General features: G+C 31.2%; 6 protein-coding genes across 13 annotated transcripts in view; 5 read left to right on the forward strand and 1 right to left on the reverse strand.

Moving 5' to 3' along the window:
- Nucleotides 1-4,272, forward strand: part of LOC100790948 (protein ABSCISIC ACID-INSENSITIVE 5) — an 8,601-nt gene extending 4,329 nt beyond the window's left edge. Inside the window, exons 2-6 of one of the 2 annotated variants that reach the window (XM_041008151.1) lie at nt 234-335; nt 1,050-2,247; nt 3,307-3,378; nt 3,495-3,524; nt 3,825-4,272. In XM_041008151.1, coding sequence (XP_040864085.1) covers nt 247-335; nt 1,050-2,247; nt 3,307-3,378; nt 3,495-3,524; nt 3,825-3,920 — 1,485 coding nt within the window. In that variant the 5' untranslated portion in view covers nt 234-246 and the 3' untranslated portion in view covers nt 3,921-4,272. The remainder of the gene's footprint in view (nt 1-233; nt 336-1,049; nt 2,248-3,306; nt 3,379-3,494; nt 3,525-3,824) is intronic. The other variant, XM_041008152.1, reaches the window with a different exon arrangement.
- A 12,413-nt stretch (nt 4,273-16,685) lies between these two features.
- Nucleotides 16,686-23,568, forward strand: LOC100791477 (cell division protein FtsZ homolog 2-1, chloroplastic). Of its 2 annotated transcripts, none has more exons than XM_006594152.3 (8): nt 16,686-16,831; nt 17,398-18,172; nt 18,915-19,214; nt 20,067-20,157; nt 20,947-21,071; nt 21,923-22,015; nt 22,999-23,064; nt 23,144-23,568. In XM_006594152.3, exons 2-8 carry the CDS (start codon nt 17,522-17,524, stop codon nt 23,276-23,278), a joined length of 1,461 nt encoding a protein of 486 aa, XP_006594215.1. In that variant the 5' UTR covers nt 16,686-16,831; nt 17,398-17,521; the 3' UTR covers nt 23,279-23,568. The 2 variants fall into 2 exon arrangements, with proteins under 2 accessions (XP_006594215.1, XP_003541462.2); XM_003541414.4 differs by having other exon boundaries at nt 17,404-18,172.
- Nucleotides 23,569-34,243: 10,675 nt separating this feature from the next.
- On the forward strand, nt 34,244-35,044 carry LOC100792377 (uncharacterized). The gene has a single exon (NM_001253015.3). The coding sequence runs from the start codon at nt 34,389-34,391 to the stop codon at nt 34,926-34,928; it is 540 nt and encodes a 179-aa protein (NP_001239944.1). The 5' UTR covers nt 34,244-34,388; the 3' UTR covers nt 34,929-35,044.
- Nucleotides 35,045-41,502: 6,458 nt separating this feature from the next.
- Nucleotides 41,503-44,191, forward strand: LOC100792906 (cytochrome b-c1 complex subunit 9, mitochondrial). Of its 3 annotated transcripts, none has more exons than XM_003542556.4 (3): nt 41,503-41,822; nt 41,953-42,000; nt 43,950-44,191. In XM_003542556.4, exons 1-3 carry the CDS (start codon nt 41,700-41,702, stop codon nt 43,998-44,000), a joined length of 222 nt encoding a protein of 73 aa, XP_003542604.1. In that variant the 5' UTR covers nt 41,503-41,699; the 3' UTR covers nt 44,001-44,191. The 3 variants fall into 3 exon arrangements, with proteins under 3 accessions (XP_003542604.1, XP_014621053.1, XP_040864087.1); XM_014765567.2 differs by having other exon boundaries at nt 41,512-41,854; XM_041008153.1 differs by having other exon boundaries at nt 41,517-41,822; nt 43,775-44,191.
- Nucleotides 44,192-46,684: 2,493 nt separating this feature from the next.
- LOC100527785 (uncharacterized) lies at nt 46,685-50,356 on the reverse strand. Of its 3 annotated transcripts, none has more exons than XR_417314.4 (5): nt 50,057-50,356; nt 48,645-48,775; nt 48,436-48,544; nt 46,898-47,064; nt 46,685-46,788 (listed from the first exon to the last, which is right to left on the reverse strand). XR_417314.4 is itself a non-coding variant. In NM_001250427.1 (4 exon segments), coding segments are annotated over 4 exon segments (471 nt in total). In that variant the 5' UTR covers nt 50,222-50,317; the 3' UTR covers nt 46,805-46,998.
- Nucleotides 50,357-53,284: 2,928 nt separating this feature from the next.
- LOC100793426 (1-(5-phosphoribosyl)-5-[(5-phosphoribosylamino)methylideneamino] imidazole-4-carboxamide isomerase, chloroplastic) lies at nt 53,285-59,332 on the forward strand. Of its 2 annotated transcripts, XM_003542557.4 has the most exons (8): nt 53,286-53,522; nt 53,596-53,657; nt 53,935-54,145; nt 55,247-55,332; nt 55,765-55,866; nt 56,528-56,661; nt 58,726-58,774; nt 59,037-59,332. In XM_003542557.4, exons 1-8 carry the CDS (start codon nt 53,414-53,416, stop codon nt 59,211-59,213), a joined length of 930 nt encoding a protein of 309 aa, XP_003542605.1. In that variant the 5' UTR covers nt 53,286-53,413; the 3' UTR covers nt 59,214-59,332. The 2 variants fall into 2 exon arrangements, with proteins under 2 accessions (XP_006594216.1, XP_003542605.1); XM_006594153.3 differs by lacking the exon at nt 55,765-55,866 and having other exon boundaries at nt 53,285-53,522.
- Nucleotides 59,333-60,948: the final 1,616 nt, after the last annotated feature.

A 60,948-nucleotide genomic window follows, 5' to 3' on the forward strand; every position in this document is an offset into this window, starting at 1 on the left:
TAGCTAATCATAGTAGTATTTTTTTTCCTACAAGTGTTTTTAGAGAAACTTATTTAAATAAGTCTTTAAGGTGTTATTTGTTTATGAGAAAATATATTATATACTGATAGAATAATTTATACTCTTATTTAAATACAACTTATACTATGCATACGACAAATTTACTAATCTTTATGATAAGTTATATGAACATTAATTTGTGATTGAAATAAAATTATTTTACAACATTGTAGGATTGTCACTATAATGGCATTGGCGTTAGTGATAGACATAAGAAATGGAGTCTCTAGTTCTCGCGCAACATCCACAAGCGAGAATGGTGCCGTTGTCTTGAAGTAGCATCACTGGCTATACACACGTTTCAGTCAACTTGATTGTGCTATTTGTATTTATATCTAGACTCTAGTAATACAATGACAAAATAAGAATCACAAAAATAAAAATAAAAAAAGCTGGTAGGGTTTTTCTCTTACTAACTTGTGTTCTTACATTTCAACAAAATTGTGTATGGTTTGTCATAAAGCTAAAGGCAGGGTGAATGACTAAAAAGAAAAGGCGAAAAATAGTGGAATCGATCTCTAATTTATTTGTAACCATAAAACTAAAATAAAATATATTAAATTATCTTCACAGTTTACTTAAAAAAAAAGAGTAATGTTAAACACTACAATATATTTTATAATTTAATGAATTTATTGTTTCTTTTTATTTCTCTCTGTTACATTATGTGTATTTTATTCCACAATTCTCTCTCTTCTATATAGGAATTTTATGGTATACTTAATAAAGAAAATAAAGAGAATATACTGGTATCATACAAGAAAAGGGTAGATTTGTAGATATCCAAATATAGTTAATAAAAATAGTGTTTAACTCCGTTGACTTTGTGGGAAAAATTGAATGACACAGAGAATCTACTGCTTCCATCACAAGAAAGATCACCATCATAATAACGTTATATATTATTATCTTTTCTCCCTTACTCATCTTTTGACCTTTCACAAACAACACTTAAGAGGTTGTGTTTGACTTGGCATCTTAATTTGCAGCAAAAAAGAAAAGGAGAGAAATCAAGAAGAACATATGGTGGTGCCTGAGTCTGAGATGAATTCCCAAAACGAGGTCGAATCGCCGCTACAATTGGAGCAGCAGCAACAACAACACAACAACAAGAACGATCCATTTTCATCACTGGGAAGACAATCTTCTTCGATATACTCCCTCACCCTTGACGAGTTCCAGCACACGCTATGGGAGAGTGGCAAGAACTTCGGGTCCATGAACATGGACGAGTTCCTCAGCAGCATATGGAGTGCAGAAGAGAATCAAGTTTTGAACAATTCCGTCTCTAACAACAACAACAACATGAACAACTTGTCTTTAGAAGCTTTGACAGAGAAAGGGGTGATAAGGAAGCAACCAAGCCTTCCTCGGCAAGGTTCTCTAACACTTCCTGCACCCTTGTGTAGGAAAACAGTGGACGAGGTTTGGTCTGAGATACACAAAGGACAACAATCTCAGCAACAACAACAGCAACAGCAAAACAATAACACTAACAACAATTGTGGCGGTGGTAGTAATAATAATAATGTGCAGAATACCGAATCTGCCCCTCGCCAACCTACCTTTGGAGAGATGACTTTGGAGGATTTCTTGGTTAAAGCTGGGGTAGTTAGGGAACAAGGTGGAATGGCTGCAATGCCTGCCATGCCTGCTCAAGCTTCAGCACATCAACATATGCAGCAGTATGGCATGTATGCAAATAACAACCCTACAATGGGGGCTTCTTTTGTCGGTAGGCCGGTAATGGGGATGGCGGGTGGCGTCGATGTCGGTGGCGGTGGTGGTGGGAATGTGGTTGCACCGCCTTACCAGGCTGTGCCTCAGGGTGGTGTTGGTGGTGCAATTGGGGATTCTTCTGGGTATGCTGGAAATGGAAAGAGGGATGTTGGGTATCCACCGGCGGCGGTGCCGCCACCGGGGGTTTGCTTTGGAGGGAGGGTGTTGAATGGTGGCGGTGGCTATGCGGCAGTGAGTAACATGGGAATGGTGGCGCCAGTGAGCCCGGTTTCACCGGAGGGGATTGGAACCGGCGAAAACTCTGGTGGTCAGTTCGGGATGGACATTAGTGTATTGAGAGGGAGAAAGAGGGTGTTGGATGGTCCTGTGGAGAAGGTGGTAGAGAGAAGGCAGAGGAGGATGATCAAGAACAGAGAATCAGCAGCCAGATCTAGAGCAAGAAAACAGGTAGACATACCTTGTTGATTAATTTCACAAACTGCACTAGTTATGAAGCTAGATGTCTTATTAATTATTCATCTTGTGAACTATACTTGTGTTGTTTATCTGGTTCTTAGAGATTACTGTGTAATGTGCATTGCTTAATGTAAATACATGTCATACATATATCCATTCTTTACAATATTTAATCTTATAAGCCATTACAATAGCCACTGGGATAGGTTTTGTTATTTTCCCCATAAATTAAGCAAAGGTAACGTGATTAACTTTTCTTTATAGGACTGATATTAAAATCAACTACTAATTTTGCCACAAGATCTGGTTGGAATTTTGATTCTGATAGAATGAGGATTATTTTTTCTTAAGTAGCTTGGTCTGTGAAGATGTTAAATTGTCAATAAGATTGTTCTGTAGTGCATTTTGTTGGCTGCCACATGCCTAGGTGCATTGTGGTTTTCAGTTGGAGGGTTCCCCCATAACTGATAATTTGGTGGCAGGCAAAACAGTTAGCATCAAATTAATTATGACAGAATTTTTTTAATTACACTACTCTTTACATCTCCTTTATTGATAAACTCTTTCCTCCTTCATTGACCAAAGAGAGGGTGTAAAGGGGTAGGATAAAAAGATGTGAGAATAGCCTTTTTTTTATTATTAATGATAAACTGTTTACCAGTGATTGGGGGAAAAGGTAAAGAAAAGGTGCATAAGTAGGGATCACCACCACGAAAGATAAGTAGGGATAACTTTTGAGAATTCTTGTCCTTAGAAAACTTCCTAAAAATTTTTAACAAAATGAGTGAAATTGCACTACAGGGGTAACAAATTTTAAACTTTTAAAAAACAAAATGCTTGCTTGTTAATTCAGGCTATATTAAGTATAAACCATTGGATGCAAATGGGGTGGGGAGAATGGAAGAGAAAGGAATGGCCAAGATTAAATAAATATTGTAAGAAATTTGTATGTATTTCGCCTAGATTTCATAATATGTAAATATTTGACAATTATTGTTGTTAATGACATTCCTTTGCCTGACATAACCTTTTCTAATTTTGCCTTGGCAGGCATACACTGTTGAATTAGAAGCAGAATTAAACCAATTGAAAGAAGAGAACGGGCAACTTAAACTAGCTCTGGTATGCCTACTAATTTAATTAACAATTTGATCAATATTGTTGAATGTTTATTTTTTTCTTTACTGTATTAATTATGGTAATTCCATATCTAACCTGGATCATGCTTCTATCTTTAGGCTGATCTTGAGAGGAGAAGAAAGCAACAGGTAACTAATTAACATGCTTATTCAATTGCAAACCTTTATTTATTTTCAGATTTAGGTAAACTAGATTTTAATGTTATCCTTTCAATTCCCATAACCATATATATAAGAACAATTCAATATGAGAACCACATTTTTAATATTAATATCGGCTATGCATGCACGGACCGCAAGCAAATTGCAAATATTAATTAGCATGGTGCAGAATTTGGTTAGTTATTTTATTTTCCATGAGGATATATTATGTGAAAACTTATAATTTCCTTTTAATAAATTCTGATCTTCTCTTATCACCTTGTGCAGTGTTTGGAGGAAGTGAACGGGAGAGTTCAAACCAACGCTCAGAAGGCCAAAAAGAAATTGAGATCATTGAGAAAGACCCTAAGTTGCCCTTTATGAGTCAACTAAAGGATCTACATGTGTAACCAGTGACAGTTCTTAATTAGATTTTAGTACATAGAGGAGTTGGCTGTGGTGCATCTTCTTGTGTTTTTGCATGAACAACACTCCATGATGCAAAGCAAGAAGGAAGCAAGACATAGAAAAAACTGAGACTAATGTCAAAGCCAACTAAGGCGAACAAGAACACAATTGCTAAAGCAAGTTCGTGGCCAATCAAGGATTAGATGACTGTTTTTCAAATGAGTGACTAGTTAGTGAAATATAGTAAATATATATAGTTTGTTTGTATTATTGATGACATTTTCAATGTCAAATAAATAAATCTTAGTTGCCTGTATGGCTGTATTAATATTGTAGTTTTATTGTGCAAATATATATATATATATATATATATATATATATATATATATATATATATATATATATATATATATATAAAGCAATATGTAAGTTAATAATCATCATTCATCAATGGCCCTTTACGTATTTATGTTGATGAAATCAACTAAATGGCGTGAACAGGTAGAAGCTTATTGCTAATTACTGAAACCGCCTGCATGTTGGTGAAATAAAGTAAACTGGAAAACCAAAAACTAATATTCTTCACTTAAACAATCTTACCAAATTACTGTAATGCTTTAACTTTATCTTGCCGCGATCATTGCTTGGTTTATGTAACTATGATCACTATCAGCACGGTAGCACCAACGTCCCCACCATTACCATCACAACTAGGCGGACCACTACCACTATTATTGTAATTCACCATAGAGGCTATCGTTGTAACTATGCTTATATTTATAAAACGTGAAAATTATAAACATGTATTCAACAATATCATGTGAAAACTAACACACACACATATATATATATATATATATATATATATAAAAGATACAATTCAATTCCATATATAGTTAAATACAATTTAGCCCTCACATTATAGGTATCATACAGTACATAGAAGAAGTATAAGTAATATTAGTTTGTAATGGGGAGTGAGAGAGACATAGAAGATTGACAGGAGGGACGAGGGGAGAAAAAGAGACGATGGTTATAGGGAGACTAGCTATGGAAAAGGGATACAGAGAGAGAAGATTGACATGAGGGACCAGGGGAGAAAGAGAGACAACGGTTATAGGGAGACTAGCCATGGAAGAGAAGTATGCTCATTTTACTTTACTCACATCTTGAAAGACCTCCAAGAACATGAGCTAAGGAATGTATTCATACGTTGAGGCAAGGTGGTTGATGTTTTCATCTCGAAAAGACTTAACAAGCTTGGCCTTAGGTATGACTTTGTTAAGTTCAGAGAGGTGGAAAAACCTAGAGTTTTGGAAGGAAGAGTTGACAAGATTTGCATTGGCAACATGAAGCTCATTGCAAATCTAGCCAAGTATAAGAAAAGGGGTGAGGGTTGTGTGAAAGATTCCAAATACTTTTCTGGGGGTCAAAGAACAAAGGTGGTCTTGTCGGAAATATATCAGAGAAAGCGAAGAAAAGGTGTTTCCTATGCACAAGAAGTGTAACATAAGGAGGGTGAGCCTGTCAAGTATGGGAAGGGGATTGGGTGTGGTGTGGGTGCGATAGGGGATGGGGATGCATCATGTAATGAGGACAAGGAGGAAGTAGGTACAATGTTTGGGGAATTGTGTCAAGTAAGGGTGTTCTTATACGAGGATCATATTAAAAAATACTCAGTTGATAGGGGTTGTCGAGGTGGATAGGCAATGTAATGCTTGCTTGGGCAAGAGGTCAATCAGGCCCAACTAAATGAGCCCAATTTTGTAAGGGATGTGGTTGAAAATCAGATAAGTGAAGGGATTGGAGAGAGTGGAGGGTATGATACTTGGGCCTAAGATGTTAACATTTTGGCCCAAGTTAATGAGGCAAAATTTGGAAGGGAGGTGTTAGATAACTAAACTATAAAAGGAGGTGTAGTAGCATTTTGGGAAGAGATTTCACATGGGCCAAATTCTAAGGACGAGTCCCTAAGGGGAGATCCTTCACTTGGACCTATTTCATGTATTCGGGTCTTTGAGGAAGCACATCAGATGCCGAAGGAACCTTCACAGTCGAAAGAGCATTGACTCGACCCCTAACTAATCACCTCTCAGAGATCCTTGTGGAGTTTTATGGATAGGGATCTGATTTCTAAAGAGGAGGGAAATGACAGTTTCATGTCTAGCCAGAGGGAAGGTATCAGTAAACGTCACAAATGCAATTACAGTAGATCCTTTTCCATTATCATGAGATCTAAGCAGAAGCAAAAAAGATTGGCATTGTGGCAGAGTGTGAATGTCTCGGTGGTGGGTGTGGCTTGTCTTGCACCGCTTCAGAATACATCTAAGGTGTTGTGGTAGAGTGCGGGCAGTTGGGATTTGGTTTCCTCCCCCTTACAAGCCAATGTCGTACATCTGGGGTGTTGTGGATGAATGACAACTATCATGAAGTGACAAATCTGTGGGAGTTTGGTATGGCAATGGGAGCATCATATAGGGGTGTGATGCCTTAGTGGTTCAAAGGTTCTTTACTTTGGAATAAAGGGATAATGATCATTTCAAGGAGGCATAGGGACAAGGAGCAGAAGGGACATCTGTGGTGGACCCATGATTATTTTGTCTTACAATATCAAAGGGATACATGGGAAAGGGAAAGGTAGAAGGATTCAAAGGTTGGTAACTGAAGAGGGTGTTGAATTCATTTGCTTGTAGGAAATGAAAATGGGGGAATGCATGGAACAAATGGGCTCATTCTGGGATGATTTTGATTTTGAATGTAGAAGTGTTCCTTCAGATAATTTGGCAGGGGAGCTCATGTGTGTTTGGGGTAAAAGGAATTTTTAGGTATCTGACTTGTTTTCTAGAGCAGGATACCTTGGCTTCAGAGGAAGATGGAAAGAAAAGTGGGAGTCTAGGGTGATTGTCAATATTTCCTACTCGTGTCAGATGGAAAGGAAGAAGCAACTTTGGGGGGAGCTTTAGCAGTTAAAAACATAGTTTTTAGACAATTGGTGCCTTGCAAGGGACTTCAATGTTGTTAGGAAACCAGTTGGGAGAAGATGGGAAACAAGATTGTGGACATCAAGTAAATCAGAAATGGAGAATTCAACACTTTTATTGACTCCATGGAACTTCTGGAGATTCCACTTGCAAGAAGAATATATATGTGGTTCAAAAGTGGTGGATCAACTTGTAGCAAGCTTGACATGTTTCTACTCTCACCTGAATGGCTAAATCTCATACCTGATGATATGCAAGTTGTGCTGAACCATGATGTTTTCACCACTGCCTAATCATTATGAGGGAGTCTAAATTGGATTGGGGTCCAAAACCTTTATGTTCCCTCAATGGGTGGGTGTCAGTGAAAGGGTTTGATGATTTTGTGAAAGAAAAGTATTCCTTAATGTAGATTTAAGCTTAGGGAGTGTTTGTATTTAAGGAAAAATTTAAGAGGCTGAAAGTGGATCTTAAAGAGTTGAGCAGTTTGAACTATAATGATCTTGAAGTATGATGTATTGATTTAAAGGCTAAGATGGTTAAGTCGGATACTAAAGCATAACAACATGATAAAGGTTAAAAAGGAGAAACAGTAGGTGAGTACTAGAAATGGTCTAATTGTTTGGAATTATTGCTAGTGTTAGAAGTTAAGGATTTATTCACTCAAGGAAGAAGACTCGAATACAAAGTTTTTTCACACCATGGTGAATTGGCGAAGGAAAATCAAAACCATCCATGGACTCGAGCTGGATGGGAGGTGGGTATAAGATCCGATTGAAGTTAAAAATGGAGTCAAACAATTTTTTTCAAGAGCATTTCTCACAGCCAGAGGAGCTGAGACTAGGGTTGGAAGGGGTTCGGTTCGATTCACTTAACGAGGAAAATAATAACCATCTCATTGCTCCTTTTATAGAGGATGAAATCAAGGAAGAAGTATGGGCATGCACAACAAACAAATGTCTAGGTCTCAACAGATTTAATTTTTGTTTCATAAAACACTTCTGGGAATTACTCAAGGTTGATATAGTAAGGGTGGTGATGGAAAAATTTCCTTTACACGGAAGATTTTGGAAGAGTGTTAATGCCTCGTTTATATCATTGATCCCAAAGAAGAAGGTGTTAGAGTCGTTGGGAGATTACAAACCAATTTCTCTTATAAGATGCATGTACAAAATTATTGTAGAGGTGTTGTCAATAAGTATAAAAAAAGGTAGTGCACAAGGTGATAGATGAATCTCAATCTGTGTTTGTGGAAGGGCGAAACATGCTTGATAGCGTTCTTATGGCTAATGAAATCATCAACGATGTTAAATCAACAAGGAAGTCATTTTAGTCTTTAAGGCCGACTTCGAGAAAGCCTGGGATGTCGTTGGTTAGAGATTTTTATTCTATATGATGCATAGAATGAGATTTTCTCCTATATGGATTTAGTAGGTGAAAGAATGTTTGGAATCCTTAATGATTTATATGCTTGTTAATGGAAGTATGACAAAGGAATTCAAGGCAAAGAGGTTGAGGCAAGGTGACCTTTTTGCGCCATTCCTATTTTTGGTGGTGGCAGAAGGACTAGAAGGTTTAGTGCGGTAAGCAGTCAAGAAACATATGCTAATAGGTGTCGTACTAGGGGAGAAACAATTGCACATTGTGATACAACAATTTGCAAATGATACCATGGATTTCTTGCTACCATCTATGGATAATGTGTTGGTATTAAAGAGCGCTTTAAGGTGTTATGAGGTGGCATTTGAACTAACAGTGAACTTTCACAAGAGTCGATTGGCAGGTATCAGAGTAGAAGGAGATTTGGTAGCAAGATTCACAAGGCTACTCAACTGTGCTACAATGGTGTTACCTTTTACGTTTCTAAGTATATTGGTTGGGGCTGATCCACGTATGGATGCAACATGGATATTAATCCTTGAAAATCTTAGGAAGAAGTTGACTCCTTTGAAGTAGAAACACTTATAACTGGGAGGCAAAGTTTGTCTTCTAAATTCTTTTATTTATGACATTCCCCTTTTTTATATGTCATTTTTCAGAATGCCAAGATGTGTGGATACTTCTATCAAGAACTTGCAAAGGACGTTTTTGTTGAAAGAAGGTGTGGGTGAGAGGAAAACATCATGGATTTGCTGGGACTCGGTTTGTCTTCCCAAGGATAGGGGTGGCCTAGGTGTAAAAGATGTTGAGTGCTTTAACAAAGTGTTGGTGGGGAAGTAGTGATGGAGAATGATGTTGGAAAAAAGGGCATTGTGGATAAGAGTGCTTTGAGCTTTGTATGGTGATAACACTCAAAAGGCTCATTATGGTGGAAGGATCTTGTAAGGTTAAGAGAGGGTGGCCAGGATAATGGGTGGTTCAATGAAGGGCTCAAGAGAGTTGTGGAGGGTGGGGGGTGGGGAAGACACTTTGTTTTGGAAGGAGGCCTAGCTAGGGGAGGAGAGTCTGTGCTATAAATATTTTTGACTTTTTTCTATATATGATCGACAATTGTCGTGCATAGATTACATGGGAATATGGAGGGGTGAAGTTTAGGAATGGAGGTTCAATTGGAGAAGAATATATTTGGAATGGGAGAAACCGATGATGGAGTCATTCATGAATCTTATTCAATTGGTAGCACCAAGGAAGGAATCCATAGTGGGTGGAAATGAAGGGATAGTTCAATCGAGGAGGAGGGGGGGGGGTACACAATTAGAGAGGCTTATTATTCGTTGCAATCACTAAGCGTTCACCCATAGACACCTCTATTGCATATTCGGATGGCGTTTGGTTGGGAATAGGATACAAACAAGGGACAAGATGCGGAAGAAGAATATTTTGAAGACAAATCAAAATTTGTAGTGCCCATTATGCCAAGAGGAACATGAGATGCCTTCATATCTTATTTTCTCATGTAAAATCATATATCAGGTATGGTTGCATTGTTACACATGGATAGGGGGTTAGCTTGCTTTGCCACAAACATGTTGTAAGCATTTTTGGCAGCATTTTGGAGCTATTCCTAGAGAGCAAGTGAGGAAGTTATGGGTGATTATACATCTTGCTACAATCTTGTCCTTGTGGTTACATGGGAACGAAGTTGTCTTTAAAGACCAACAACCTTGTGGTCATGAGGTGATGAAGAGGATTATGTTGCGATTGTGGATATGGATAAAAGCAAAAAACCCAGGAGCACACTTCTCTTACCATGACTAGAAAATTCAACCATTGTTATGTTTAAAAACTCTGGTATGAACGTATCAAATTTGGGGCAACCTTATCACATGCTAACCTGCTAAGGATAATGGGCTTGGAAAGGCATGGGTGCTATAGATGCTAAATTTGTTATTAACAACTTTTCATGAACTAGTATTTGTAATGTGTACCTTTCTATATGTCTTACTACTTGTGATGACCAATAATACTATTTTCACTTTGCCTTCCAAAAAGAAAATGCATAGAGTACATAAAACATCAATGTAACTAAACTACATATTTCGTAATAAGGCTCTAAGCTCCATCGACATGTGTCATACTTTGTTTCTTGAAAATAATGAACTTAAAGGGGTGAGCCTTAATATCTAAAGTTATACTAATTCTATCAAGTTACTTTTTTTCTTGTTTGAAAGTTAAGACAATTATCTACAACTTCTAAGACAAGGAATTATTAATGGGAGGTGGAAGGTAGAATAAGTGGTTATCCTAATCTAAGAATTATGAGATAGCCCCAAGGTAGTGGAAAAGGTATAATTGTCCTTGTTTATTATAAAATAGGAAGTGTAGAAGCAAGCTTCATGATGATGAATCAAGATTGATTCAAGAAGTTTTGATGATAACAAAGATAATGACAAAAAGCTCAAAGTCAAATCACTTCATGATAACAAAGATGATGACATTCAAGAATGCGTTCAAGATTGAATCAAGAACACTTCAAGGATCAAGAGGAAATTTGATTTCAAGAATCAAGTTTCAAGATTCAAGTTTCAAGAATCAAGAATAGACAAGTTGAAGATTCAAGAATCAAGAAAAGACTCAATCAAGATAAGTACTAAAAAGGTTTTCAAAACATTGAGTAGCACATGAATTTTTCACAAAACCTATTACCAAAGAGTTTTTACTCTCTGGTAATCGATAACCAGTTTATTGTAATCGATTACCAATAGCAAAATGGTTTTCAAAAATCTTTCAACTGAATTTACAACGTCAATTGATTTCAAAATGTTGTAATCGATTACAATGATTTGATAATCGATTACCAGTGTGTTTGAACGTTGAAATTCAAATTAAATTGTGAAGAGTCACATCCTTTCACAAAAAGCTTTGTGTAATCGATTATAATGATTTGGTAATCGATTACCAGTGATAAGTTCTGAACAAAAATCAAAAGATGTAACTCTTCCAATGGTTTTTAAGCTTTTCTAAAAGTTATAACTTTTCCAATGGCTTTTTAAGTTTTTTTAAAGGTTATAACTCTTCTAATGGTTTTCTTGACTAGACTTGAAGAGTCTATAAAAGCAAGACTTTGATTTGCATTTCATTCATTCATTCTTTTGACAACAAACTTTTCTAATTGATTTCTGCATCTCTTTGAACTTCTTCTTCTTCTTCCTTTGCCAAAAGCTTTCCAAAGTTTTCTGGTTTTCCAAACCTTGAAAACAAAACTGTGCTATTCATCTTTTTCATTCCCTTCTCCCTTTTCCATAAAGAATTCGTCAAGGACTAACCGCCTGAATTCTTTTTGTGTCTCTCTTCTCCCTTTTCCAAAAGAACGAAGGACTAACCACCTAAATTCTTTTGTGTCTCCCTTCTCTCTTGTCAAAGAATTCAATAAGACACAGTCTGAGAATTCTTTTGATTCTTCCCTTTCCCATAAACAAAAGATTTCAAAGGACTAACCGCCTGAGAATTCTTTTGTTTCCCCCTTCACAAAGTTTCGAAGGACTAACCGCCTGAGAACTTTGTCTTAACACATTGGAGGATACATCCTTTGTGGTACAAGTAGAGGGTACATCTACTTGGGTTGTTGATTGAGAACAAGAGAGGGTACATCTCTTGTGGATCAGTTCTAGTGAAGGGTACATCCACTAGGTTGTTCAAAGAGAACAAGGAAGGGTACATCCCTTGTGGATCTTTGCTTGTAAAAGGATTTTTACAAGGTTGAAAAGAAATCTCAAGGACCACAGGTCGCTTGGGGACTGGATGTAGGCACAGGTTGTTGCCGAACTAGTATAAATCTCTTGTGTTTGTCTTCTTCTTCCCTACTCTTTTAATTTCCGCTGTGCACTTTAATTATCGCTTTTACTTTTGGTTAAGTTTCTATCTCTGTTCTTTATTTTCTTAACATTATAGTAAAAGCCTAAGAAGGGTAATTTTTAATTAGTAAAGGTCTAGTAATAATTAATTCAACCCCCCCTTCTTAATTATTCCGAGGCCACTTGATCCAACAGAAAGCAATGATGGAACAAAGGATTAGATAATTACCTTAACAAGATTATGGTGGCAGAGGAAGATGTGAAATCACAACCTCATTTTGGCTTTGAAGGGATGGAATCAATGAAGCTAGGATGGAATGATTTGTGAAGTAATTTCCCCCAGTTTTGGCTTAAAGGGTGAAGTTTGAGGAAGAGACAATGATAAAAGGGATTTCCCAAATCTAGACTTGATAAGGTGAACTAAAGATACTAGAGAGGAAGTGGATTGCCTTATTTTTGCTTTTTTGTCTTCTTTGAATGATTCCAATGAATGCGGGATGATATTTAGTAATTATTGATGTGTAAGAGAATTTTCCCTAGCATTTGCCTTAATGAGATCTTTAGATGGACAAGTCTTATGACCATTGATTTTATTCTTTTCTTCATTCTTTTTTTAGTGAAATTGTATTAACTATAATGGACGAATCAAGTTATTTTATCTTAGGATTAAAACTCAACAAAATAAAAGAGTAGTCAATTTTTTAATTAGCATGGATTTTATTGGGCTTATGGCGAGATTAATGGATAAAATGTTATGAAATAAAGGATATATAAGGCCCAACTAAGTGTTTACAGGTTTATTCAAAACAAGGATCTCTAGCATAATGTCATATTTAGTCCTTTATTTTGTGTCTCAAATATCATTATTCAATTATTTTTGTTTTTCTTTTACATTTCCTTTTCTTATTACTTTGATGAGATCATGAGTTTGTTAGATGATGCACGTTACCCCGTAATGTAGGAATGATCCTTGTTTGGGGTAATTTGAAAGATTTTTTTGTTAAGTTTTAGGCTTAAATGGGTAACATGGGATTTTTTTTGGGGGGGGGGGGGGGGGTAAAGAAAAATGGTCATACATAATTTTAAATCATGATAACTTGTTTTCAAAAATTTAATCCTAAGGTAAATTTTGATAAATTACATGCTACTTTTTCTCTTTTATTTTTGATGTCCTAATATTTGCTTAGATTGTCTTTACGTATTTTTAGTTTAATGGACTTTCTCTTTTTAAATTTAAAAGTTTTTGTTTTGTTCAAAAGGCTAGCTGGGGGAAATTTTGGACAAACAAGTGAATAAACACCTAAAACACAATAAATGTGTCCCAGTGTAAAGATTTCAAATTCTCATTATTTTTCCAAAACCTCTTGATTAGAAATCATTCATAAAAGTTCTCAAGTATCATTACAAGAACAACCCCCTTTGGAACAATTCAGGTGGAAAAGGAAGTGTAAAAGATGGAGGTGAATTGAGACAAAGTGTGGAAGTATAAATTGTTGATAAACTAATGAATTATTGTTAAGTGCACATGACCAACTTTGTAAAAGAATGTACTTGTTATTATATCAACAGTTACATCTCTAGTAAGTCGCATCCATACTTAAGGTGGAAAACAATTTTGTTAAGATATATTTAGTGTCCAACGCACTATCATATCAACCACGTTCACTTATTGTGAAAACTAGTGTTTACATATTGAGTTGTTCTTAGTTATGACTACTAGACTTCATATCACTCATACACTTATCTTATATCCTCACAAGTGACATCCAACAAGGTACTAAAGAACTATGTTAGCCACAAAGGGAAGTGTATGATCTCATTTTTTGAATTTTAGTTTTATTTCTCTTTATTTGAATTGTTAACATTCGAAATTTCACAAAATGACAAAATAGAAGAGAATATAACATATATGTAAATTATTCCTCAAAGGTCACCTTCATTGTGAAGGAAGAGCACATGCAATTGTTTGTACCTTTATTCTTATCCTCGTCATTCAAATTGTGTCACGTGTTTTGCCTCATACTATGAGAGAATGGTCATATCAAGGCTCAACACTGATCTCGTAACGAATCATTCACTGAAGTCTATAAAAGGCATTTTTTACTCCAAAAATGGGCATTAAAAAAATTATTCAAGTGAAAAACAAGCACAAGTTCCCTAAAGTGAAACTCTACAATTTTTAGTAGACGATATACTCTGCACCTAAACATTTTTACTTTTTGCTACACAAAGATATATGTAATTGAACTTAAATGTTTATTCACTCTTTGAGTGTTGTTGAATCATTGTTTTCATTCAAACTTTTGTTTGTGAAAGTCAAAAGAAGTGACTTAGTTTTAAACAATACTTGGGAGGTCTTAGATTCAGGAGGAATCTAAGAGTATGCCATGAATGACAAGACAAAATACTTGTTTGTAATCAAGTTTTGATTAGTAGAATCCTTTATAGTTGCGTAAAGGAGTACTGGACGTAGCTGTGTTTAAGTGAACCAGTATAAATCAAGTGTTTATATGTCTCTCTAAAGTGATTTTATTAAGTATTCTTTTAAGCTTATCTTGACATCGTTTCTCACCAAGTGTTTACCTAAAAAACCTTTGTGAAAATCTTGTTTCTTTATTACTAGATAACTAAAGTTGTTTTTCATCAAACTTGTTTTTCTTATCACTAGATGACTCCATTGTACTTATTCTTTTAGTCTGGTGATAGAAGTTTCTATTTGCAAAAAAGTTATTATCTTTTATTAACACATTATTATTCAACCCTCCTTATAGTGTGATTGTTGATATTTCAAGAAGACTAGTCTCTCACAACATAGTAAACCAAGATTCAAATCTCCATCAAGAGAGGTGTCCATATCATTTAGTGTCTGATCGTACCTCAAATAAAATTAAAAAATCTAACTGAAAATGCTAGTCTTCCACAATGTGATAAACCAAGATTCGAATTTTCATTTGAAGAGGTACTCATATAATTTACTATCCGATCGTACCTTAAATAAGATTATCTCCGAAGTAGAAGACATGTAAAAAAAATAATTTTTGTTGGAAAAAATGCATTTGCTATGTCACTCTTCCTATAAAAAAAATGTTTTCTTTGTAATAAACATTTTTAATTAAATAATTTCTTCTTGATAAATTTTTTCCACTTTTAATTGCTGAAAATCACTTTTAATGTTAACATCACTAATAAATTAATTATCCAAACTCTACTATTGTCTCCGACCTCCCCCGTTTACTATCTTCCAAAAAAATCTTCAGTCCCACGTTTCTTTCTGTCTCGTAGTACCGCACCATGGAATAGTTGGCTAGGGTCTGGATTCCTCTAATCCATTGTATGAATTGAACCTAATTCTGACTGTTACTTGAAATTGGAACCCATTGGTCCATTCTATTTGTATAGAATCGAAATTGAGTTTGACTAATTTTGGTCCTCATTAATTCTAATTCCTTACTCTCAATGTTAGTTTTTATTTATTTATTTTATAATTTTAGATTTTATGTTTTCAAAATTCATAATTTTTATTTATTTATTTTATAATTTTAGATTTTATGTTTTCAAAATTCATAATTTTTATTTAATTTTAAATTATGCATACACTTTTTTATATTTTAATTAATTAAATTATTTCTTGATTATATCTTAGATGAATGTGTTAGTTTTAGTATTTAATTATCAAATAAAAAACATATGTAATATTAAAATCTGAATTGAAATTATCAATTTTTTTAAATATAAGGATTAAAATTGTAAAAACAAAAAACAAAAAAAAACTAAAGTTATAAATAATTTTTTTTAAAGAAATCAAAGTTGTAATTTCATGATATCTAATTCAGAGGTAGGACATATTCTAGTCCATTCAATGTCCATTCATATCCCCAAATACTTTCATCATTTATCTCACCGCATAGTTCTTGTTAGGGTCATCAAATGAACAACCTCGAACAAATTGGGGTTAGGATACCAAGAAAACAAACTAGTGTTGGTTTGATGCAATTGCACATATAAATTTATACTGTTTTAAAAATATTTTGGATAAAAAAAAGATTTCATTTACTTCTGTTTTTTTAATAAAATATCACTCATTTTTTTAAAAAAGTAGTATGTTTATTTAGCTTCATTAAAAAAAATTCTAATTATTTAATTTGAGTAGCTTTTTAAAAAATTTAAAATTATATTTAACTTTTTAAATTAAAAAAGTATTTTTTTTATAATTGTAACCATACAATTTATTTTTACTTTCCACAAAATCTCTACAAAATAAATAATTTTTTCGTATAAGAATACTTTGATTTTTTAACTAATATTCTATAAATACACAATAGCATTTAATTTCTTGGAATAAAAAAACGTATAAAGATGAAAATGTAGTGCAAATAAGTGAATAACACAATTTTTTAGTTGATAATTAATTTTGATTGATTTTTTTTTTCAGAAATAAAATTGTCTGCCGTAAAAAAAATTGTGTTCTTTTATATAGAAAAAGACACAATTTTATTTCTTAAAAATAAAATTTTTAATGAAAACGAATTATCAACAGAAAAGGGGCAAAGGCCAAGGTTGTTGCTGCTTAGTGGTTGGTTAACTCTGTAAACCCAAATGCTATTGATTCCACCATTTCCATTCACCACCCAAATGCTCTTCACAGTTTCCCAATTTCTCTCTTCAACTTTCTCAGGTCTCTATCTCTCTCTCTCTCATACCATGATTCTGCTTTTTGTTATCTTCAATTATGCTGTCTGTTCTTTTCTGTATCGTTTGCCACTCTCTTCTTCATTACAATTTTATGCATTTGCTCTTATCTTCAAAACATCGCACTGAGCTTGCACATTGTTGGTTTTATGATTCCAAGTAATTAGCTTTACTATGTGTTAATTCATGTTGTTATGAGTGACGTGTTAGTGTAAGGGTGTGTTCAGGGTATTTTGAAAATTCATTTTTATATGTAACTAAGCAAGGTTACAGGGTGAAGGGTGGTGCAAGATAAATGGCAGAGTAGAATTGAGGGAGAGCTTGAAAAAGATGAAAACAGGAGAAAATGGGAAAACATCTCCCAGATGTTTCTGTTTTTTTGGTTTTTAAAACACTTGTTTTGGAAATAATTTTTACAAATTAATAGGTTTTGGATGGGAAATTGATTGCGTAGTAGTGTGGAATTATTTTGGAAAACAATTTTTTAAAACTAAAAAATTAGAAGGGAATGAAACAGGTCCTAACATTTCTGTTTTTATTTTTATTTTTTAGGAACAGGTATTCGAAGAAAGAATTCTGGGTGAATTGAAAGTTTGGATCTTTTAAGCCTTTAAATTTCCTCTATACATTTACCTACATATCCCAACTTTGAAGTTTGGATACAGTAATAATCAAAATGGCCACTTGTGTGTCAACAATTTTTGCACCATCTAATACTAGAAATTCCGCAAGGGTGCTTTCTGTTGGAGGAACAAATCTCACTTGGAATTATCCTGGGAGAGCTTGTTTTACGAAAATGTATGACCGCAGGAATGGGTTTTCTGGTGGCATCCAGATGTCGGGTTTACTTCAAGTTAAGTGTTCAGCCAATTCGCACAGTGTAAGTCCATATAATAATAGCCAAGGTCCTTTTCTAGATTTACATCCTGAGGTGTCAATGCTTAGAGGAGAAGCGAGCAGTACAGTGAACAGCCCTAGAAAGGATAGCTCAGGTGGGGATTTATCTGAGAGCCTGGGAACTACATCTAGTCAAAGTGATTACAATGAAGCAAAGATCAAAGTTATTGGTGTTGGAGGTGGTGGGTCAAATGCAGTCAATCGCATGATAGAGAGCGAAATGCATGGCGTGGAGTTTTGGATTGTTAATACTGATGTTCAAGCCATGAGAATGTCACCTGTCTATCCTGAGAACCGTTTGCAAATTGGTCAAGAGCTTACACGAGGTCTTGGTGCTGGTGGTAACCCTGAGACTGGAATGAATGCTGCGAAAGAAAGCAAAGAATCAATAGAAGAGGCAGTCTATGGAGCCGATATGGTCTTTGTTACTGTAGGTTCATGTACTTTTATCCAATTATATCTTCTGCAAATTTAATCATGATTTTGCATTATGGATTATCTTTTTAGTACTGGTCTAAATGTTACACCATTAGACATGATTTACATGCTCCATTATAATATCGAAATGTGTCAATCAAGGACCAACTCTCGGAAATGCTTAACCTGTTAAGTGAGGGTTCATGAGTGATTTTTATATCTAACGAGTCCTATCATCTGAGAGTTCTTTGAGCTTGAAGCGGTGCAGCTAGGATTGAACTCCTAACAACTTCTCATAAGAGGGACTGACTCTCTTAAAAGCTTAAGATGCTGAGTGAAGACAAATGATTTTTGTATCTAATTTGTTTACAAGCTAATAGCTCATAATATAATAGGACCACGATAGTTAAAGGAAAAAGGGCACTCTAAAAAATTGTTTTTATTATAATGTTGAAGTTAATTTAGCTTGGTACACGATGAGATCAAGTACAAATTTGGTTTATTGTGATATTTCTCTTAACTCTTAAGAGATGGGAGGGACATAAATTATTAAAAAGTATAAAATGAAAGTATTTACTATTCTGATTTTAGATGATTAGTTCCCATTTGAGATAAGGAATCAGCAGTTCTTGATGTTTGAAATCTTCAAATATGTAAAATTTTCAAAATCTGGAACAGGCTTACTTGTAGTTCTTTTAAATTGTATTTTATTGGTATATTTTACTAAACTTGGAAATTGAAATTAACTTTTTCAGGCTGGAATGGGTGGGGGAACTGGCACAGGTGGTGCTCCAATTATTGCTAGTATTGCAAAGTCAATGGGTATACTGACGGTTGGTATTGTCACCACCCCCTTCTCGTTTGAAGGGAGAAAGAGAGCTATTCAAGCCCAAGAAGGAATTACAGCCTTAAGAGATAATGTTGACACACTTATAGTTATTCCAAATGACAAGCTACTAACAGCAGTTTCTCAATCTACCCCTGTAACTGAAGCATTCAATCTGGCTGATGATATTCTTCGACAGGGTGTTCGTGGCATATCTGATATTATTACGGTATGAATTATTGTTAATGATGTTTGAACATTAACACATGCATTCCTGTTTTCTTTCAGTTTATCTTCTCCCGATCAAAATTTGATTGTAAAGGAGTAAAAGCCAAAGGATAAAAAAAAAGGGAACCTTACAACCTTAAAGTATGTTGTACTGACTTTATCAGTTTTGTAATCTTGAAGGCATGATTACAACACGGGAAACGGATATGATACAACAAGGACATGAAAATGATAAATTTTAAAAATCACAATATATTACACGACTATAATACAACATCTAAAAATTAACATAAAACACTTGCCTTAATGAGAGAAGCAATGTTTTAATGACCAGCACAAATCATTCTAGACATAATAAAATTATACAATTTATCTAATTATTGTGATACTTTCAACTGTGTGGGTATAAATTTTAAAAAAATAGAAGTTAAAAAAAAAAGTAAAATTTACCTTGTTTGTGATAATCTGACATGGGTATCTGACATGAATGTCTGACATGGATACATGTTTGACATGACTAATATTCTGAAGTATTTGTGTTTCCTTGTTTGTGATAGTCTGTTCTTGCCCAATGCATAAGGTTACAGGGCACTAAGTTGTTTGACATGTTGATTTAAAATTGTCAGAACCCATATAATCTTGTTACCATTAGTTTTGTTCTGTTTTTTTAGCATGAAATCATGTATTTTGTTTATCAATATCAATTTTCAATACCTGTGGACAAAACATACACTGGCCATCCTACTAGTAGGATATTCTGATTATGTGTATTGATTCATTGCCAATGGTTTAAAATTGGTGATATCTTTCTGTAAAATCATTAATGCTCATTGCTTTTACTAATTTATTGCAGATACCAGGGTTGGTGAATGTAGATTTTGCTGATGTTCGAGCTATAATGGCCAATGCAGGTTCTTCACTAATGGGGATAGGAACTGCAACTGGTATGTATGGAAACTGCAATGTAGCTTCCAATTCTTGATCTTCTATTTGATTCATAATTATGCAATGATTGGAATGCGAAGAAGCTCTTGATCCTCTGTTTTGCTTACAAAAAGATGTATAATGTGTAGAGGGTAGTGCGAATATGTGATACTCAAACTATATATGTTCGACGGTTGTACATATTGGCTTATCATCATGCATGTCCAAAAGGAAAGGATTTGTACAAATGAAGTGATTTTTGGGGCATGGCTGGCATTGCATTATAACTATTTTTTGTATACCCAACAAAGCAATACGAAGGGTGTAAGCATATGATACAAAATACTATGCCAGTGATCCAATTTTTACTAGTAAGGTCAAGTACTAGTGTTGTATTACGAGCCAAAGCCCACTAATACAAGTACTAGTATATATTACCAACCCTAAATAACTAAGGATATAAACCAGAAAACAATTCCTTAGGTTGCTTCCTCATTTATATGACCAATTGATTTCACTGTATATTCTATGATAACACTAGTATATTCTGAAGATATGTTAATATATTCGGAAGTACTCTGAACTCTCAAGATATTCCTAACATTATGCTGTTATGGTTAACAGAATACAATTCTTTTACCTCTTCTACACCACTTTCTGTTTTTCTTTTTGTAATATTAAATTGTAAATGTATTGCCTTTTTATTGCTCCTTACTGTCATTTTCTTGGCCCAGAATTTTGAGGGCATTCTAATTTTTGAGCTACATATATCATTGAAATTTATCATGTGGCTTCTTTTTGTGTTTAAGGGAAATCAAGGGCAAGAGATGCTGCATTAAATGCCATCCAGTCACCTTTACTGGATATTGGTATAGAGAGGGCTACTGGAATTGTTTGGAACATAACTGGTGGGACTGATCTGACCTTGTTTGAGGTGACTACCTATCCCTTTGGCTCTTAAGTATTTCTGTTGTGCCCATAATTTTTTTCCCTTCTGTTTATTATTATTATTGGCTTCCTTTTTTCCTCTGCTCCTTTAGAATTTGCATCATCTAAGGACTAAGGCAAATTACTAGCGTAGAGCTGTCACATGGGCTGGCCTGGCTGGCCAAAGTGTGGAAAGCAGGTCAGCTCAGCCTTGCACGAATTTCTTACAGGCAACTTTTTTTTTTTGGCCCAACCTGGTCTGTTTGCCTGTCAGGCCGGCTAAATTGGCTCATTTTTTGGCTTAAATTTGCATGAATTTTAAAAGAAAAATAAATGGATAAAGGAAATAATAATACCGGGTCAAATATGAATTTTTCGGGCATAAATTTCACTGGCCCATCTAGCCCACCAGGCCAGACCAACTTGGCCCAGTTGCTTTTGAGCCTCTAATTTGATAGCATGGTCTGGTCCAATGACAGCTCTGTTATTAGGACCTTCATGATACTCGAATGTAAATACATTTTCTGACAGTGCCGTATTTGTTGGCATGGTGTCTTGTGTAATTTACTCTGTGATTTGTCAGTTTCCCATGGATATGATATTTATTTGAGAGAGCAAAATCTGATGCTTATAAATTCCATTGTTAAAAGACAATCAAGCTATCTTGTTACTGTAATTCCATAGTTTTGCTTTTCCATTAAGCATTTTGTGAACTTGAATTTTTAGTTGAGCTAATACTTTGTTTGAGGAATACTTGGCCTTCATGATAAGCTATCTATTGAATTCATCATGCTCTTGCTGGCTACTATATATGGTACCCCTTTTGTATGTTATGGCTTTTAATATAATCATTTACAGGTAAACACGGCAGCAGAGGTTATATATGACCTCGTGGACCCTACTGCTAATTTAATATTTGGAGCAGTAATAGATCCATCACTCAGTGGTCAAGTAAGTTAAACTATGTAAATCTGTATCATTAATTATATGAAGTTGTAAATAATATGCAGTGATTCCACCAGAAATGAATTGCACCACATACCCCACTCTCGTGTAATGTGTATAACTAGAAGAAGGAGATATACTGCCATTGTTCCTTAATATTAAAGTCAGTATGATGTAACGGGCATGTGATAACCATTAGTAATTCATGACTGTAGAAAAGATTTTACGATAAGTTCTCTTTGCAAGTGATAGAGACTAGTTAGCAATCAATTTGAATTTCTAAAATATTAGTATAATCCTTTCATTGTTTTGGGTTAATTTCGCCAAGTGAAGGATCATTAGCTTTAAAAAAGTCACCCAACACAATTGACCTCAAATATTAATTATTTAGTCCTCAAAGGAAATAACTAAATGTCCTACTTTCACATTGTGGACCACAAAATCTGAGTACTATTAGGTGAAAAGAACTAAAATTAATATATTGCTTGTGTATAAGTGGGCCAAGTTTAAACTACCATGTTAAATACATTAAATAAGAATAGTGCTTCTCTTTCAGTAAGAGGTTAGAGAATAATAAAGTTCAATATATGCTTTATTCTCCTAACATAATTGTTAATATGTTAGATGATAGTGGTAGAAAAGATTAATAAATTTGGGTTGTTCTGGACACATTAATAGTCATAATATGGAACAGAATGGACTTTTATTCAAGATAACTATTTGCTTGAACTGTATGTAAGACTTTAATTTTACAATATGTACATACCAGTATCATTTTGCTGAATTTGAGATTCTGTCCTTTGCAAGTCAATTTCTTCAACTCAAATGCTCATTTCTTATTACAAGTTAATGGTAGTGATCTTTCTTTATTTATGGTGAACTTGTCCAGTGATTATTTGTGTTGCTGGCATTTGGGTTGAGTGTTAGTTTAATTATTTGGACATATAATATGATCATTATGGTGAACCATGAAATTTGGTTTCATACAGGTGAGCATAACATTGATTGCAACTGGGTTCAAGCGTCAAGAGGAGAGCCAAGGGAGGCCTCTGCAGGTAAGGATCATCTCTTCCAACTACTCTGTTTCTGTCATGCATATGGCATACTGTAATTCTGGTTTTGTTCTGATCACAGGTCAGTCAACTCACTCAAGCGGATACAACCTATGGCACCAACCGGCGGTCTTCCTCTTTCGCTGATGGTGGTTTGTTTGAGATACCAGAATTCCTAAAGAAGAAAGGAGGAGGTTCACGCTATCCAAGGGCGTAATACTCTTCATCCTAATTTCTTTGATCCCTTGCATTTCTTCACCTTTGGATATACATAGCATTGGTCTAGTTCTTAGGTCCCTGTCTTGCCCTTTTTTGGATTTTAGTCAGAGTAGTGAATACAGTTTGTTCATGAAAGTTGATTACTTTCCACTGTCCAGTCTTGTGCGCCTAACTGGAGGTATTGCAGCATGGATGCTTTTCTTGGCATATTTGAATAAGTTTGTTAGCTTGTACAGAGAATATTTCAGTAATGCTGAGAGCTTGTTATAGAAAATTCATTATTGTTGATTTGTTGTGCATCAAGGTAATTATATTCTGCTATATTTTCTTTCTTGTAAATAATACCGAATGGTATCATTTGTAACATGTATATAATATAGGGGTTCAATTTAAATAGAGAAATGTTAATATTTAGTCTCTAAAAAAATCATCTTCTTTTGGTTCCTTAATTATGATAACAGGAACCACACTAGCCACATTTCTATAAATGAGAGAAGCCGATTTATTTAGGGACTAAAAGCAAACATTGAAAATAGGTTTGGTTTAACCATTTCCAAAAACAAAATTTATAAATTATTTCTAACAAAAAGATAAAAAGATTAATTTATGTTAATAAGTTAATTATTATCAACATAGTAAAAAACAAATATAACTTTATATTAAATATAATTAATAAATTGTACATAACCTTAATCCAATTTAAAATTTTAAAATTAAAAACATTTGTAATGAACTTCAAAATTGGGGAAGTGGTTGTGTTCAAGGTTGTCGAATAACCATGGGCATGGGGCGGGGTACATTAAAGGTCATGCAGTGTAAAAAGCTTAAGTCTGTTGTGTTTGCTTAGTTCGCCATCAAGGTGCTGGTGTTAAGCGAGAACAATCCAAGGTTGTCTAATCTCGAGACCTTAGGTCTTATAGTTCTCATGTGTGATGACAAAAACAATGTGTTTAAGATTACATGAGTGTCACGTTTTCACTCTTTATTTTCATTTTACAAGAAAACACACAAAATGATAATCTGTTGTTTTCAATATTTTCAAAAACTTAGTCTATCTTCTAAATTTGAAAATGAAAATGTTAAATCAAATATGTTTTTTTCTCTTATTTTTTATTTTTAATAAGAATGAAATAAAATAAATCTAAACATGCTCCACCTTAGTTTCTCATTATATGTTTGGTTGGAAGGGAAAAAAACGAGATAGGATGAAACAAGAGAAATAGAGAAACTAAAATAAATAAATAAATATGAATGTTTGATTTAATTAAGAGAAATAAAAAAGAAATAGAGAAGAAAAAAAACATAAGAATATGAATAAAAAAATTAATTAATTAAAACGATTGATTACTGAAGCAGTTGTGTGTGTACTGTGCAGCACATAATTGATTTTTGCAAGTGTATATTGATTATTGTTTTAAAAATAATCGATTATTGAATATTCGAAATCAGATACGTATGAAATTCAATTTTTATAACTAATGATAATTAATTATAAACAAAATTAATTGATTATTTTTTGCAAGAAATGTGTTCCACTGATTATTTTTTTCCAGAAATGTTATTTTTGTGCCCTTTTGAAGAGAAATAAAAAAATATGTGGGATTCACATGTTTTATTTTTTCTTCCTCCTTATTTCAAGTTACCAAACGATCATAATTTCTAACCTTCATGCTGTTTTATCATTTTCCCTTCTCTCCCCAATCCATGCCACCAAACGGACCATAGGTGAGAGAATAAAGAGCATCCTGGATCTATAAAGCTCTCATCATGATAGGGTTCGGGGAAGGGTCAAATCCGTTATGGTTATACTATAGGCAGCCTTATATTCTATTTTTTAGAGACTGATTTCACAAATTGAACCAATAACCTAATCACACAGTAGCACCTCTAACTATTGCGCCGGTGTTTCCTTTCTCAATAAATGAGAAAATATTTTGAATAAACATAAAATAAAAAGCATAACCTCACTTGGATACTGGTCATTTCTCCTTTTAAAGTTCTTTAAGGTTCAAAACCTGCAGTATTGCATAAGTTTGATCGCTTGAGTTATACCTTGTGGAATGAAGTCTGTCTCGTTGCATTTTTTTTTTTTTGAATTATATTGACCTTTGAAGTTTAACTCAATAATATTCATACTTACCTCCTTCAGATTTGGTGTTTGTTTGGATTAAATTTTTAAATGTAAGTTTAAATTAAAAGTATTTTTTTATGACAAATATTAATTTGTTTGTTTTTATCATAAATGTCAGTTGAAGATATTGAACTTACCACCCCTCCCTCCAATTCACTATTTTTCAATTATTGAATCAATCTTATATTTCTTAAATTAAAAAGTATGTTGTAAACTCAAATTTGGCAAAAAGAAAAAATTTATTTAACGTGATTTATATTTTAATATTTTTTATTTCAAAGTTCATTTAATAAAATGAATATAAATAATTGAATTGTGCATTTTGTTAATCATTATATCAATGAATATAAATAATTAAACAATTATTGGTAAAAAATAAATAAAATGAATAAATTGATAGGTGATTGTTTTAGCTTAGCTAATGGTAAAATAGCTGAACTAAGAGAGGATGGGCAGGCCTCCCAAAAAACAAAAGATTGGTGAGATGAAGATTCTTCTTTGGCAAACCATTCTGCACACGAGTTAGCTTCTCTTAAAGCATGCTAGAGGTTGACCTGCCAAGGTTTGGCCAAGAGTCCGAATTTTGTTAATGATGGCAGCATGCAAATGAAACAAAGGTCAGGACCAGTCTAACAATGAATAAGACTTAAAATAAAATTTAAGAGAAATATTTTACTTTAAATGTAATTGTTATATGATAGGTCTTTTTTGTCAACATATATGAACTTGTCTGAGTTTCCTTTTTATAAAAACTAAGACAATTTTGTTATATTGACTCTCCTTTTTCTTTATTCACTCCCTTTTTCAATTTGTTTTCTAAAAAATATACTCTCCTATTTACTTAGAAAAAGAGAGTGGATAAGCAAAGAAGAGAAGTGAATATAATCAGTACAAAAACTAATAACAAATATATTTTATGGTAGATCTAAAACTTGAGTTTTAGTTACTTCATCCTTGGGTCCAGCTAAAGACATGTGTTGAACCAAGAGCTGATATGCGTTCATGGAGTTGGTTTTACAAATCAATACAAATAACAAGCTTCCCAAGCTATGTTAAGACCATGGTAAATGACAAACAATTCTGTATGGAGGTAGGCAGCCACTCCACAATATCCGGAGTAACCGCAAATGGTATTGAGTTTCAACCTTAGATATATAATTGTTTTCAATTTAAAAAAGAAAACTTCGTTGTCTCTTAAAAAAATCTAAGGTGAAAAATTGTCGTGACCATGAAAAGGATTAAATAAATTTGCATAAGTTATTTTTATTTTATTTTATTAGTTTTTTGGGGGCATTAATTCGTTTTATGACTTTATCAACTATAATTTGAGAAAGGAGCAAAGGTAACAGCACTAATTTCCACAAAAAGAAAACTGGGGTATCAATAGTGGTCATTGACGTTATCAGGAAGCAAGGAATACTGTACAGGCCCAGCTAAAGGCCAAGACCTCTTGTCAAAATCTTTGATACTATGCCAATAGGCTGAACATTTTTCTTCCTGGTGTCTGTGAGCCTACCTGAATGTGCATAAAATTTGTATGGTATGTTTCATTGAGAAGAAAAAATATGAATAATAATATTTTTATTTTGTTAAAAAAAAAAAGAGGAAAGATGTTCTTAAAAAAAAATCAATTTTCGTTCAGTTCATTTTTTCTTTAAAATTTTTTACTATCCCTAATTTTCCTTCTCCTGTGGCAAATAGAGGGGCATTGAGAAGCAGTCATGTCATGTGTATGACGTAGGTAGGGCAATGGAGGAGACAACCCACGTGTAATGTAGGATTACTAAACATCTTGGTTTGCATCACCTTGTTATTCTCCATAATGTGGATGGTGGCGCATTAATCTACCCTCTCTATCTTGTTAAAGAATTCAAACGACTAATAATCTCTTGTATTTTCAACAATTTATTGGTTTTTTTTTTCTTTACTTTTTAAGGATTTTCTATCATTATTATTGAAAAATGTGTTCAAATGTTATTGATATAATTTTTTTTACATAAAATGATAAATGAAAAGACATTTACAATACTATCGGACAACTGCCAGTAGAAATCCACCTAAAGGATTATTGCACAAATCTAAATCATCAGTTTGACCTAGTTATACCTATTCAACTAGTCTATAATAGCTAAGAGATCTCCCTAGGTAGGGTTGTCATCCAAGCGGGAAAGTGACATAAGATGATTAGAACTCCGACCCATAGGAAAGATAAAATTCATTGGAAGTTCTTCACCACTTGTGTCAACTCGCATTTATTGTTATTTATATTTGCATATAAGTAGTATGGATGTATAAATAGTGTTGATGATTTTTTTTTCCCAAGAAAAATAGGAGTGAGTACGGGTGAAGTTGGTTTAAGATTCAAAAGTATTTAAATTCAGTTCTAATCAATCAATATTAATTGATTTAGATTAGGAGACTAAACGATAGGATGAATTTTATCAATTTTTTAATCCAATCCAATTGATTGATTGGATTGGATTCTTTTTTGTCAATCCAATCAAACTTTAATTGAATTGAATTAAGTTGGTTATTGGGATGGACTATTAAAAAATTGTCACTATTTTAAGTCTTGGAAAAAAATTAAAAAAAAATTCAAACTCAAAAATAGTAAAGATTTTTTCTTTAATAAAATAGAAAAGATATTTTTAAAAATTAATATTTGTAAAATATTATACAATTCATATGATAAACAAAAAAATCATAAATATATACTCATAATATGATTCATAAACCAATGTATTACCTTAAAATAAATAAAAAAAAGATAAACTTCAAAACAATGTATTACCTTGAAAATGAGTTGTACTTAGTTTATAATTTTTATATTAGTAATTTAATTATATGCAGGTTGGATTGAGTTTCAGTCGGATTCAAAAACTCAAAATTCATCACTCAAATTAATTTTAATTGAGTTCACTAAACTAAAATCAATCTAATCCAATTTAACCCATTTATATTAAATTGTGTTGGGTTGAATTGGACATATTCGAAGATTGTTTGATCCATATACATCCCTAGTTTAGATTGAATTTGTTTAATAAAAAAATGACAATTCAAATCAAATTATTCTATCACTTTTTAATTAGTTTGAGTTGAAATTCATTCATCTTTACATATTGATATTAAGTAGTTCATTCATATTAAAATGAATTCAAATATAATACCTTTTATTTATCAATAAGAGTGTACGTACACTTTTTCTATAACAAAAAGAGTGTATGCTTTGTTTTAATTTATGAAAGAAACATAGAGAAAAGAAAGTAAGAGGGTACATTTGTTTGTTTGATTTATGAAAGACAAATAAAGAAAAGAAAGTGAGAAGAGAAAAGACATATGATTTAGTTGTTTGGTGGGATAGAAAAGGGAAAGAAAGAGTTAAAGAAAAGAAAAAAGTTTTTTTAAATGACATAATTATCCTTAAGTAAAAAGAGGTATAATAAATAAAATAAAATAAAAATACTATATCAAAATTTAAGATAAATTTAAATATTTGTTTTCATCTATTAATAAATTAAAATAAAAGATTTATATATATATATATATATATATATATATATATATATATATATATAGTGAATGCTTATACTATATAATAAAAAGAAAAATAATTATCAATACAAAAAATAAAATAACAAAAACTATAAATTTAAAAATATTATCAAATTTTAGAATTATTTATTTAATGATAAAAAAAATTGAAAATATAATTTACATTTTTTATAACATAAAGGATATAATGAATCAACAAGTCGTTGGTCTGATTACTACTAGACTCGATCTTCTTAAACAAAGATTCAGATTTAAGTCTTGTAGATGAAAAAAAAAGTGATTGATAAAGAACAACCCCACTAAAGATTGTCAACTAAGTTTTCTGATGAAAATTAATCATTAACAAAATTGATGAATACTTCGTATCAATGACATGATTACCAAACAATAAAGGATATAATGATCCTTATATCTTATTTATTCTTCTTTTGTTATTTCTTTTAAATTTGGAGAGAAAGAATCTTGAAGTGAGACCCATATTATATTTTCTTTCTTATTCTTGATTTCTTCTCTACCAAATGAGAAATTTTTTTTGATAGAAAATGTTAAATGTTCACCCCATTTAGGGGTTAATTAGGATAGAAGGAAAAGAAAGATAGAGAGAAAAAATAAGATAAATAGAAAAAATGATAGATATGATATATGATGAGATGAAAAAAGGTAAAAAAAGATTGTGACACAAATGGAATGAAAGTGAATTATAAGAGAGTGAGATATATGAATATAATTATTCTTTTTCAATAACTATGTTTACTTTTCATTCCTTTCAAACAAAGTCCTAATATTTACTATTAGAATGAGTATAAGTAATAACATAACTAACTACATTAAGCCGCACACTATAAGCATCTTTTAATAATAAATTGAAAGACTATACTACACTAAGAAATTGATGAAGGTTATATCCTTTATAGATATTCTCTTAATACTTATATAAAATAATTGTATTTTTTAAATCCTTATTAAAAAAATAATTATTATTTTTACTATGCTATAAATATGAAGTATTCATAACTTTGTCATTTATTAATTTTCACTAAAAAAATTATAAGTGACTCATCTTTAATAGAGTTTACCATTTTTAATCATTTTCTATTATTTTTGTTGATAATTAATTTTGAATGAGAAATTTAAGCTCAACTCCACTGGGATCGATGTAATAAATATTTGTAATTACTAAAATGTATTGTCTCCATCTTGTAATAGTGTCATGTTAAAAAGAAAAAGCTTCAAAATAAGTATTACATTTTGTTATTATTATGAGGTCAAATGATTAATTCATCATGATTATGAAGTTTTAATTATTTTATTAATTTAGTTAAAAACCTTAATTATTTTATAAAATTTTATACGATGATTTAATCATAAATTATAATATGTGAGAAGTTTATTAATCTTTACTATAATTATTTTAAAAGTTATATAATTTTTAATTAGTTAATATTATTAACTCTTTTGTAATTACACTAATGATGCATTGCACATTTTTTTAAAAGGAATAAGCTTATGAAATATCATTAAGAATTAAATCATCAATACAGGGAGGAACATGATGAAAATACTAAAGGCAAGAAAAAGATGTTGCTATCCTAACTAAGCTATGTGCCACAACATTGGCTTGTCTTCTAACAAAAACCAAATGGTAGGTTTGATTGAATAATAGTAGTTGGCGGCACTCGTTAATCAAGACACCTGCTTCCGACAAATCCACACTGTTGCTGCTAACTTTGTCTACTAAAATTTTACAATCCGACTCAAAGTAGACCTCAGTTAAACAAATATCCGTAGCAAACTTCAATGCACAGTGAAATAAGCCTCAGATCTTTTAAGTTCACTGGGTGGTCAATTGTTGGGATAAGAACAATGTTAGTATCATTGACAGATTGGGGAATTGAAACCGTGTCTAAGCCAGTAGCCGAATTTGCTTCCATTGAGAAAAGAGCAGCACAAAATTCTTCCTTACAGAAAGGTCTGATCAATTTGTCATTCTCCTGTTGGGTTCTTTTGGGCACGACTTTCTCAACATGTTTGTAATCTCCTACAAATCTATCATAGAGATACCTGCAAAATAAGCAAGGGTTAGTTTAATAACTTCCTCACGACCTTCCACCTTACTCCCCAGAAATATGGTTTCTCTTTATTCTAACAGTGGCGAAAGCATGAAAATATATTGAGTTCATATCCCCCCCTTTCCACCAATGAGTTTTCTCTCGCTACCTTCAGAAATCTCTTCTCTTTCACTAAGAGAGTTGTTGCTTCCTCTCTCGTCTTATTATTAAACTCAATATCATCTCCAGCTTCCTTTTAAAACGATCAATATCATCTCTAAATTTCCTTTCTATGTTGCTTCCCCCATACCTCCAAATCCTCCTTACAATTCTGTAGTTTTTCAATAACACTCCCATTTGATACACGAGACCATGATTGGAATTGATAGAGAATCGGTAACTGTACTGACAGAATTTGATTGGATCCATTGAATTTTCGTTCATAATATATCATTGGTGATAACTGAATGTGGGCCTCCCCATAAAGTGTGTCAGCACCTTTCCAAAGAGAGAAGATTCCCTCTCATGATTGAGGCAATGATTACCATTAATATCATTGGGTCGTTGTTGCTTGTTATCACCATTAATGGCAATTATTGCATTGTCTCTCGCCTCCCTCAACTACATGTTTGTGCTTCCACCACTGTAACGGCAATTGTTTATGAATCTGTACCCAATATGATACATTGTACAACTCAACCTACCTTGGTAGAACTCCTTCAAGCAACCTTCCTAAAATAAGAAATTGGTTGTCAAAGGACCATGGCTCATTTTCCAAGATACGTTGCATATCCGGTTTGTGGAAAAACTAGAATAAAAACACCCCTTATTCCACTTCTATTATCATTATTCATTTTTTAGGCCTCCAAATTTTCGCTCCATCATCATCTTCTCCATGATAACCCTATAATAGACACAAGAACTTACTATTCATTCAGCTTCAAGGAATAACAAGCCTTCACACCCTCACCGTGTTTCGCTCAACTCACGTGTTTCACTCAGCACTCAAGAATGAATTACTACCTAGCACCAAAAACCAAGCTCTCAAACGAGGAGAGAGAACAGAGCTCCCAAACGAGGAGAGAAAAAATGATGGATGATACATTGCACATAAAAATTATAAGTGAACATTTTTATGAGTTTTTGAATCAATTCTAATCTCTCCATAAATTTAGGTTGCTTTGAATTTGATAAACTTACGTGAGACACACGCATATATTGAAATATATGACATATGAACTAATTTTATAGTCGGATAAAAGGGCATTTTTTCACGGAAAGCGTATGGCACTATCACATTAGTTTCTGAAAGTAGGAAAGTTGAAAAATAATCCTTGAAATTGCAAGTTATAACTTGCAATTTCAAGGATTATATTGCAAGTTTATGAATTTCATCTAAGTCCATAAACTTTTCATTTAAATCCCCAAACTTAACCAAATAAGTTGATAAATGATTAAAAATATAACAAAAAAATTACACTAATTATTCTAATAGACTTTTTGATGACATGACAAGTTAATAAGTTGAGAACTTGATTATTATGTCATCAATTAACATAATTACTTGTTAGCATGGATTAAAATAAAAAAAATAATAAAAAGTATCAAGCACAATTTGCACAAAGCACATGAAGTGTGAGGAGAAGAGAGGGGTGTCCAATGTTATACGAGGGAATAAATTAGATTTTTTTAAGGTTACAGATCGAAGGGATATGCATTTTTGTTTTTCATGCTATTGTTTACCTAAAATTATTACTTGTTGTTGGCTAAGAAATTTGTGAAACTTTTTTCAAATTGCATGGGAATAAATGGATATCTAATTTGATTTTTGCTCATTTGTTATTATTTATCATCTTTGCCGACAGTATTGTAGCCCAACTTTACTCTTTCTTGATTTCATCGTCTTTAGGCCTTTTATAAGCTCAACTAATTGTTATGTTACTAAAATAGTTTTTTTCTTTCTTACAAAAACTACCTGGTATTTTGTCTTATTGCAACATATTAAATTAGATAAATCTCCTCCTTCTGAAGTTTGAAGTTATTACATCCAATATTCCTCCATTTAACACCATCAAGGGGGACAAAAGGTGTTACTCTTAAGAGCCCCAAAAAATTAGCATGTTTTGTATAGGTTGAAAAAAAAGGAGGAGTATCAAATTTAATTAGTGTAAACTTTAGAGGAATGAGTGTAATTAACTCTAAGAAAAATGGTCTTTTGAAGTTTGAGTTTTGGTTAGAACTTTCTAAATTATTTTATATTAGTATTCAATTATGAACAATAATTAATTGTAAGAAATTAATTGTAATATACATTAATAGTGTAAAGATCCATTGTACTATTATTTAATTATGAATCAATCACGTTATATTAATTATTAATTTTTATAATAATCACTTTAAAAATCATATTTGAAATGATTTTTAAATAATTAATTTTTGTAAATATTTAAAATCATATTTAAAGTCATATTAAAATTAAACTCTTACCATAATTGATCACAAAAATTGTTCAAACTATGAGTTAGCTAATATGCTAATTCATCAAGTGAAATAGTGAATCAAGTGAAACTGATGTGTCTAATTTAAATTTTTTTATTTATAAAAATCAAAGATAAATATTCAAAATTTATAACCATATGTATCCTAATCAATCAATATTGAACCAGCAGACTTCATATCTAATTTGAATTTATAGTACCAAGCAAGAATACTAAAAAAGAAATTCTTCAAAAGGGAAAAACTAAAAAGAAAAAAAATCTAAAAAAAGACTCCTCTCCATAGAATACGTGATATGTATTTATATCTTTCAATTTTAAGTTGAATATACTAATAATAATAATCATCATGACCTACCAAAATCAAATCCTGCATCCTCGTTGATTGAATTGAAAGCCAAGAATAGTCTATACTGTTTTGTAGATCAACATCAACCTCACAATCCTTGAAAAAATCCAGCCAAGGAATCGCTCACCCCCTTCCACTCTCTTTCTTTTATTATTTCTTTTCCCTATTTAAATTTTCCCAATTAGTTAATTTGTATACTTTGCAAGCAGGAACTAACTACACTAAGCCACACATCATAAGAATCCCACCTCAAACAAGACACGTACCTTTGTCACTTACCATACAAATGAAGAGTCTCCAAGTGGGTGACGTGTGAACTAATTTCCCACGCATTGCGTTTTTTTCACCCACCCAATAACACACCACTCTCTAAAATCTTCTCCTTTCCACAGAAGAAGATTGCAATAGAGAAAGAAAGATAGAAAGAAAGAACAACACCACAGCTTTAGCACCCAGAATCACCAAAATAGACACAACACAACACAAAACTCTCCTATATCTCCCTTTTCTGCACGAAAGAGAAAACCCTCTCAATGGCTCACCAATATCCCTCCTCTAATGAATCTGACAGCCATATCATTCCTCCTCAACCGTTGAAATTGAAGAAACCCCACCAACCCAAAGGAAAACAAATGGGGCAAGAAAAGGAAGATGAATCTCAATATTTGGAGGGATTGGTCCTTGACTCTCGATATGGAGAGGAATTAGTCTTAGATTGTCAGTCAGGGAAGTATAGCGGCAAAGATAACAACACACATGGACAAACTCCATCTGCTTCAAAAGTCCACAACAAGGTTGAAATTACATTGGATTATAATGCTACAACAGAAGGAACTAGTGTTGAAGGGGAAGATAGTGGACGTGAGAGGTTGAAGAGGCATAGAGTGGAAGTGGCTGGAAGAGTTTGGATTCCTGACATATGGGGGCAAGAGGAGCTCTTGAAGGATTGGATTGATTGCACAGCATTTGATGCTCCTTTGGTTCCAAGCAGAATCGTGATGGCACGAACGGCTTTGGTTGAAGAAGGTAGAAGAGCCACATCGGGTGGATTGAGAATCGAGAACAGGTGTTGAATTTTTCATCAATGTTTTATTATGTGGATTATTCAGTTCATTCAGTGACAAACCATATATTAATTGTTATTGGTTATGGTATGAAGAATAATCATATGATGATGTTTTGTTTTGGATATGTATACATTTACATCCTTCGTTATTTGATGATTTTGGAAGCGTTTGATATTTTCATAGATGCCATGCCATATTTGAACGTATCCTTCAATGATTTGAGAAGATAGCAGCTAGCAAACATCAACCTAGAGAGGAATTGACAATCAATTCGATCACAAATAAATTGTTTTTTTATGCAGAAATAAATTAGTTTAAACTAGAATTTTTCATTCATTGAATAGCTATTTTAATTATAAGTTTATTAAAAAAATTGACATAAAATATAAATATATGATAAAAATATTATTATTCTTTGACAATAGAGTATATATAGTTTATTTTATTGAATGGGAGTTATGTTAAAGAGAAAAATTATAAAAAAAATATTTGTTAAAAAATATAATTTTATGTCAGAATTAAATTGATATTAGGATTGAATAATATTCTAATCTTAAAAACTTTTCTATCATCTTAAAATATATATTTTTAATTTAATATAGCGTGTCAATTAAATGTCAAGAATTATAAATTTTAAAACTTAATTTAAAATTAAATCGAGATTAACTTAATTAAGCAATAGTATTTAACTGGAATAAAAGAAATAAATAAATAAAGTATGATACTTAATGAAAGAGAAATCATGTGACTTAATGAGAAAATAAATAATTCTTAAAAATACTTTTATTTAAGAATAAAAACTAAATTTTATAATGTAAGAATAGATGAACATTCCATTTCAACCAAATATATATGATGAATTTAGGAAATCCCGCTTTATAATATAGCAATAGAGTTTAATACTAAAAATCAAAGATTTAACATAAGAGTAAGTATTTTAAAACAATGCTTCAAATATAAAAGTATTTTAAAACAAGTTTAACCAAAACCATAGTTTAATTGAACAACTTCTTTATTTATTTATTTTTTATTGAAGCGTCTGAAATGAAATGTTTGTCCAATATTAAAAGTTTGAACACATTTTAATATATCGAACAAACAAAATAAAATAAAGGGATAATAGAGTTTAACTGATGTTTAAGTTGTTTATTTAGTTCAACTTTGTGCCTAGAGTGGCTTCCAAATAATAAAAGTTTCACAGAAAGTATGGAAAATTGAAATTTAACTACCAAATATAAGAGTGTACAATTGTTTACTTTTTTTTTAATTAGTATACAGTTTTTTTTAGAGAAAGTATACAGTTATTTTAGTCTTTTTGCAAATTTGAGTTAATGTAGGTTTGGTTATAAAATAAATTAAAGTTGAATTAAGTTGATGATTAAGTTTGGTTACATTATAAAAAAGAAAGACACAGTTAATGTAATGGGACTTTACCATTATTCAGTTAAATTCCATTGTTTTATATATTTCTCTTTCATATTTAACACTATCATACTAAGGTCCTAATTAAGTTGCACAAAGGTTCTAAGTTCTATTCTTCTTGTCATCATCTACATTATCCTGAGAAAACCAAAACCTTGTGCATAAGTATCTCTCCCTCCCTCTCTTACTTAATTTCCCACTCTCCGCACTCCCCCACTCCCTCCTATTTTATTTTTTTTCTCTATCTTCTCTTCACTTTCTTTTTCTCTGTCTCTTATCTTTCTTTGTTTTTATATATTTCCTTTTTCTTTTATTTTTTTAATTCTTTTGTTCTAATGTTTTTTTTTCTATTTATATCTTTTCTTTCTTTTTTACATTTTGTTTCTTTAATAAGAATAATAGTTACATTATAAAGTTGAAATTTTTAACCAAACGTTAATTTAAATTTAATTAATTAATATATTTATTATAAAATACTATTTTGATTATAGGTTTAATAACTTTATATACTAAAATTTTGTATATAATAATGTTAAATGTTACTTTTCTTTTAGATAAATATAATACTTTTTTAATTTTCTTTTTCTTTTTTATAAAACTTTTTTCAAGTTATCTTTTGTATTAATTATTTCTTTACTAAAATACTCTTAATTAATTTATAATAAATAATATGAAAATGGATTACCACTCTGATAAGAATTGGAGAATAAGACTAATACACATTAATTAATTAGATTGAAAGTAATTAGTGGAAGAGAAAGATGATGAAGGGTAATTTTGAAAAATAATATAAATTTTGCAAATTTAGTGTTACTAACTAAGTAAACCAACTTTCTTAAAGGGTATAAATTAATTTAAAGAGTCTTAATTATATTTAGAGATGAATGGAGTAATAAATATATTAAAATTAATTTATTAAATATATTATTAATACACAATAGTTTTTAATCACTTCATCAATAATATAATAAATTGAGTTAGTTTTAATTTTTTTACAAGATAGAATATATGCAAAAATGTTTTGACTCCACGATTCATAACTTCATATATGAAATTTTTGTTTATTAATATGTATATAATATTGTTAATTTTTATCCCTACAACAATGTTCAGTAAAAAAAATGTTATTTTTTTGAAATCAATATATAATAAAATATAATTAGTTTTAGTTTTGTAATGATAAAAATCAAAACTATCATTGACAAAGATAATTTTGTTCCAATCAGGTAGGATCATTAAAAGTGACCAATCTATTTCTTTGAGTATTTAATCAACTTTGTTTCTAAGATTCAACAATTTTTTTTTATTTCTAAGTCTTATAAAATTATTTTTACTTATAAATTATTTAAAATAATTTCATAAAAAAAATATTTTTGCTGAATAATGAATAATATTTATATTATGAGGTTGAAATTTTATACTAAATATTAATTTAAATCTAATTAGTTAATATTTATTATAAAATAATATTTGACTCTACGTTTAATAACTTTATATACTAAAGTTTTACTGATTAATATTTATATAACAATGTTAAATATTTTACATGAATGTATCAAAATATATTAAAAATAATTTATTATTAATATTTTTGTTACAAAAAAGTTTTAAATTACTTCATAATAATATAAATAAAATAAATTAATTTTAGTCTTTTATGATAAAGACTACAAATATTATTCACTTGAAGACGATCATTCTTAAGTTAGGTACATTCTTAAGTTAGGTAAGATCAATATGAGTGACAAATTTCTTTCTTTGACTATTTAGATTTTAACACAAGTCATTCCTAAGACTCAACAATTTTTTTTCCTTTCAAATCTTATAAAATTATTTTTACTTATAAATCATATAAAATAATCTTAAATAATTTCATAAAAAAAATATCTTATTGCATAAGATTATACTATGAAGTTGAAATTTTTATACTAAATATTAATTTAAATCTAACTAATTAATATATTCATTGTAAAATAACATTTTGACTCTATTTTTAATAAATTCATGTAAAAAATTATTGATTAATATTTATATAATAATATTAATTTTTTTACATGAATATATAAAAAAGTATACTAAGTTTCATTTATTATAAAATTGTTTTATAATAATTTATTAACAATACCAATAATTAAATTAATTTTATGCTTTAATGGTAAAGACTATTTAAAATTTAACACAACTTCACTCCTAAAACTATTTTTTTTTACTTTCAAATCCTATAAAATTGTTTTTATTTATAAATTATATTAAATAATTTCACAAATAAATATCTTATTGCATAATATTATATTATGAAGTTGAAATTTTTATACTAAACATTAATTTAGATCTAATTAGTTAATAGATTCATTATAAAATAATATTTTGATTCTATGTTTAACAATTTCATTTTAAATAAAATTATCAATTAATATTTATATAACAATATTATTTTTTTTACATTAATATATAATAAAGTTAACTAAAATTAATTTATTAAATATATATTTATTATAACATATTTTTAAACTACTTCATTAACAATATCAGAAATTAAATTAGTTTTAGTTTTTTTAATGGTAAAGATAATAAATATCATTCACGAAAGACAATCCTGCTCCAGTCAATCATTTTTAATTATTTCATAAATAAATATTTTTTTTGAATAATTTTTATATTAAGAAGTTAATTTCTTTGTACTAAACATTAATTTAAATTTAATTAGTTAATATATTGATTATAAAATAATATTTTGACTCTATGTTTAACATACACTAAAATTTTATTGATTAATATTTATATAATGATGTTCATTTTTTTTACATGAATATATAATTAAACATATTAAAAATAATTTACAAAATAACTAATTACAAAATAATTTTAACTTACTTCATTAGTAAAATATAAATTGAATTAGTTTTACTTTCTTGATGGAAAAAACTATAAGTATCATTCATGGGGATGCAATATTTTTCAGCTCAAGTAGAGCCATTATAAGTGAAAATATCTTTTCTCGAGTATTTAATAAAATTTCGTCCCTAAGTTTCAATTTTTTTTACTCTCAATTCCGATAAAATTATTTTTACTTATAAATCATATAAAATAATTTAAAAAAATTATTAATAAATATTTCATTGAATAATATTTATGTTATGAAATTGAAATTTTTATAAAAAATTAATTTAAATCTGATTAATTAATATATTTATTATAAAATAATATTTTGACTCTATGTTTTATAACTTCATATATAAAAAATTGTTAATTAGTATTTACATAATAATGTTACTTTTTTTACATGAATATATATTAAATTATATTAAAATTAATCTATCATATATTTCTTACTGTAACTTATTTTTTTTTACTTCGTTAAAATACCAGAAATTAAAATAGTTTTAGTTTTTAGCACCACTATAGGTGATATATCTTTTTTCAAGTATTTAGCACAATTTCATATCTAAAACTCAACAACATTTTTTTATACTTTTAAATCTTATAAAAATATTTATGCTTAGAAATGATATAAAATAACTTTAAATAATATAAATAAATATTTTATTAAATAATATTTATTTTATGAGGTTAAAAATTTTACACTCGAAATTATTTTAAATCTAATTAATCAAATGCATTTATTATAAAATAATTTTTATTCAACTTTTAATAATTTCATGTATAGAAATTTTCTCTTTTTTAATACTCTCTCAATATTTCCATCATTTGAAGAACTTAATTAGCTAAGTACATTTGTCTAAATAAAAAAATTAATTTTATAAACAAATTTATTTTAAACATGCGACATAAGGACAATGACACATGCAAATGCACAAGTACGTACTAGTTTTATACCTAAAAGTTGCCATATTGTTCACTATCATCAAAATATTTAAGTCCAACTAAATTACTTATTACTTTTTTTTAGTGCCACTAAATTATCGTCTTAAATACTCTATCTGAACTTATATATAAGTAAAAATAATTATTTTCACACTAATTAACAAAGTTAGTTAAAATCATTTAATTTTATTAATTTCAAGTAAAAAATAAGATTATTCCTAAAATTAAGAGTATTTTAAGAATAATATAATAAGGGTAAAATTAATTAAATTTGTTTATATTTGTATCCATGTTACAAAACAACTTTTTTGCTTACATGTGAGTCAAAGGGGAGTATGGTAACTAAAACCAATTTCATGAATTGTCAAGAAGCTACTAAAAATAGTTATTATTGGCTACTCATTGATAATCAACCAGATTGTTTAAACTTTAAAAAAATTATAAAAGAAATCGAAAAAGTGAGTATATCAACGCATAAAAAAAGCAATTTTTTTCTTCTAAAAATTGGCTATGGAAAAGTACTTTCCAAATGAATTAAATTTTTAACACTTCCTAAAACTATTTTCCAAAATATGTTGAAAATTTACCCTATTCCAAAATGTTTTGTTTATGGAAAAGGGATATTTTTTGAAAAAAATAAAATAAAAGGGGTAATATTAATAAAATTAAGTGGTGCAAATAACACTTGAGGCACTTCTTCCTCATGGGCAGGTCTATCCCCGACTGGTTTTAATGGGTCTTTACTTCTTACACCCCACTCTAAATTAATGATTGAGTAATCTAGAGAATAGATTGTTTCCAGAAAACATAATTCTGAACAATGTTTACATAATTTTGAAACAACCAATTTGGAATTATGTAAACATATTTTTCAAAAATAACTTATTCTCCGGATTACTTAATCCAAAATTATATAATTTTGGATAGTGTGTTTCGCAAGGGCGGATTTCTTGCTGTATGTTTTGGTTTTTCTATTTTGAAACTAAAAGAATAATACATGTATGGTTACGAAATAGTTGTTCCAATCTACCTTTCACAACAGTGCTAGATAGGCGTCGATGCACAAAGAAAAATGGTGGACGTTCAAGAAGAAAGAAAAAAAGGTCAGAGGTGTTTTGGAAGCAGGCAAATGGAAAAAGGAAAATGAGGAATCCTAAAGGGCATTTTTGTCCATTTGGGGTGTTTTAACATTCCTATCGGGTGCAGAAAACAATGGGCGTTTTGAATTTTTTTGATGTAGTCCTTTTCTTTTGAAATTTTAAGCCCACGTTTCTAAAAAAAAAAAAGTTCAAAAGAATTCGTGTAAGTAATTATCCATATTTAAATATTCATTAATAAAAATGGTCAAACGCTGCGTATTAGAGAATATTAAACAACCTCGTCGAAGAACATTCTGGGTTGACGTTTCATCATTCGCGGTTGTTGAATTCTGAGCAGCCACCGTGAACCGGTCTCACCTCGTTGACTCATTCTCCGTCCACTTGCGAAAGAGAAGAGATCTGAAACCCTAACCTAACCCTAACAGAGGTAATGGATTCAGTGCCTCGAAGAAGCAGAGGAGGAGGCGTTTTCGAAAGCCTCTACAAGGTCCTCATGCGCCGCAACTCCGTCTACGTCACCTTCATCATCGCCGGCGCCTTCCTCGGAGAGCGGGTCTTCCCCCTTTCCCCCTTCAATTCCAACAAGCGCGTTTTTTTGTGCAAATAGTTTATTCAATTAGTTTGCTTTGGACTTTACATTGCTATTTGTTTATAAGCTGAGGTTCCAGTTTTTGCGGTTTCAGGCTGTGGATTACGGAGTTCACAAGATCTGGGAGCACAATAACGTTGGGGTACTTAATCTACTCCTTTGCTCGAACTGAAATTATGCTTTGTTTGCGTCTTATTCTTGTTGTTGGTCTCTGTGTTTCAAATCTTTGATGTTATCCTAGTAGTATAGTATTTAGGTTTTAAGATTTTCATGAGTTTAATTTCTCTGTATTATTAATGTGTCAACTAATTAGATGTCATGGTATGTATCACTTTCAAAAGTAATTATTATAAAAGTTAACAAACTTAACATACATGGTCATTTGTGATTGAATTTTACACACTTTAATACACTTTGAAAGGGATTACATTTCTAAGTTTCATCGAAGAGGAGGGATCTGCTTCCATCTCACCGTTTATTTTCTTGGAATCTAATGGTTAAGATTAGTCACTCTTTACAACCATTGGTTTTTTAGAAAATGAATGGTGAGATGAGGAATAACTCTTTTAAAGTTACTCTTAGAGTAACTTGATCCCTCTTGGAGGAATCGTCATTGTTTCAGGCTTATAGGTATAGTGTACCTGCAAAGTTTCAATCCAAGTATTTAGATGTCATGGTATGTATCACTTTCAAAAGTAATTATTATAAAAGTTAACAAACTTAACATACATGGTCATTTGTGATTGAATTTTACACACTTTAATACACTTTGAAAGGGATTACATTTCTAAGTTTCATCGAAGAGGAGGGATCTGCTTCCATCTCACCGTTTATTTTCTTGGAATCTAATGGTTAAGATTAGTCACTCTTTACAACCATTGGTTTTTTAGAAAATGAATGGTGAGATGAGGAATAACTCTTTTAAAGTTACTCTTAGAGTAACTTGATCCCTCTTGGAGGAATCGTCATTGTTTCAGGCTTATAGGTATAGTGTACCTGCAAAGTTTCAATCCAAGTATTTAGTATTCTAGATTAGACGATGACAAGTGTTGTTATTTTTTTGAAACTATAGTACGTCTTGGCCTGTTGTTCAATTGGGCCTCTGATGAACTAACACTCTCTTGGTTGCTATCGGCATATCTGAAGTGTTGTATTTTGTGTGTTAAAACTTATACATTGGCCATTGTTGCTTGGGTGTTTATGCTGATTATGTGTTTGTTTACCTGCATTCCTACATTTATTTTTGAGTTACTTGATATTGTTAACACATTGCAGTTGAATCTGTTGCAATGTCACACTCTCTGCATACTACGTAGTTGCAAATAGTTTAGCTTCAGTTTTCATCTGTGTGATTGTGTTATTTGGGGATCACACAATTTTAACACATTATGCTTGGGCAATACTGCTTTGTGCTTTCTTTGATAATTGATCACACTGTTTTATAGAGGTGATATCAATATCAATTGAATTTAATATTTTGCATTGTTTTCTGAGCTTTGAAACTTCCCTACAACAAAAATATAGAACTTCAGAAGACTTTTTTCTCTGAAATGTCAACACTCTGTCTCACTCTATGCCGTCCTTTCCCCTTTTGCTTTCTTTGTTTTAAGAATTGAGAAATTTATCAGGAGGCATAAATTGATATTCACTTCTACGTCTTATTGTCATATCTGTCTAGTTCCTCCCTTTTCTATAGCATTCACTTGTTGATAGCTTTGCTTCCATGATAAAACTCCTAAAAAACGATGAGAAAGAAAATAGAGTTGTTTAATGACTTTAATCCAAATATGTAAATTAAGTTCCTTTCTAGTGTTTACTTTTATTATATAATTGATCAAAGTAGAGTGTAAGTCACATTGATGTTTTGGTCCTCTAATGCAGTTCATTTTCTATTTATTTTTTTCTTTTCTTTTCAGTTAGGCTTTGGGGGGTAAGGGTTTAGTAAGGAGGGTAGCTACGATGGTTGTACTTGTATCAACTACCAAGCACTAACTTTGAGTCTTCTGATTGTTATGATACAATGATACTTTTTCCATTTTACCTTCAAAATAGATTCACTCTTGCACTTCAACAATCCATTTTCTTCTGCAGAAACGATATGAAGACATTCCTGTACTAGGGCAAAGGCAATCAGAAGAGTGAACATCACGAGTTAAATAATGGTTTTAGCTTTAGCAACTTGTTAAATGCTTTATGTTTGTAAAAGCTTGATTTCAATGACTATTTGGAAATATACAGTATTGAATTAGTTCACATTTCTGTATTGAATTTTATCAGGGAACATTGAATTGTATTCACTTGTTTTTATATATATATAAAACTTTTTTCTGAAATTCTGTGTATGGAAAATTGCTGTTGCGTGTAAGTTTCACTTTGCATCACTGGTAAGTGGTAACATGGTTTCTAACTTCCTATGCAACTGGGCAGAGATTGTTGTGACCAATCCCTTCGCAAGGAAAAATGAAGTTGAGTAACCAGTAACAAACATGATCAGAAACGAAAACTACGACTCTATCTATTTGAGTCAGCTTAATAAAATTAGCCCATTTTGGATTAAACCTTTGTAGTGGGTAGCTCAGTCATTCACGCGTCACCTTTGGACAAAGCATATTATAAAACATAACTAGCCGATGCGGTTGTTCGGATCATGTTGATTTTTATCCATGCTCTAAAAAGACTTGTAAATATACCAATAAGTTTATATATATTAAATTCATTGATGTAATGCAGACTTATTAGTTTTTGATATAACAATCTTCAATTTGAAGTTTAGTCACAATTTTAAATTTTTTTTCCTCTTCAAGAATATGTTTATATGTTTTTATGAGAAGTTACAAAAAAACATTATTTTTTATATATACTATAAAGGTATTTAAATAAATATAAATTATGTACCTAGCTTATTACTTGTCCTTGCCTCGTTAAAACATACATCTAAGTGAATATTCATTTAATTAAAAATAACTTCCAATTAATTTTTTTCTACCACAAATAAAATAATTTTCATCATAAAATAAGATTTTATCAATTAATTTAATAAAACTCATTAATTAAATACTTTTTATATTTTTTACTAAAAAACATTAATTGTACAAATAACTTCATATGAAAAAAACTCATTAATTAATACTTTTTATATTTTTTACTAAAAAACATTAATAGTACAAATAACTTCAGATGGTGAGAAGAAACGTGTGTTAAGAAATGGAGGAAAGATAAAAAAAAATGAAAAAAAATAAAACATCATAATAGTGACACATGGCTAACAAAATTGTAACATGTGACACTGAAGACAAACTTTCATATAGATAGCTTATGGCTCTCATGGTGAATACCCATTTGCAAAACTGCTCTTATATTGGGCTGTAAATGGAAAATTTATTTAAATAGTTGAAATAATACATTTTTAATTGAAAGAGATTAAAATAGTAAATAGTACATACTAGGCTCGACCATTTCTTAAGGAAATTTAAGTTTGTTCGTCTTTGTTTCGGTATTGATTATTTAATTTTCAATCTTAAACAGGTATTTTAGATCCATTCATCATCTGTTCCAGGTAGAGGCTAATTGGTTGGTAATTTAGCATGGTCAAGAAAAACCTCTTTATTTTTATGGAACTACTATAAGAATGTGGTGTTCATGGAATGAGTTGTGACGATTTATCTTTGGAGCCTTTTCGCACCTCTTTTTACTAAATACATCACCTTAACCATTTTTTAAATTATTTTCTGAAAATACCCTACCTCATTGTCTTCTTACGGATGAAATTTCCGTTGTCTTTATATATGTTGGAACCATAATTTTTTTTTCTGAATTAACCATAAATTTTAATCATGGTCCAAAAACAAAAGGCATGTTAAGAAGGTGAAGAAGATAAGAAATGAGAGTGAAGGAAAAATCTGATATTTATGTTATTGTCTCCATCCCATAATAATCATTTTGTAAAAAAAAAAAATTGTTTCAAAATAATTGTCATTTTAAATTTTCAATAAAATATTATTTTTTACTTATATTCTTTACAATATTAATGATACATGTTACAAAAACAAAAATGGATTGATGATGATAAAACTAATTTTGTAAAATTAACATTCTTTTTCATTTATTTATTGATTTTTCTTAGTCTTTGTAAAATAACCTAAATTAATGTGACATAGGGAGTAATAATTTTTAGGATCTTACTGACAAGTGAACATCGGTTAAAAAATTAAAAGAAAAAAATATTTATCATGAAAATCATAAAAGAACCTAAAAATCATGTACATCTAAACTTTGCACATCCCAATAAAAATATTTCTCATTTTAATTCTTTAACTAATGTCTTAATATTTCTCATTTTAATTCTTTAACTAATGTCTTAGGGACACTGATCAGTATTTGTCTAATTTTTATATAGGATGATACTTAGGTGGTTTAGTTGAGATACTATATTGACAATAACTAAGTCACATAAAAACCGAACGTTAACCAAGGTTTCTAACAAAAGGATTAAAGAGATAAACATTCTGAACTTTCAGAATTTTAATATTTTGAAGAACTTAACTAACAGGAAATTATCCTTCAAAAAGAAAAAAAACCGACAGGAAATTATACTTTTTAGGACCGAACAGACTATACACAATATAGTGCGGCATATTTCTGATTCACTGGATGTGTCTGACCAACAGACTAAGTCATTGTATATAATAACATTTTGGAAGTGGACGTCTTGGATGTGCTTTTGGAGAGGTAAAAAAAAAAAACGAAACGCTACAAAACATTCCTGCAGATGCATAAGCTATAAATATTTGCTGTTGTGGATATGGATCAACTTTGATGCAATGGAATATCAAATTCACACTTATTTCACTACTTAAATTTCGAATTACAAAGTAGTAATGTCAAACCAGGCTAGACCAAGAAGGTTGACACCTTTTCTTTTAGGGATCAGCTGCAAAAAAACCTATTGATATCTGAGTTCCATGAATGTATAATGGATCACTTGTTACTAGGACAACTGCATCTTACATTGAGAGCATTGTACAAGCAATAAATTTTACCTTGAGTTCAATGAATCGTCCTTTTTAGAGGAATAAAAGAGCCGAAATTGGTTACAAAAAAACCTGAGCAGAGGGTGAAGGGGCAAGGACTAAGAAAATCACTACTGTTTCACCATGAAGGAACTTTTACAACTGCAACCACCAACTGCACTGGGGTTTTCAGTCACCTGTACATGAAACCAGAATCTGACTGTAAATTTGTCATCAATTAGGTACCATAATGATGCTAATATGCAACCATATAACAGAGTACGATAATGATGTGCTCCTTCTCTCCCTTGCACTCTTCATATACACATTACTGTACCAACAGTTATGTGACTTTTCACATAAAAAATTCTCTTCAGATATACAACTTAATAGTTTTGCACTTGGTGCAAACCATACACACCATTTTTAAGGTTTTGCCGCAAAACTTTCTCTTTAATAAGCATGAATGCATGATACCATGAAATGAAACATAAGAGAAAACATGGTTCTGAAATAATTCAACAGTGGACCCAAATAACTTGGTGGCAGTTGGTTGTCACTGATTGTGCTTACACAGGATAACAAAACATAATATCACAGTCATGAACGATGCTTCTTAATGTTTTAGTATCAAAAGACTTCTAACAACATCTAAAGGCATTACTTGGTTGATTACAAATCAAGTCAAATCTATTTAGATTTAGAGCAATTCAAGGTTCACCCAGGAATTTTTTCTGAAAACTCAGATAAGTTCCCAATTTCTTTTGCTTTTTTAAATTTCCAAGATTTCAAAAGATTGTATAGGGCCTTAATGTCCTTTGAAATTATTAGAGATCAGGAGATACTAAAAGTATATATATTCTATGAGGAATAAGGGTGCAGTTAGTTAAGTGAATTATAGGTAGGTAAGTATAAATAAGAGGAAATAACATAAGGGAAGTCAGTAAGAGTTCTGTAAAAGAAACTGTATTACAGTGGTAACTTGTAAGGGACCATTCTCCCTTGTAAGGGTGTTTGATACCCTTGGACAGTGAGTAATACAAGAGCTGTTCTTCTCAATTCATATTATTTCTTCTCTTATGAGACCTATAAAAAATCTGAACCATGGCATAGAAGTGAATTGTTCTCCAATTCAAACTAACTATTAATACATGCAAATCAGCAACACCCCAACAATCACTGTGATGAACATTTCCTAAAGTAGGCTGCCTTCAAGTTAACATACATAAAGGAGCTAAATAGATGTGAATTGCAGGAGTTTTTAAAAGAAAATTTCCAAAAACAATACTAGAGTCTAGTGCATGTTTGGATTAGCTGATTTTGAGGAAATTTCTCTTCTTTTATTTGTAACTTTTTAAAGAGCTTTAGAAAAAATAAATAAAAAGAAACAATTATTTCTCAAAAGCCATCAATTCCCAAACTTGTGTAAGGAAACATTCTTCCCTAGTTGTTACCACAATACTAAAGTCCCATGTCACAATAAAGGTGAAGTGCAAATAATGAAGATAGTTTTGAGGGAAAAAGAAAAGGAATAGGTCATGCAGAGCTCACAAGTGTACTTGACTTACCACAAAAGCTGAACGGATTAGCTCCTCAACATAATCAACAGTCGCCCCTTTTACAAAATCGTATGATATGTTGTCAACGACCAATTTAACTCCTTCTCTCTCAAAAACTCTGTGAATATAATAATAAAAGTTGTAAAGACAAAAGGGCATAGAGCATTCATGCCTGGGAGTCCAGGACACAGAAATTTCACTAGGAAAAAGGTAATTACTTGTCATCTGAGTTGATTCTGTTATCTAGATTAAAAACATACTGGAATCCAGAACATCCACCAGTTTCCACACTCAAACGAAGCATTTTTCCATCTGTTGATGATTCACTACCTTCCAGTTCCTTCATTCTCTGTTACATGTTAATAAGTTGTAGAAATGGGTTAATAACTCAGTATTGGTTACAGGTAAATGAGGTAATGATACATAGCTTCTTTGACTTATATGAAATTGCATTTGCAGGCATGGAGGTGAGGGTCCATGAATCAAACTATATGTAAATTTCATGGATTTAAACAAAACAATAGGTCATCATAATAGACCACTGAAGCATGAAAATCAATTTTGGAATGCATTTACTTGTTAATTATTTACAGAGCCTATCATGCAGCCATGCCTCTAGTTGGAGAGACAGGAGTGCCTTAGTTTCTTCCATTTCAATGAAAAATAGACTAAATTTTCAACTTGAGGCAGCCATGCTTAACTTAGATAACACCTTCCTCTATATCTACAGACTCTCAGAAATAACAATACAAAATTCCTTACTCTTTTAACTAAAAAAAATGGGCATTAAATGAAAGTGTAAAAGTATGTGAAGGTAGCAGAATGACATCAAGGATTAACAAATAACAATAGAACTTGCTCTTCCTAGGGCTTCCAGGGGACAACCAGCAACCTTGGGTTTTAGCAAATGTTGTTTTGGACCTTAGGACAATCACCTATGCAGGGTTCCTTGTATTTGGTCAAATTGTGGTTTTCCATTAAAGGATCTTGCTAGCCAGTGTCCTTAAAGGAGCAAGTATTTATTGTGTAAATCATAGGAGAGCACAAAAAAGATAATGGGCAGTGCAATTTTACGCCTCCCAATAAAAATCTTTCTACTTTTAAGTTTCTTAACCAGTGCAGAAAGGGCACTGGTTAGCATTTTCCTTCCAGTAATTATGGAGAAATTCCAACACAAACATCATAGTCTCACTTCTCACTAGCCTCTAGAAGTCAAGTTAATTTAATCGAATTTAAGGAGGATATTGAATCTACAATGCTATAAGCTGTTATTAGCTCAACCAGCAGCATCCAAACAATAGCATGTTTTATGCCTTTCCTAATACTAACATCGAATATATCAGACAAACAACAAATTATAACATTTTTTTTCTTCCAATTTTGCACTTGCCAAACACAAATCAAGGCTCTGTTCACGTGACCAAAACATGAAAAATAAAAATAATTAATAATCTTTTCAGTGTATTGGGTTTACAAAAAAAAAAAAAAGTGTCACGGAATTGCAGAGAAGAATAGACAAGCTTGAATTTTGTTTCCGGATTCAGTTTCAGCGGCGCATAGAAACAAACATAGTTGGATCTGAAAATGATATATGATAAGAAAAAGAATAAAATTGGGAAGGGGAACGTACTCGAACGCAGTTTTGGGTGATGTGAACGGGCTCAGAGGAAGAAGGAGAGGGAGTGGCATGATGAAGAGTGGAGGCAGAAGCGGCAGAAGAAGAAGAAGAAAGACGCACGAGGTTGTGGTTGTGTCGGAATCGTGCAGCCAAGTGCAGAGCAAGGCTTCGAATCATTGATCGTTGTTGTTGTTGTTCCGTTCTCTCGCAAAATCAAATGAAATGAAATGAATGGTGTTGTGTTGTCTAAGATTGCGTTTCTCTTTGTTATTCGATGGACAGAACTGAATTGAAGCCGTATAATATAGGGTAGGTGGCTGGTGCTTTCAATTGATATTTAAGATTGATTCAACCCTCGCTCAAATATATTAATTAATATGAAAAAAAGGATAATGCACCTTATAAATATTTTTACATAATAATCTAATTACAACAAATTATTATAAATTTATTAATTTTTAAAATAATTTAAACAATAATAATTTGTAATTAAATAATAATATAAATTTTTTATACCGTTAGTAAATAAATATTAAACTCAATTAATAATATCTAATTATGCAAATCAAATTTTTGAATGAAAGAAAATTAAACACATTCAACACAAACAGGTTAAAAAATGGATAAATTGTATGATTTTTTTTTGTTACAAAAATTGTATTATGTTTAAGAATTATAGGTAAATGATCATTTGGTCATGAATATGTAAATTGGTTATTATTTGCAAACTTGAATTTGAATTAAGCTCAAGTTTACAAATTGAGTTTACAAAAGTATCTTTTAAGTTTTTTAACTTTCTTTTCAAATTGAGTTTTTAGACAAAAATAAATAAATTCTAAAACATACTTTTGAGGGATAGTCAAACATGATCATAAACTCATTTTACTAACCATCATACTTTTGAAACCCTTCATCAAAAACTCAAACCCACACTTTTTTATTTCTCTTATTAGGGCTGGTGTTTGGAACAAAAGGAAAAAAATAATATTGGTGAGATAGAAATAAGTTAAGGATGTTTGGTTGCTGAAGAAATACAAAGAAATAATTTTAAAATTGATGAGATTAACTATGTTATTTTTCTTTTATTTTCACTCACCTTTTTTCTATTTCTCTTTAACCAAACACATCAACTTATAATTTCATTTCTCAATTATTTTCACTATCTCTTTTTATTTCTATCTATTCTATTTCTCTCTTCTATGCCAAAAACAACCTTAATCCTTAAAGGAATAAAACACATGGACATGTAAAAATTGTAAAAAAATATTGTACCTTTTACACACTCGAATTTTTGTTTTTGAAAGAAACATTCAAGCCTAATTTTATATATATATATATATATATATATATATATATATATATATTATTTTCAAATTAAAATATCATCAATTTACATATTCACCATCAAAATTATCATTTACATGTACAACAAAAAGATTTAATGTCGAATTTGATTCCTTAGTTTATTTAAAATACTCAATTAGGTTCCTTATATTTTTTATTATGCAATTATATTCTTTTATTTTTAAAATTGATTCAATTAAATCCTTTATCTTCAATCAAAATGATGCCGTTGATTTGTAAATTTTAGCAGTTTTCATTTACCAGTGGCTTTGAACTACTACTACATTTATTATTATTTCTAATTAAAGAAAATATAATTAATATGATTTTTTTTTTCAAAAAATTAACCCAAAGTGTCCGTTTTTAACCCCCACTTATTTATTAATTTTTAAATAAATGAAACCAATAGAAGAGAGGGGGCAACATGCCATCACACCCTTTCCTCTTCACTTCAACGGCTACTATTTGCAATTTTTTGGATACCAAGACAATAACAGAGCACTAAGAACTAATTATTATTTGTGCCATTCATCATTTCAGGGGAAAAAATCATCCTTCATGAACTTTCCGTATCGAATTTCCTAAACAAAAAATCCACATAATGTTTATAACAAAATAAAAAAGTGCCACTAACATAAATCCGCGTCGAGATCCTCCGCCACCCTGGGCCTAATGTATCCCGCCTCCATGTGCAGTGTCGCGAGCTCGCTGCTCTGATCGTGGCGGTTCAGATTTGTGTCGGTGGGGTTCTCGAAAACCCTTGTTGCTGCGGTGAAGTGGCGCCCGAAACATGAGCATCCGTCAGTGACAAAAAGTTTCCGATCTGATCTTAAGTAATGAAAATAAAGAAAGAAGCAGAGTAGGCAAAAAGTGGTTAACGAAATAGGGATTCCGGAAGACGGTTTCGGTCAAATCTTGTTCATCATCTTCTTCAAAATTCTGAAAAGTTTTAGTATTTGGTCTGTGAATTCTGGACTTGAGTTTGTTCTTCAAATGATTGAAGACTTTTTTTTTAAAAAAAATAAATAAACAAAGCCGCGATTTTTAATTGTCATTATGTTTAAAATTTTAATTTTTAAAGTACATTTCGCCTAAAAGTTACTACTATTTGTAATTGATAACCGTAAAAGCATAATCTAATAACAACAATTTTAATTGGACAAAAATGATTAAATTGAAATAATTTTGAAAATAAAAGGACCAATTACATAATAAAAAAACCTAAATAATTTGATTGAACATTTTAAATGAATTTAAGGATTTTTCTCTAAAATAATAAATTAATTAAGACACCAAATTAGGTATTAGGTATTAAGCTAAAAAAAAGACTAATTAAATTTTTAGTTATCAAACTAAGAGGTTTTGAATTTTTTATTCTTAAATTATTTTTAAAAAAAATTTAGTTTTGAAAGACGAGTGAGGAAAATTACTATTTCTCAACACTGACACAAGAAATATTACTATAGATTATAGATGAGAAGAATAAATTGTTAATTAATGTTATATATTTTCTCATAGTATTGTATGTTCATAGGAACTTGGCACTTTAGGATTCAAATTCTTCTCTTTCTCTTTTATATTTTAATAACATAATATTTTAATTATTTATCTAAATATAATAAAACTTACTTAATTAACATGTATATCACATACACATGATATTTAATCTATTTTATTTTATGATATTTTATTACCTAATAAAAAATAGTAAGGACACAAACTATTTTTAATGAAAACAAATTTTGTAGGGACCAAATTTAAAAATAAAAAATAAAAAATAAAAAATTTAATTAAAAGACTAAAAAGTTAATTAACCAAAAAAAATTGTTCATTTACCTCTTCTCATGTTTATTATTTTCTTGCGAAAAGAATTTCGTTATTTTATTGTTGTGAGCAACTCATACATTACATTATTCGCCCCCCTCCTCGTACTACTCAACTGAAGTCCTAAACCCAACTACACTAGTGCGGTTGTGTGTTCTGTTGTTGTCTCCGTTCATTACATCGTAGCTCCGATCACCGAGAATGCGTAGTCTCGCTGCACCTCATTCCTTCCGGGTTTTCGTCAACTCGCCCATCTTTCGCCCCATTAAGCTTCCTTTTCTCACTCTCAACCCTCTCTCTTCACCTTCCAGTAACTTTTCTCTCTCTTATGTTTTCTGATTTTTGTTCATCACTCCTTACTGATCCGCTTTTCTTCTCCACAGGAAGATCTCCAGCTTCCGTTCAATGCGCCGTTCAATTCCGCCCCTGCATCGACATCCACAAGGTACAACCACCGCGCTTCCTCTTTCTCAAAATTTATCGTTTATTATTATAGACATATGCTAACTAGTGCCCTTGGAGCATTGGTTAAGGAACTAAAACGATAGAAAATTTTATTCTGATGCACAAAATTTCGCTGTCCATAACTCTTTTTTTTGTTGCTATTTCCACAATAAATATTTTCTTATTTTAATTCCTTAATCAATGCCCTAAAACACTCGTTAGCAAGACCCATTATAATTTGTTTGAATGAGTGACATGGTGGTGTTTATTCATGGCAGGGGAAAGTGAAGCAAATTGTGGGGTCGACCCTTCAAGACTTGAAAGGGGGTGACGGTTCGGATCCCGTCACCAATTTCGAGTCTGATAAGTCGGCTGCTGAGTATGCCGCGCTTTACAAACAAGATGGACTCACTGGTGGTCATGTCATCATGCTCGGAGCCGACCCTTTGAGCAAAGCTTCTGCCCTTGAAGCATTACACGCTTATCCTGGTATTCTTGTTGTTGGCACTCTCTACTTGCTACCACTAATTTCTGGCATTTGTGTTTAAAGCTAATTAGTTTTTGAAGGTCACATGAAGTTGTTTTCTCGATTATAAACTTTGACAAATGCAACTAAGAGAAATTAATGTCAGCAATACACTCTCATTTCCACATATTTTTCTTCGATTGGTTGAAAGAGGAGTGGTTAAAATTGATTGAAAACTACACAATCACGAGTGAGGTTCCTTAAATAAGAAGTGAGACCTACATAATTTTGTGATTTTCAACAAATTTTGGCTACTAGTTAAAAGTGTTACAAAGGGTGTATTAGAGAATGTGTTGCAAGTATTTCTCTTGGTTGAAATTCAGTGGGGCCTATTAATATGAGAATGAGACCTACCAATGGGACCCGCATATTTAGTTGGATTCATATGAGTTGCATCTATATGGTGAGTGTGTTTGAGAGTGTTAGAGAATATATTGCTACCATGAGTAGCATCATGCCACTAAATACATCTACTTGAAAAAAGAATTAATTTTCAACCACTTAGTACATGTTTGCATACACGGTTATTTTAGAAAACTGATTGTTTTGGTTTTTTAAAGAGCTCTCTCAAGAAGTTAAACATGTTATTAGTTCTTCAATAAGCCAATTCAAACACACTATCTTAAGAAGTTTTGTGCTATTGGTTGGTTAGTTATAGGGTGTCATCTATCTAAATAAGGCTTAAAAACTTTCACTAATTATAAATAATAAGTTTAATTACTATAAAACTATAGTGATATAGTGCCTTTTGTTTCCCGTCACTTTAGCATAACCGACTAACTGTGGATCAAATTTAGACTTCAAAGTAGAAAAGTAAAAAGATACAGGACATTAATTATTTGGCTCATATTCAATTTCATATTGTTTTATAATTGTCATCTATTGGGTGACTTTTTTCTGTTATGGCCCTTTAGTTGACATGAGATTTTTTGTATTGGCCTTGAAAGTGGCTATGCTATGCATATATATTTAGCTTTTCCCATGTTTTTTATAGTTGATGATATCTTTAAAACTTACAGATTTTTCCTCTGCTGAACTTACTGTGGAGGACTGGTAAAATTTAGGCGGTTTGCAAGTCGGAGGGGGAATAAATTCTGACAATTGTTTGAGTTACATTGAGGAAGGAGCAAGCCATGTCATTGTGACATCTGTAAGTCATATCTCTTTTCTTCTTCTTCGGGTTGCTCAATGTTTTCATCCCATTATCATTTATCCAATATCCGTTGAGAAGAAAACATGTTTCATTTTATGCTTATGGATAGGGCTTCCTACTTAAATGCTCTCTCATTAACTGCATTATTTATATGGCTTGGTCTGCAATCATGAAGAGCAGTTTCCCTTTCATTGTGAGATGAGATTTTTTTTAATTTTATTTTAAATCTAGACTTCAAAAATGAAAACGCAGAAAGTATCCATAAAATGTTTGTGGCTAGAAAAGCTCATTACCATGGGGGCAGGTCTCCAATCTTGATTTGTATTAACTCAGCTCACACTGATTATCTCATTGAAGAACACGTGATGTAGCATTTGTTAATGGAAAGTTATTTTAGACATTTTATATTTATTTCTTCTGTTTTTACAGTATGTATTCAATAATGGACAAATGGATCTTGGACGGCTAAAAGATCTTGTTCAAATTGTAGGAAAAGACAGGCTTGTGTTGGATCTCAGTTGCAGAAAAAAGGTACTAAACTACCAATAGTTTCTGTTAGCACCCCAAATGTGGACTAAGGCCCAAGTTCTAGGCCCACGATTTGGAGGGTTGATTCCAGAGGGAATAAGTAAAGGAATGAGTGCTGAGGTGGTAGAGAGAGAGAGTAGTGGGTTTTGGGTTGTGAAGGGAATTCTGTTATAGGGGGTCTTGAGGGGAGGAGAGAGGGGATTCGTGGTTGAAGTTGGTTATGGGCTGAGAACATTTGTGCCTCTGAAGGAGCTTTTCTCTGGGCAGTAGGGATTATGATTCCTCTGTATTTTCCTTTTGTGCTTCATAATACACACATTTCTCAGTAGTGTTTTCTGTTCACTACTATTTTCCTTATTTTCTGTTTGTGGTTTCTAACAGTTTCCTTTATATTTGATGGTAAATTTGTTGAAGAAAAAGTTATACCAGAAGAAAAATGAAGTTTTTTTAATAATTGGCTGAAAGTATTCAAATACTTTAGAGCAATTCCATGTAAGCTGAGGAAGTATTTGTAATCAGGAGATTGTTTCATGAATTGATAATTTGATACACATGTGAATGGTCAAGACAATTTTATGACGTTATCTACATGTCCCAACATTTCTATGATTTTTGATCCTTTAGTTGGATTTTTTATATAGCACTTATGGTTTTCATTGATTAGGATGGTAAATATGCAATTGTCACTGATAGATGGCAGAAGTTCAGTGATGTTTTTGTTGATCCTGATGTAATGGAATTTCTTGCCAATTTTGCTGATGAGTTTCTGGTTCATGGTGTTGACGTTGAAGGGAAGAAGTAAGTAACAATTTTTAATGTCTTACGATGATTGCATATAAAGACAAAGATTCTAGTTATAGAACTAGTTAGGAGTGTGACAAATCTATATTGGTTAGAATAGTTAGTAATGCATCCTGAAAGAAATAGAAAAGTATTGTGAATTTATAACTTATTCTACCTATTTCTTGGTTTTGTCATTGCTACTAGAAGACATATTAATGATCTTTACATTCTATTCTTGCATAGATCTCAATCTCTGTGTTGTTTAATTCCCACTTTTCTTGATATCTAAGAGGCTCCACTTTCATACAAAAAATATTGACAATTAATTTGAGAATAAGATTCATTAAAATGTTACTAACTTTTAATAGTATTTTTTAGATTGTTGATAATATCAAATTTGAGCTCAAACCTTGTTTCTATATGAATGCCATCAAAGTAGTTTAATTGGTGATTGCCAAAGAATTCTTCCCTTTATGGTTTTGTGCTTAAAGAGATTGTTTTGTAACATACAAACTACAATTAATAGTTATGAAATGAACAAATTACATATGAAAAGATCAATTTAGTATAATGTTTTTGGATTTGGTATTTGTTGAATTTAGAGGGGGAGAGAATTTAGAGAGAAAGTGAACTTAGAGAATAAAATGCTTTATTATTTAAGGGAATGCAGTACGTAGGTTCTGCAATTAACTATTGCGTAAAATCCATAGGCTCTTGATAGACTTAGTGGAGAGTATTTCCTTGGCTAATATTGAGTGCAATTCCCTAGACACTAATACCCATGAACATATTATTTGCTAAGTGCATTAATTATTATTATTATTTACAACACTCCCCTCAACCTAAAGCTTATCAAGCTTTAAGCTTGTTACAATAATCCTCCTTTTTTTAATAATATTGTATCCACTAGACATGGCTGAAATGGCAACATAGGGCATGATTAGATCAATAGCTAAACACTATAACAGTAGTTAAAGATTAACACAGCTGGAAATTGCTGGAGTTCACTTAAAAGATGGCAGAAAAGTTAGCAGCAATAACATGTCACTGAAAAGTCGGCAATAGTTGTAGATTGCCAGAAGTTGCTGGCAAGTCACCAAAAAGGCATCAGAAGTTGCTGGAAAGTTGCTGAAAGGTTGCCTGAAAATTCAAAGCCAAAGTGATAGGTTGTTGGAAAAGTTGCAGATGGTGATAACTTGCTAGAAAAGTTTTACGGTGTGGTGGATTATGGCAACGGTGACCCACAGGGTGACAGAATGCACTGGAAGAAATAAAACAACAGAGGAGAATGGAAACCAGGTGTCTCAAAACAAAGGAGACATAAAATGAATAAAAAAAACCACTGACAGAGAAAACTTGGGAGAGAGTGATCAGAATTTGTGTTTCGAGATGCTGAAAAACAGGGTTAGGAAACAGCAATAGAGAGAAAATACCCTGAAAAGAAAGGAGTCCCAAATTTGAAGGGAACTTGGCAGTGGAACTGTGACAGGACAGGTTATAGTGGATGATAACACTTTGCCACCAATGTTGAATATTTAGAGTGGTGGAATTTAGAGAGAAAGAGAGAACTTAGAGAATGATATGCTTTACTAGTCAAGAGAATGGAGCGCATAGGTTTTGCATATCATCCACATATATAGACTCTTAATAGACTTAATGGGGACTATTTCCTAGGGTAATTGATCGAGTCTAACTCCTTAAACCCTAATACCCTGAACATTAATTGCATTCTATCAAGTGATTCACGAATATACTATTTGTCTATTTCCTCGATGCATTACCTATTATGATTTCCAACAGTATTATATACACCTCTTATCAGTTTGTCTTGTTAAATCAACTGTTGATTAAAGAAAAACCTATATTTTGTACTTCAATCAAAGTATTGTGTGAAATATGTTTCAAATTATCTGTTCTGGTAGTTATTTCAAAATATCAATTAAAGAATATATCTAGTAATCTATGGGTGTGTTGAAGATCAACAGAACTTATTTCACAAAATGAAAAAAAAAAATAAAATCACAACCCAATATGCATGCTTTGAAAATACATCTAATGATAAATGAAATCTCCTTGTAGGTTGGGAATTGATGAAGAGCTTGTGGCTTTGCTTGGCAAACATTCACCGGTTGGTATCCCTTGGTTTTATTTTCACCCATTGGAACAAAGTTTTCAAATTGCTTGAATATCTTAATAAGTAAAGAATTGTTTGGGGGGATGGGACATTTCTGTTATGCAGTGGTAAATGTAGGAAAATATTTTTTTCGCTGTTTGAAAGACTGGCTGAAATGCTAACAGTTAAAAGCTTGTCTTACATCGGGTTTCCTTTGTGTTTCTTGCTGGAAACCATTTGAAGTGTGCATATATTATTGATGCATTTTAATTTTCAGATTCCTGTTACTTATGCTGGTGGTGTGACTGAAATGTCTGATCTGGAGAGGATAAAAACTGCCGGAATGGACCGTGTGAATGTTACTGTGGGCAGTGCATTGGATATTTTTGGGGGGAACTTGGCTTATGAAGAGGTTGTAGCTTGGCATGCCCAGCAAAATGCCTCTGCAGTTTAATTAGTATGTTTTCTTTTAGTTGGGGGCTGGGACTGGTTAGCAAGGATTTGTTTTTAGTGTTTTTCTAGGTGTGTAACCTTGTATCATGTGATTTTTATATCAGTTTTTATTTGATTCTAGCATTTGCCTTCTTCATTAACTTTTGTGATTCTGACATGATTATTATTTGCCACTAATTTGCACCTTTATAGTGCTGGTTTGTATAAATTTATTTTTTTAAAAAAATAAGTGTTTTTTTAAATAAAATAAGCAATTTTTTTTCTAATGTGTTTGTTTAAATCACTTTTATTTAAAATAAGTATTTTTTTTTTTGCTTTTTTAAGAAGCAAATTTTATCTGTTTCTTAAAAAAGTACTTGTATAAAAAATGTTTATTTTACAGTTACTTTTTTTTAAGATTAAACAAACTCACTCGTAATCTCATTTTAATACAATGCTTATATATTTTTCCCATGTACAAGACTACAAGTGCCTTGTTAAAGTCATGCTAAGATAGCATTGTGTCAAATTTTGCATGTTGAATGCTGCGTTATATGTGCCAAAACAAAATACTGTTAGTTATAGTTTTAATCCGCAAGTTGTGTTGTAGCCATACGAATGATGAATGATTGGAGTTCATACGTCAAACTAGTTTGTGTAGTTGTCAAATATGCCCCCTCACCCGCCCAAATTCCGTTCATTGATTCCATAACATGCCGAACATAGGAACGGAATAATCTTGAGTGCGTTTGGATAAATAATTTAGTTAAACGTTTTTCTAGTGTCTTGATAGAAAAAGCAGAAGCGTATATAAAACTTGAAGCAATTGTGGAATAAAGTGATAGTTTATTCATTTTACCCTTTGGTGGAAAATACACCAAAAAGATTCGAGTTTGATATGATGGATCATGGAAATAGCATGGTGGAAAAGGATAAATTAGAGTAAATAATCAAGTTGGTCTTCGTAGGTATGATGTGGTGACAAATTATTCCCACAAAGATAAAAGAAACACAAATTTAATTTATGAATGTGTAAAAAGTGTGACTAATTAGTTATATCGTTAATTTTGTAAGATTATTTTATTATTAAGTTGTAATGTTTAATGATCAGTGTGACAATAAATTGTACTTTTTGAAGACCAATTTGACATTAAGTTGTAAAATTTATGGACAAATTTGTCCTTGAATGATATGCATGTCTAATTTGTTATACATTCAGGAACTAAATTTGAATTTTTGATTTTTCAAAGAATAATTTATTAGTGTCTCATACTCTTATGAACGAATTTGACTATTTATCCAAATAAATTATTACATAATTTAGGACTATATGTTTGTGGTCATTGAAATAACTATTCTAATCATAACAAAGAGAACAAGAATAACAAATTGAGAAGACATGCTACAATAGAATGAAAGCGACAAGAAAAAAGAGCTACACTTACACAATCTCTCTTCAAACTTTGTATTAGGAATGTAAACGGAGTTGAGTCGACTCAAACTCAATCGACTTGATCCAACCCGATTAGGTTATTAGTTTAGCTTCGTTAATTTATACTAAATTATGGTTAGGTCATGTATCAAGTTGATAAGTTTCAAAATCGATTAACATGAACAAAGTCAACTTAAATAATAATAATAATAATAATAATAATAATAATAATAATAATAATAATAATAATAATAATGTATTATTATTATTATTATTATTATTATTATTATTATTATTATTATGTGTTAAGGTTGTGTAAACATCC

The sequence above is a fragment of the Glycine max genome, chromosome 13 (genome assembly GCF_000004515.6).
Source record: "Glycine max cultivar Williams 82 chromosome 13, Glycine_max_v4.0, whole genome shotgun sequence".
Lineage (NCBI taxonomy): Eukaryota > Viridiplantae > Streptophyta > Magnoliopsida > Fabales > Fabaceae > Glycine > Glycine max.

Excerpts from the sequence above, each read along its gene's own strand:
- LOC100791477 (XM_006594152.3), top strand. The coding sequence starts at position 17,522 with ATGGCCACTTGTGTGTCAACAATTTTTGCACCATCTAATACTAGAAAT. Across the intron at positions 18,173-18,914 it reads CCGATATGGTCTTTGTTACT|GCTGGAATGGGTGGGGGAAC; the intron begins GTAGGTTCATGT and ends TAACTTTTTCAG. Across the intron at positions 21,072-21,922 it reads CTGATCTGACCTTGTTTGAG|GTAAACACGGCAGCAGAGGT; the intron begins GTGACTACCTAT and ends AATCATTTACAG.
- LOC100792377 (NM_001253015.3), top strand. The coding sequence starts at position 34,389 with ATGGCTCACCAATATCCCTCCTCTAATGAATCTGACAGCCATATCATT.
- LOC100792906 (XM_014765567.2), top strand. The coding sequence starts at position 41,700 with ATGGATTCAGTGCCTCGAAGAAGCAGAGGAGGAGGCGTTTTCGAAAGC. Across the intron at positions 41,855-41,952 it reads TCCCCCTTCAATTCCAACAA|GCTGTGGATTACGGAGTTCA; the intron begins GCGCGTTTTTTT and ends TTGCGGTTTCAG. Across the intron at positions 42,001-43,949 it reads GGGAGCACAATAACGTTGGG|AAACGATATGAAGACATTCC; the intron begins GTACTTAATCTA and ends TTTCTTCTGCAG.
- LOC100793426 (XM_003542557.4), top strand. The coding sequence starts at position 53,414 with ATGCGTAGTCTCGCTGCACCTCATTCCTTCCGGGTTTTCGTCAACTCG. Across the intron at positions 53,523-53,595 it reads CCCTCTCTCTTCACCTTCCA|GAAGATCTCCAGCTTCCGTT; the intron begins GTAACTTTTCTC and ends TCTTCTCCACAG. Across the intron at positions 58,775-59,036 it reads TGCTTGGCAAACATTCACCG|ATTCCTGTTACTTATGCTGG; the intron begins GTTGGTATCCCT and ends TTTAATTTTCAG.